Genomic DNA, 72,089 nt, shown 5'->3' with positions numbered 1-72,089 from the left:
TGTGTTCATATGCTTTGACCATTTATCAATTGGAGAATGGCTGGATTTCTTATAAATTTGAGTCAATTCTGTATATATTTTGGAAATTAGGCCTTTATTAGAACCTTTAACTGTAAAAACGTTTCCCCAGTCTATTGTTTTACTTCTAACCTTGACTGCATTAGTCTTGTTTGTACAAAAGCTTTTTAACTTGATAATAACACAATTTTCCATTTTGTGATCAGCTCTAGTTCTTCTTTGGTCACAAATCTCTTCCTCCCTCACAAGTCTGAGAGGTAAACTATCCTATGTTCTTCTAATTTGTTTATAAATATCATTCTTTATGTCTAGATCATAAACCCCTTTTGACCTTATCTTGGTGAATGGTGCTAAGTGTGGGTCAATGCCTAATTTCTGCCATACTAATTTCCAATTTTTTTTCAGCAGTTTTTGTCAAATAGTGTATTCTTATCTCAAAAGTTGGGATCTTTGGGTTTGTTCAACACTAGATTGCTATAGTTATTGAGTATTTTGTCCTGTGACCCTAAAATATACCACTGATCACGTAGTCTATTTCTTAGTCAATACCAAATGGTTTTGGCAACTGCTGCTTTATAATATAGTTTTTGTAAAGGCGTCTTGTTTCGGTTTTCTTGGGGTCTCTGGGAATAACCTTCATTTCAGTTCAATAATCACCACACGAGTAGCCAGGAATCAAAGACCAAAGTTCAGATTCTTTATTGTCTCCTTGCCTGATGATGGGAAGCTTTCTGGAGGACCTTTCAGTCTCAGTGGGGAAAGTGCAGAAGACCAGGCCAGCCACCAGGAAGATCAAAGATCAAATTGAATTTCTCCCCTTTGTTCAGAGAACTTAAGCTTTCACCTGTCTTCTCTGCCTTCTGAAAGCTTCTCTTCTATGGCTCAGTCCCTGCTTATATGCTCCACACTGAGTATACAGCAATCATTATATCACTAAGAAACCATTATTTGTTGTAAGATTAAATCAATCATACTGAACTTAGAGTTCTTATTAATTACCACCATGCTAAACTAGATAACCATTGTTTTTATCAGTTCCACTAACTTAGCTCCTTGTTTCAAGTTCAGAGTTCTGGCTCATCACAGTTTTAGATCAGGTACAGCTAATCCATCTTCATTTGATTTTTTTTTTTTGTAATAAGTTCCCTTGAAATTCTTAAATTTTGTTCTCCCATATGAATTTTCTTGTAATGTTTTCTAGTTCATTAAAATAGTTTCTTGGGAGTCTGATTGGTATAGTACTAAATACATAGATTAGTTTAGGTAGTATGGTCATCTTTATTATATTCCCTTGGCCTATCTAAGAGCACTTAATATTTTTCCAATTGTTTAGATCTCACTTTATTTGTGTGGAAAGTGTTTGGTATTTTTGCTTATATAGTTCCTGACTTTCCTTTGGCAGATAGATTCTCAAAAAATTTATACTATAGCCTCTTGCTGTTTGGTTTTGTTAGTGATATATAAAAATGCTGAAGATTTATGTTGATTTATTCTGTATCCTGCAACTTTGCTAAATTTGTGAATTATTTCTAATAGGTTTTTAGTAGAATCTTTGGGGTTCTATAAGTGTACCATCAAATCATCTGCAAAGAGTGATGATTTGGTTTTCTCATTACCTACTCTAATTCCTTTAATCTGTTTTTTATGTCTTATTGCTGAAGCTAGCATTTCTAATACAATATTGAATAGTAATGCTGATACTAGGTAACCTTGTTTTACCCCTGATTTTATTGGGAATAGTTCCAGTTTATCGCTATTACATATGATGCTTACTGATGGTTTTAAATAGATGCCACTATTTTAAGAAAAACTCCATTTATTCCTTATTCTCTAGTATTTTTAATACAAATGGATGTTGGATTTTATCAAATCCTTTTTCTGCATTTATAGAGATGATCATATGATTTTTGTTAATTTGGTTATTCATATAGTCAATTATGTCAATAATTTTCCTAATATTGAACTAGCCCTGCACTCCTGGTATAAATCTTACCTCATCATGTTGTATCATTCTGGAAATGATTTTCTGTTATCTTTTTGCTAGTATTTTATTTAAAAATTTTGGATCAATGGTCATTAGGGAGACTGGTCTGCAATTTTCTTTCTCTGTTTTTGTCCTACTGGTTTAGGTATCAGTACCATATCTGTGTCATAAAAGGAATTTCATAGGACTCCTTCAATCCCTATTTTTTCAAGTAATTTATGTAGCATTGAAGTTAATTGTTCTTTAAATATTTGGTAGAATTCACATGTAAATCCATCTGATGCTGGTGTTTTTTCTTAGGAGTTGGTTAATAGCTTGTTCTGTTTCTTTTTCTAAAATGGTACTGTTTAACCAATTTGTTTTTTCTTCTGTTAATCTGGGCAAGCTATATTTTTGAAATATTCATTCATTTAATTTGTTATCTAGTTTATTGGCATAAAATTGGGCAATGTAACTCCTAATTATTGCTCTAATTTCCTCTTCATTAGTGTCAAGTTGTTCGTTTTCATTTGTGAGACTAACAATTTGATTTTCCTCTTTCCTTTTTCTAATCAAATTTACCAAGGGTTTATCTATTTTGTTGGTTCTTTCATAGAACCAACTCTTAATTTTATTTATTAATTCAATATTTTTTTTACTTTCAATTTTACTTCTCTCTCCTTTTATTTTTAGAATTTCAAGTTTACTGTTTGACTTGGGGTTATTAATTTGGTTTTTTTCCATCTTTTTTAGTTATAAGCCTAATTCATTGATTTTTTCTTTCTCAATTTTATATAAGTAGGCCTCTAGAAATATATGTTCATACCCCTCCCTTGTTTCCCTCAGATATAATAGAGTTCCTTTGCTTCTTCGTGAGATGTAGTGTCTCCACTTTTCCCTTTTTCTGGTACAATTTCCTATCTCTAGTTTCTTTTTTATATTATAATAGTAAAACCAAATTATATATGTATTCTTCATGTATCCTCATAACAGAAATATAGTTTCCAAGATTTCCTTTTACTTTTTTATGTTTCTATTGAGCCTATATTTGGACATCAAACTTTTTGTTTAGTTCTATTGTTTTTTTTTTTTTTTTTTTTTTTTTTTAACAGAAATAGATAGAATTCACCTGTTTCATTGAATTTCCATATTCTTACCTGGAAGAAAATGTTCATTTTGGCTGGGTAAGTTATTCTTGGCTGCATGCTAAGTTCCTTAGCCTTTTGGAATATTAGATTCCAGGCCCTTCAATCCTTTAATGTGGATGTTGCTAGATCCTGAATAATACTTTTTGTGACTCCTCTGTATTTGATTTTTTTTATTTTTATTTTTTTTATTTTTTATTTATTTTATTTATTTATTTATTTATTTTTTTGCTGCTTATAATATTTTTTTTTTTCCCCTTGGTCTGATAGGAGAGTTATGGAATTGGCGCAATATTTCTTGGAGTTTTGATTTTGGGATTTCTTTCAGTTAAGTGATTGATGAATTCTTTCAATATTTATTTTACTTCTGTTTCTATAACATCTGGGCAGTTTTCTTTGATGATTTCTTGAAAAATAGTGTCTATGTTTTTTTTTTTTTTTTTTTTTTTTTATCATGATTTTCAGGAAGTCCAATAATCCTTGGATTATCTCTTCTAGACCTATTTCTCAGGTCTATTGTTTTTCCAAATAGGCATTTAATATTTTTCTATTTTTTTCATGTTTTTTGTTTTCCTTATTGATTGATTTTTGGTATCTCCTAACGTCATTCATTTCCATTTGTTCAATTCTGATTTTTAATGAATTATTTTCTTCATTTAATTTTTTTCATTTCTTTTTGTAATTGTCCAATTGAGTTTTTAAATGAGCTGTTCTATGGAGTTTTTTTTCCCATTTCACCAATTTTATTTTTTAGAGAACTATTTTCTTTTTCCAATTCATTAATTCTGTTTTTCAGAGAATGATTTCTTTATCAACTCTATCTTTTAATGAGAAACATGATTTTTCCATACCCTCTTGCAAAGCTTCCCTTTCCTTTCCCTATTTTTCTTCTAGCTCTTTTTAAAAAACCTTTTTTAATTTTTTCTATGAGAACCTTATGTAATGGGGACCAGGTTATGTCACTATTTGGGGCTTTATCTGGAGACAATCTGCTTTTAGACTCCTCAGGGTTTGAAGTCTGCTCTTTTTCAATATAGAAGCTATGTATAGTTAGTGCCCACTATGACTTTTTACTCATTATGACAAAGCAAAAACAAACAAACAAATAAACAAACAACAAAATCTTCTTTTGGGGCAGTGTGGTGTTATCAAGCTTCCTCAACCAACAACAGGAAGTAGCAGTGAAGCAGCAGTGGGACAGTAATGGTTGTGCTGGGATCAGTGTCTGCACTACTATTAGCATCTACAATGTAGTCAGCATCTCCACTGTGCTCAGTGGTTTCATGCTGAGATCCCCCCCAATGCTGGGGTGGGTGGGGCCAGGTCCAGAGAGACTCTAGCATTTTGCTGTTATAGTCTTTATCCCCTGTGTTTATAGCTTCTCTGCTGATCTACTGGCTTGATCCCTGTGCAGAGTAGCTGAGAATGTGGTAAAGTTCTTTCCTCAAATTTTCTGCTGGTGAAGACCACAACCCATCCCCCTCTAGTCTGCTCAGCGTGAGCTGCCTTCCGTGCTTTAGCTATCCCTGCTTGCAAGGAAAAACAGACCTTTTTTTGCCAAATTTCAAAATTATCTTCTGTTGGTAATGTGTTGTACTCCCAATATTCATGGATTTTGACAGTCAAGCACTAATTCTACCTCTGAAACATAGATGTGATGCTGCTGTGTAAAAATCACTCAAGCTTTTCATGTCTCTTGAAGCTCTATAAGTCCAAAGCTTCAGAATAATATTTAGATGAGCTTTCAAAAGGAAACTTTGTTTATCTAGAATCTCCTTATGAAATTCGAGTTGGGAAATACACACACACACACACACACACACACACACACACTTCAAAACAAAGCAAAATAAAACAAAAATTTAAATTCAGAAATGATGAGGATTTCTTCTACAGATAATATTAATGGACACAAGCTTGACATCAGGTCTTCTGACTTCAAATCCATTACCCTAATGACTATACAATTGCCAAGAAGCAGCTTGGTAGTAATGTGTTAGGTTCTTACTAAGTGCTAATGAGATAATGAGATATTAAGTTCTTGCTAAGTGCTAAGTCGGTACTTGACAATTCTCTACTTCCTGCTTTGCTCCCATTGCCAGCAACCACTGGGTATGGGCCCGACACTCCAACGCCATCCATTTATAGGGCTAGTTGATTCGCCAGCTTCCAAAAGAAGCACAAAAGGCTTTGAGAGAAGTTGAACTGGCTTTATCAATTGTGGTTGAAAGAGTCACTCAAAAACCCTTGGAAATATCAGTTTTTGCTTCAAAAGAGGCACCCACAGCAGTCCTTCATCAATGAGACAGTGTGATTGACTGGGTGAACCTCCCAGCACAACCAGAACAAAGCCTTTTTCCTTACCCAGTGTGTCTAGGATTTTATTAAAGGCTATTAAGAGAGTAATACAATTATCTGGAATAAGTCCTGAAAAAATATACACATTCTATACTAATGCACAAATTAATGTATACTGTGAGACCATCCCAGAATGGCAAATTTTATTGGTCACAGCTCCAAATTTTGCACATGGATCTCCATTAAAGATAACCCAGCTACTACATAATTGGCAATGGATTTTTGAAGAAAAGGTTTCTAAAATTCCTCTTAAAGGACCAACAATCTTTACAGACGCCTCCAAAGAAAATATTTGTGCTGTATACTCTCATGATCTAACCATAAAGAGAGTAGTCAGGACTCCTTTTCAGTCCACTCAACAAAATGAATTATTTGCTATCATGCTAGCTCTTACTTATTACCTAGGAGACGTAAATATAATTACTGATTCAGCCTATTCAATAGGTGTAGTACAAAGAATTGCCACAGCCCAAATAAAATTTGCAGCCTCTAATATTTATCAGCTCTTTAAGGAACTTCTAGAGCAAGTGAGAAAACATCCAGGCAAGATTTATATCTTGCATGTCCACTCACATAGTGGACTTCTAGGTCCCATTTTTGATGGAAATTCAAAGGCAGATAGCCTTCTAACCATGTTAGCCAGTAGTCCTTTATTTTAGGAAGCACAAGAATCTCATTCTAAATATCATCAGGCTGCTCGAGCTTTACGTTTACAATTTAGAATCACAAGAGAGGAAGCTAGGAGCATAGTAAAAAGCTGTACAGCTTGTCTTCCTTTCCACGCTCCTACACTCCCTCCAGGGAAGAATCCTCGTGGTTTGAGACCCAATGAAATCTGGCAAATGGATGTGACCCACTATAAATCTTTTGGTCATCTGCCTTTCATCCACGTGGTAGTAGATACCTTTTCAGGATTCACTTTTGCAGTGCCAACAGCAAAAGAGACAGCCCAAGTGGTCACTGAATTCCTTATCCAAGCATTTGCAATTATGGGTGTGCCACAAGAAATAAAAACAGATAATGGACCTGCATATAGTTCTAAACATTTTGCACTCTTTTGTGTGCGGTATAAGATTTCATACACTACTGGAATACCTTTTAATCCACAAGGTCAGGCAATAGTAGAGAGAAGAAAGAGACATTAAGACACTCCTCCAAAAACAAAAGAAAGGGGGAGCCAGAGGTAACCCTAGAGAACTTCTAAATTTAGTTCTCTATACCATTAATTTTCTAATTTTTGACAAAGGTGCACTGGCTCCAGCAGACAGGTTTTATAACCCACCAGAAGGGCAGTGTCCATTGCAAGCAGCTCCACTGTCCTTAGATAATCGCCAGGTGATGTGGAGAGACCCAGAAAGTGGTGAATGGAAGGGACCAGATAGGTTAACTGCTTGGGGGAGAGGGTTTGCTTGTATTTCTTCAGCAGGAGAAGGAATCAGATGAGTGCCAATGAATCATATTCGCCTTGTCCATCAGAGAGAGACAAAAAAAGAGAAAGACCTCAAAAGAAAGGATAAAATCTAAGAAACATCTGACACTGAAAGAGCATGGCTAATAAGAAGACTGTTAAAGAACTTTAAACCAGCAGGAATCATTGGACTTCCTAACACAAGATGACACTAATGGACAATGGACTTATGGACATTTATAAATTTTCAATTTATGATTATTTGATCATGTAATTTGTTACATATTTCTAGCATGTATTATGTTACTATGTTACTATGTGTTTATGTAATCTATGTAATTATGTGTAATGCCTCCCATACTGATGGATTTATGTTTCAAGGTCATGACCACCTTATGTTCTAAATCAAAAGAAAGGGGGAGATGTTAGGTTCTTACTAAGTGCTAACGAGATAATGAGATATTAGGTTCTTACTAAGTGCTAAGTCGGTACTTGACAATTCTCTAGTTCCGGCCTTTACTGGGAGATTTACTTGTGAATTCCTGGGGAGGAGCTTGCATGCTAAGGAGGAGCAAGTTCATTGGTTGAAGTAATTTTCCCCAAAAGCCCTTGCATTATCCCATGCCCATTCTCTGGGAAGATAAAAGAGGGCAGCTCTGGAGGAAAGAGAGAGTTTTGTCTGGATGAGACTTGAGGTTGCTCTCTGCAGGAAGGGAAGTTGGCTCTCTTCAGGAAGAAGAATCTTTCTGAGAGATTTGAGTTGACACAGCAGATATCCTGCCAGAGAGCGATTGGCAGCTTCTGGAGACAACAGCACGTTACAGTAATGAGTAAGAGAAATCATATAGCTGCTCATCTTAGGTTATGGATGTTAGCAGGTGTGAATTAGAATACCTCTGAATGACCTCTTCAAGCCCAGACACATTGCAATGTGAGATATTTATTTCTCCTTTCCCAAGGATAAAAATATGGAAGAAAGAAGTTGTGTTTGCCAAAAAAAATTACATTTAATGCATTTTTCCTAATAAAACAAAAAGTGAAACTAGGTTAGATTTTTTTCATCCTTATTTAAATATAGTGGGCAATGAGGTTGCTAGCATAGGTGATAGTTTTCTCATCTTTTTAAGTTTAAATTCGGCCTCAGATATCTACTAGCTCTGTGACCCTGTTTCCTCCTCTGTAGAATGATCTGGAGAAAAAAAATGGAAAGCCACTCCAGTATCTTTGCCAAGATAATGCCAAAATGAGATCACAAAGATTGAAAGTATTTAAAAAAAATAACAAAACAAATATAGTATTTGAGGTAGTCAATTATCTATTTCTGGTTTGACTATTATGAGTAGTTCATTATATTGTACATATGAAATATCTAAAATTTTAGTTTGACATGCATAAATATCTCATCAATTTATTAATAAGCACCACATATTGAATATTACAGCCAAAGTAGACTCTTTCCTTAAAAATATGGTTTGTGTTTTCCCATTTCTCTGTCTTTGCTCATATTATTTTTATGCTGAAATATCTTTTCTCCTTAACTTTGCCTCTTGATTTCTCGACCATCATTCAAAATTTGTCACATGCTACCTCCTTCAAGAAGCATTTTTCACACTCTATCATATAAGAAATGGCCTCTATACTTGTTATATTTTTATTATTATTACATTTGTTTAAATACTTCTCAACTGTGCTTATTGGAAAATATTGTTGTTGACTGTCACTAACCTATATGAACAATTTTGCAGTTTTGAAAAAAAGATATGCCTTGAAAAAGAGATGTTATTTACGTAGTATAAGAGAGAACTGACATTCTTTCTATGGTACTTACAAGAGATGTATAATAATGAATAGGTATCTGGAGAATACTTCCCAAAGAACATGCATAAGAGTTGAAAAGATTGAGAAAACATGGGTGAATTGTGACCTGAACCATACACATTAATATGATCCAAGATTCATTGAAGTCTTATTTCCTAATTATCACTATATTAAGAGTATGTCTCATTCACACATTGTACTTTCCCTGTTCCCCACACCTAACTAAGAGGCGTTTTATAAATGTTTGATAAACTCAGAGGACTTGGTACCTTAATTTTACAGTGAAACATGAAGTGACCTTCTCTTCTCTCCATTTCCTGTTACCCCATCTTCTTTCTCCTACACTCATAGTGGAATCCAAAAATTCTGAGACTAATGAAACTAGATCATTCTGAAAATATTCTTCTTGCTGGGAATTTTTTGTTTTTAAGTTTTGATATGATCAGGCTTTAATCTTATGGGCCTAAATATTTTGTTTTGTGTTAATATCCTATTCAAAGTACTATTATAATTTCTAAAAGGAATGGATGTTGGAAATTTCTACAGATGGATTAAATTGAGAATCATCATTGAATATTTTGCTGAGGAAAATTTGCTTTAATTTCAAATAGAGCCAACTGGGAAACTTCTATATGACAGTGCATCTTCACAAGTAATCTTTTGATTTCCAACAAACTTTGAGTTAAGAAAGGGCAAAGATGTTCACATTAAATACCCCCAAACCATATTGTCCTCTATTGCTTTAGAGTCTTTTAAGTCTAGAAATATAAAATTATCCTAAAGGTGTAGCAAACCTAGCAAGCTAAATACCTATCTTGATCTGGAAGGTCATAGCAGTCTGGAGATTTGTTTGTGGTTTGGTATCCTGAGAGATTATTTCATAGCTGTTAACTTAGTCTGTGCCAATTGTTTGGATACTGGAATTACTGTATCACCATTTGAGAGACATAAGAATGTTCAGACTATATAAACATATTTAAACTTAATTTTCCTTAAATTAAGTCTCTTGTCTCTTGTCTCTTGTCTCACTTTGATCACACACCAGTGTGATCCTTGTGCAGTCTCAAGGGAAAGGGGCAGGGAGAAACCTTACCTATGAATCAGTTTGAAATTTAATTCCCTCCAGGAAGCCTTTCCTGGCTAATCCCACCCAGTTCTAATCACTCCACATTTTCTCAGCAACTAGATATATTTGGAAATGCTTTTAGAGCCCAGAGAACATATTTTTGAAATTCCTGAATGGGGCAAATCTTTGTATTTTAAGGATAGATTTGCTTTTTGGAAACAGTCACAAGTCATCTGAAGCCAAGATTGGTGAATAAAATTGTTGATCAAATTGAGTAATCAAATTTGGGGTCAACAATATGATGTGATTATAAAATAATGAGACTGACTTTCTTGTGTAGATTAACGCATAAGCTCTTTCAAACTGTCTTTGAAGGGAATTCAAAATGAGAAAATTCAAAAATGCTTTGAAATTCATATCTGAAAAAAAATATATCCAGGTTCCCAAGGTGGCTACCACTATGAGGACAAAACTTGGAAGAATAAATTGTAGTGCATTTGATTAAAAGTCAGTCCTATTATTTACTTTTATTCAAGCAAGTACCTAGTAATTATTACATATATACCTTATTACAAGCATCTATTATAAGTACTGGAGATAAAAACAAAAATGATTTTTGACATCAAGGAACTTATATTCTCTTGGGAGTAAGTGGCATGAATAGGTCAAATTAAATAAATTAATTTTATGGTTATGGGATACATAACCATATTTTTTCTAATTTTAAAGAAAAAGAAAAAAACATAGGAAAGAGTAGAATAAAGAATAAGAGTGGAAAAAGCCATTAAAGTAAGAGTGCTAACATGAGAGCAAAAAGTAATTGTTGTGAAGGAAAGATTCAACTGAGTCATAGATTGACTCAGAACTGAAGACATATAAAATAAAATGTAATTCTGACTTAATTATCAGAAAGAAGTGGAATTGAGGGTAAAAGTTCAATGGAGGGACACTATCTAGATGGCCAGTCCTGCATGCTGGTCAAAACAGAGTTTAGTGGACTCCTGGATCATAAGAATCCAGTGGTTGAAGATCAAAAAGATGGAATTTCTCTTTATGAAATAAAACCTATGAAATGTGACCTATTATATTTTATAGCTAAAACTGAAAACACAATCAGCAGTGTAGACTCTCCCCCTCCCTTTTGGTAAAATTTTAACATAGTGAGTAGAGAATCAGGGAACTGCTTGCTTTAGTCTCTAAACACCAAGCAAAAAATTTACCCTTAGGTTTATAATGCTAATTTTCATATGCAATAATGAGTTGCATTTGGGGGATGGATATTTTTCTGCAGTCTCCATTAGCAACTTTGTCTTTGAAATGTAAGAGTCAGTGAAGATATTCTGATTTAATTGCTTTCTTTTAAAAAATTAAAATAAGAAAGCTAAGGTTTGCTTATATTTACTTTCTAAATATTTCAAGTGCACTATTTTTATTCAGAAATGTTTTAGATTTCCATACAATATCTGTATCATATAATAATAAACATCATCATCTCTATTAATTAGTTCACTCTTCATCATTTTGATTTTTATGTAAGATTTCATCCAGTAAAGGATGAATTGTACTTTCAGAGGAACTTTGGTAAACTGGAGTATATTTGTAGTGAAAAGTGACTAGACCAATGTAGGGTTACAAGATTCTGCCATAGGAGTCAATGAAAGGGATTGGGAATGTTTAATTGAAAAAGAGAAATTCAAGCAGAGAGTGGAAAGATGTGATAGCTTTCTGTGTGTTTCAAAAAGTCTATTGAATGGAAGAGGAATTGTCCCCAAAGGAGAGAACTAAGAAAAAGAAGTTACAAGAGGAAAAATTAGGCTGCCTTTAGAGAAAATAAAATAAACCTCTTGGAGAGTAGAACTATCCAAAAGCTGTGTGAACAATCTTGAAAGGTAATGTATTGTCACATCTTCAAATAAAAGATCACTGTCAGGAACATTTTGGAAGGAATAGACCAGGTAAGAGGAATCTTTCTTTGGAAGTATTGCTTAAGTTATGACACATCCCAAGTATTGACAAGGTTTAGGTTTGTAAATATCAGAATCTGACTCCATATTGTATTTTTACCTCATTCTAGGACTTCACAAGCATTCAAACAATTTCAATTCACTAATAGAAGATATCTGGGAGATATTTAAAGATTGTTCTGGTCTTTCAAAGATGAGTTAATTAAAGCAAAGAGATGTTGTTCCCCATTCATCTGCTTTCCTTCCCCTGAATATTTCTTTCATGTTCAATGATCTCTTTAAAGCCAAAATTAAATCAATAAGCTTACTGCTAATAGGAGTCAGAAACAGGAAGGGGTAATTTAGTGTTAAGGATTAAATCAGACAAATCTCAGATCTATTACCTCAGGGGGGAAAAATTCAACTCAAGTGCCATTTCTATTGAGTAAAGGGGAAAAGATGCAAAAAAGGATTCTGGATAGATAATCAGGGAAAGAGAAATTCAATGGCAATATCTACATATACAAATCTACCCAACTGTTTTAATTGACTATACTGACTAAATGAGACAAAAAAAATAGCAAAATCACTCAAATAAAAACAAAAGTCAAAGTAGCAGTTTGATTTGATGATTTTGTTATTGACTTGGCCCAGTCAGTCATGTGAGTTACTCAAACTTAGTCAATACAATAGTTTGTTTGGCTCAGTTTAGGCTATATGATAAGCACTGGAATTCTACAAATGAAAGAGATAGAGTATTGAATTTTCGATGAGTCAGCATAGCATAACATTAGGGATTCTTGGATTTAGTTCCAACTCTATAATTAACTAGCTCTATGATCTTGAAGAAGTCATTGAATCTCTCTGGACCTCACTTTTCAAATGGAAATATAACCCCTCTCTTTTGTCAGCTTCACAGTGGAACATAATGGGTGAAAAAGCTCTTTCAAAACTATGAATTATTGAATACATATTAAGAGTTATTGTATTTGTTGAAAAGTCAGTGATAGCTTTAGGTATTGAACTCAGTCTTTTGGATTGTAAGCTGCTTGAGAGTGAGGATCATGTCTTTTCTCAACTTTATATCTCTACTAGTATGTAGCACAGCATTCTCCAGAAGGTAAGGCTTTACTACTTATTTGTTGAAGTGAAATTTGATATTTATGTCAAATTCTTATTTTAGCCTCTTAAAATCAGAGGGAAATTTGGCAGCCATCTGGTCATCCAAGCATGAAGAACCTCATGAAGATTTAGATCTGGAAGGAAACTTAAAAGTCATTTAATCCAAATACATCATTGTATCAGTGAGGAAACTAAAGCCAGAAGTTCAGTGCCATGCTTAATCTCATACAGATAATGGACATTAGAGATGAATCTCTAATCTAACTATGGCTGAGAACAGTACCCATACTATTATATCATTGTCTTCATCTGTCTGTCTTGTCTGTCCCTGTTTCTGTCTTTCACTGTGTCTCTCATAGTTAGACAGAATAGGAATATTATCTCAGGGAAAAGAAAAATAAATGTTACAGCTGGGTTGCTAACTAATAAATTTACTCATATGGATAATGAGAGGAACTAAGGTTTCACAACTAAAAAGACTGAACAATGCCATTCAAAATATAGTTTATGTAACTCAAGGTTTGAACTCCATACTCTTTTTTATATACTGTCCCAAAAATTGTAGTGCTTTAGAAAAAAATATTAAAGGTCAAAATCGTTAAATTTTGAGACATCTTGTATATCCAAGACAGACTAGAATTATAGTATCAAAGAAGGAAATTTTACATAACTTTAAAAAAAAACAAAATTTATTCTGAATACCTGATGATGCTGGCTTATATATCATTTTATTTTATTTTTCCTAAACAAGAAATGTGATAAGCTTATCAATGCTCCTCTGATCTGTTGTCCTGGATGGCCTTGGACCACCTACTTTACTTTAAGAGGACACTCAATATTATAAGAGGAAGAAATGTTAATCAACACAGTTATAAAAGAGAGAGAATCACATTTCACCTCAGCAATGTTGGCACTAATTAGCTACTTTAAGTGCTTCATAAACTGTGGACACTAAGTGTCATTAATGAATCATAAAGATTATACAGGTTGAACTCTTGGAAAAAGGTAATGGACTGGGTTTGGTTGCTGACAGGGAAAAAGCTAAGGACTTCCAATACTAGAGTGAGGCCTACAAAAAGAACTTTTAAAATAATATTTTCATGAATATCTCAGAAAGACAATTGGTGAATGTTCAGTAAGCATTTATCTCAATAAGAACTACAAATTAAGGATTTATTTGTTGTTTTGTTGATTGTCTAGACTTAAGAAAATGTTGATAATGCAGCTTAAATTCATAAATGTATTCTATAGCATTTTATTTGCTTCTTCTGGATATCCAGTTGTAAAACATTTACCTAGAATACTTCTGTTTTAGACCAATTTTTCTCAAGGTTTTGATCTCTGCACTGTATTACTGTCCTTTCTGTGAAGAGCAGGTTAGCACCCTGCATGCCTTAGAATCAGCTGGAGTCAGGATAAACAAGAATCCTTGATCTTTATTCTTGGTCATTAGGGGTAGATGTGAAGGAAATGGACACAAGCTCTCCACAATCTCCCTTCTCCTTATCTACTATGAAAGTGACCCTGGCTTGTCTTACTCCACCCCCTAATCCCTCCTACAATTATCTGTATACACCAAAAGATCTAGCTAGCACAGAATAATGTAAGGACCATTTTCTAAGCATATGCTAATAGAGTGTTGTTCAATCTTTTATTAGCATTAAGTGCTTGGTTGTCCGACCCCAATATACCTACTCAGAGTTTCAGCCCTTTACATCTCCCTGTTTCTTTTATTTTAGAACAGAGGTGGTCACGCCATCCTGACTTCTCAGGGAGGTGAGAACCACAAAAGGGAGGTAATCATGCCCTCCCTGACTTCTCAGAAAAGGAGATGAATGCACTAAAATGAAGATGATTACTTTCTCCCTGACTTCTCAGGAAGGGATATGAAAAACACCAAAGGGATGTGGAAAGTCAAGCCAGATATTGTTAGCTCGTTTTTGTGCTGAAGGGTCTTACTAGAAACAGGCATGCATAAACCCATCATGCTCCCATACACAAGCACATAGCAATAATGCATAGGCTATTAGTGATGACTCTCCCCACAGCCAGTGCAGGCTCAATGTGGTGTAACAAACATGAATTGTACATGCAAGTAGTGATATAACAAACAATATGAATCAACATGGTGTTCTAAAAGATTTCCAGAAGTCCTAGAAGGAGGGTATGCAAATGTCACATATACACTTCCTTCAGCAGCCAAGAGATAGTCCCCAAATCAATCTATTGTCTATTACTTCACATGTCAGGGAATCCAATGATACCTGCAAGTTTTTGAAGTTCTGCAACAGTCTTATCATGTCTCAGGGAATCCAATGATTCCTGAGGGTTTTGAAATCCTGCATCAGTCTCATTAACAATTTTTGATATCTATGAGTCAATTGCCATAACTGCCATGATCTTTCATTAGTGGGCACAATCAGCAATGAAAACACCTGATGTTTCTTGGGTTTTCTCCTTTGTTTCAAGTGTCTTCTCCATCTCTCTCTGATGGATAAGGTGAATACTGCTTGTTGGCACCCATTTGAATCTTTCTCCATCTGTAGAGATACAAGCAAACCCTCTCCTCCAAGCAGTTAACCTATCTGGTCCCTTCCATTCACCACTTTCTGGATCTCTCCATCACCTGGAGATTCTCTAAAGATATTGGAGCTGCTTGCACTGGACTGGACACTGCCCTGCCAGTGGGTTATAAAACTGTCTGCCAGAGCCAGTGCATCTTTACAAAAAATCAGAAATTAATTGTAGAAAGAGCTAAATTTAAAAATTCTCTAGGCTTACTGTGGCTCCCCCTTTCTTTTGTTTTTGGAGGAATGTCTTGATGTCTTTGTTTCTCCTCTCTACTATTGCCTGTACTTGAGGATTGAGAGGTATGCCAGTGGTGTGTAAAATCTGATACTGTGCACAAAAGTGTGGAAAATGTTTAGTAGTATATGCAGGTCCATTATCTGTTTTTATTGCTTGTGGCACACCTATAATTGCAAATGTTTGTATAAGGAACTCGGTGACCACTCAAGCTGTCTCTTTTGCTGCTGATATTGCAAAAAAATCCTGAAAAGATGTCTACTACAACATGGATAAAAGACAGATGGCCAAAAGATTTATAATGGGTCACATCCATTTGCTAAATTTCATTAGGTCTCAAACCATGAGGGTTCTTCCCTGGAGACAGCATAGGAGCATGGAAAGGAAGGCTTTTACTATGCTCCTAACTTCCTCTTTTGTTATCCCAAATTGCAAACATAAAGCTTGAGCAGCCTGAGGATATTTAGAATGAGATTATTGGACAGTCTGAAAGAAAGGAGTATTAGCTAACAGAGTTAGAAACCAATCTGCCTTTGAATTTCCATCAAAAATAGGTCTTGGAAGTCCACTTTGTGAGTGGACATGCAAGGTATAAATCTTACCTGGATGCGCTCTCACTTGCTCTTGAAGTTCTTTGAAGAGCTGATATATATTAGAAGCTACAAATTTTATTTAGCATGTGCCAATTCTTTGTACCACACCCAGTGAATAGGCTGAATCAGATATTATATTTATATCTCCTGGACAATAAGTAAGAGCTAGAATGATTGTATTCAATTCATTCTGCTGAATGGACTGAAATGGAGTTCTGACTACTTTCTTTATAGTTAAGTCACGAGAGTATACAGCACAAATGTTATGTTTAGATGCATCTGTAAAGATAGTTGGTCCTTTAAGGAATTTTAGAAACCTTTTCTTCAAAAATCCATTGCCAATTATGTAACAGTCGGGTTATCTTTAATGGAGACCCATATATAAAATTTGGAGCCATGGCTAATAACATTTGCCACTCTTGGATGGTTTCAAAGCATACATTAATTTGTGCATTGGTATAAAAGTATATAACTTGTTAAATCTTATCTCAGATATTTGTATTGTTTGCTTAAAGGCCTTTAATAAAATTCTAGCCACAAGCACTGGGTAAGGAGTAAGGCTTTGTTCTGGTTGTGCTGGGAGGTTCACCCACTCTATCACACTGTCCTTGATGAAGGACTGCTGTGGGTGCCTCTTTCATAGAAAAAACTGATATTTCCAAGGGTTTTTGAGTGACTCTTTCAACCACGTTGGGTAAAGCCAGTTCATCTTCTCTCAAAGCTTCTTGAGCTTCTTTTGTAAGCTGGCGTGGTGAGTTAAGAACTGTCTACTTTTAAAATGTCATATAATGGTTGCAATTGATAGGTAGTCAAGCCTAACACTGGATGCATCCATTGGATATCTCCTTTCAATTTCTGAAAGTCATCTAAGGTGTTTAGCTTCTCTGTTCTTAAGGAAAGTTTTTGTACTGTAAGCACCTTAGGGTATACTTCATATCTTAAATATTGAAAAGGAGCATGTCTTTGAATTTTTTTTTTCTGGAGCTATGTGCAATTTTTGTTCCTTAGTGGTCTCTTGTAGACATGCTTCTAACATTTGTTCCTCAGGTGCACATCTCAATATATGATCCATGTAATGTAATAACATTACTTTTGGAAATGCTTTTCTTACTGGAGTAAGAGCAGCAGCAACACACATTTGGCACATAGTAGGGCTATTGTTCATCCCCTGTGGCAAAACTGTCCATTCATATTTTTTATAAGGCTCAGGTAAGTTAATGCTGGGCACTAAAAAAGGCAAATATTTTCATATCCTCCTTATTTAGAGCGATAGAATAGAAACAATCCTTAATATCTATAACCCAAAGAGGCCATTCTCTAGGCAACTGAGTAGGAGATGGAAGTCCAAGCTGAAGAGTTTCCCATAGTTTTCATCTGTTCATTTACTTTTCTCAAATCAATTAACATCCTCCATTTTCCAGATTTCTTACAACAAATACAGGGGAATTCCAAGAACTTAGAGAAGGTTGTAAGTGTCCTTGGTCAAGTTGCTCCTAATAAGACCTGGATTTTATCACTAGTTAAGGGCTACTGTTCTATCCACACTGGTGTGGCAGTTTTCCATTGAAGAGGAACAGATGAGAGTTCTGGCAGACCTTCAATAGCAACCCTGCCTAAAAAACCAAAGTACTCATTTGTAATCATAATTGTTGTAAAATGTCTCTTCCCTACAGATTGATGGGGATATTTTCAACTACAAAAGGACTAAAAACTCCTGTTTCACCTTTAAATGTCCATCTCAAAGGGGTGGCACTAACTTCAGTTGCTATTGATCTTCCTATGCCAGACATATAGGAGTCTGCCTTAATCTTTGGCCAGCGACTGGGCCAGGTGGCACCTCTAATGACTCTATGATCTGCACCTATGTCTACCAATCCTTCTAATGGTATGCCATTTATATAGATAGTGAGCATAGGTTGGTCAGCTGCAGTCCAGAATATTCATGGATTCTGTTGCTTGGAGTCAGAATCTGGATAACTATCACCAGATTGCCTAGTAGGAATCTGAATCAGTAAACCTGATGCTACTACTTCTCCTGGTTGATAAGTAGCACATTATCTACCTGTATTAGTGAATGGGACATTATCTACACATTTCTCACTTTCCCACACCAGTGTGTAGATGAACACTGATTTGTAAGTACTTTCAGGAGGTGAAATGATCAAACCTACTGTGCCTGTAGGCAAGGCATTCATAAGTTGGAGAAGAACAGCTTTCATCTCTCTAGGGGGTATCTCATTTGTCCCAGCTGCATACAACTGTATTTTCCCCAATTGTAATCCCTTTCTCCCATCAGGTTTTTTCCTACCTGATTGATTGTGTAATCCCTTTCTCTCATCAGATTCTTGGCTGTTTGATCATGTCTGGGTACTGAATTTCTAGGTACTCTCTGGATACAGCATCGGTTGCCATTATGCTCCAAGTATTTTTTGCCTTGGGCACCTCCTTCCATTTCCCTGAATCAGTCTACATCCTGATGGCCGATGGAAGGCTCTGTTGCATATTGGACATGGGGTATTGGGTGTTGTTCTCCCACCCTGCTTTCTCACTCTGTCTCTATGCCAAGATTGAGCTTTCAGATGCCCTACTTTACCACATTGTCTTCCCATTTTTGGAACTTGGGAATTCTGTATCATATCCTGGCTATAAAAGGTATTTGTGCCCACTCTGGAACAGTGTCTTATGATCTCCTCTAAAAGATCATCCTTGTGTAGTCCTAGTATAATTTTTCTACAAATCTCATTAGCATTTTCTATAGCAAGTTGCCTTATCAAAATGTTTGTTACTGGATTTTCACTGTAGTTCATCTGATAGCTGTCTGCAAATGTCCCACAAAATCAGCAAAGGGTTCATTTGATCCTTGTACAATTTTTGTGAAGGTCTCATCCTTGTCATGTTTACTGAGGAGAATACCCCATGCTTTGATAGCAGCAGCAATTTGCTCATATGCTACTAAGAAGTAATTAATCTTTACTGAAAATCTGCATAAGAACCTACACTTGTTATTTGGTCATAGGTGATTGGAGGATTAACTCCACTTTGACTATTTTGTTGGGCTTGTATCCTTCAGAGCTCATTATATTCAGAAAGCCACAACAAGTTTTGTCTAGGTTCTAAACATGTCCTTACTAATAGGTTTCCTATACCTAGGGGTTAAGACTTCATAAGCCAAATTCTGTAATAACATCTTAACATAAGCTGATGTAGCCCCATAAAGAGAGCAAGCCCTTTTCAGGTCTTTGAGGATTTCTTCATCAAAAGGAGTGTATCTTCTACTTTTTTGACCTGAAGAGTTAAACTGTTGAATCACAAGATACATTTCCATTCTCAAATCAGCTATATCCTGCTCTTTTCCTGTGGCTTTAAGTAATGCCTTTTGCAATCTAGTCATAGGAGGGTGTGATTGCTGGGGGGGAGGTACTGGTGATATCATTGCCTCTTCCACTACTCCTCCTCCCTCCATCCTGAAAAGTGAAGTTGATGGGAGTGTATCAATGACCTGCTCTGTAGACAGAGTTGAAGCTGCCTTGTGAGGTAAAGAATCACAATGCCCTTCAACTTCACTTAAGTTCTCATGCCCTCTGGTGATATTGTCATTAATATGTACTTTGTCTTCCTCTTTTTCCTCACACTTTCTTCATCTGGCTGTTCTTAAAAACTTTTTTTTTTTTTTTTTTTTTTTCCCTAAACTTGCAGGATTCTTTAAGGTCAATTGTATTATATTGTATATATAGAATGGTTCCTTGGAAATTGAATAAGGACCTTTTTCATTGCAGTATTCACATACTTGATCTCCTACTAGTTTCCATTATCTGCTCCTATATCTTCTTCCTTTAAGAACCAAGCAGACATGCATTCTAATGTACCCAAGAGTACAGCTATCTGCTCCCAAGTTACAAGTAAGCCTTGTCCCTTGATCAACTTAAGTATGCCTTCTGTAGCACCTCCTCAGGGCAGGGGTGGGGGTGGGGCTGGGATTGGGGGAGAATCTTTTCCTAATATCTGCCCCATTTCAGCTAGAAAAGGTTACTAGTTTAGCCCTTAACAAAGTAAGTTCCCTGTTTATCTATCAAAATACTCACCCTATTTCCTGTCACGGGGGACTTCTTCAGTGAAATTAGAGTCCTTGGTCCTCTTGTTGGGCACCAAATGTGAAGACTGAATTAGCACCCTGGATATCTTAGAATCAGCTGGAGTTAGGATAAGCAAAAGTCCTTGGTCTTTATTTTTAAGGGGTGGAAGTAAAGGGGATGGATGCAAGCTCTCCACAAACTCCCTTTTCCTCATCTTTCACCCTCCAAAGTGACCCTGGCTTGTCTTACTCCACCTCCTAGTCCCTCCTACAATTATCTGTATACAGATGGAGCCAGCCCAGATGGAGCCAGCCCAGAATAGTGGGAAGGGCCATTTTCCATGCATATGCTGATACAGTATTGTTCAATCTTTTATTAGCTTTAAGTGCTTGGTTGTCTGACCCCAATACACTTACTCAGACCCCAATACACTCACTTTCAGCTCTTTACACTTTTCTGTTTGTGTTGTTATAGTCACTGTGTACATAGTTTTCCTGATTCTTCTTTCTACAATTTGCATTAATTAATTTCTCAGTTGTTTGGCTCTTCATGATCTCATTTGTTTTTTTGTTTGTTGATTTTTTTTTTTTTTTTTTGGCACAGATACTGGAATGATTTGCCACTTCCTTTTCCAGATCATTTAATAGATGAGGAGCTGAGATGAACAGAGTTAAGGGACTTGCCTAAAGGCATATAACTAGTAAGGCTAAGACTAAATGTGAATTCACAAAAAGGACTTTTTCTGACTTCAGAACTGACATTGTTTCTATTGGGTCACCTAGATGCCTGCTTCCTGTATGATAGTAATATTCTATTGCAATCATGTACCAAATTTTTTATCCAGTTATTAATTCAAAAGAAAATTAATTTTTTTGTTTAAATCTTTACTACAACCAGAATAATTTAAAGATTCTGCAACTATTTATTTTAGTATAAAAGAAACTTTCTGCCATTGATTGCCTTCAAGTATGTTGGAAGCAGAGCAATAACTTTGTCAAAGGTTATGAACATTTTAGATATTTTCAAGTATAATAACATTGCTTTCCAAAATGATTGAACCTGTTCATGTCTCAATGGCTGTGTTAATAAACATATGCTTTTAAATTTCTCTAATATTGACTAATTCTACCTTTTGAAATCTTTGTCATTTTACTGAGTGGAAGGTGGAACTTCAGATTTATTTTGATTTACATTTCTCTTTTAGTTAGGGATTTTGCACTATATTTCATTTGGTGAATTATATGTTGCAAGTTTTCTTTTGAGAACTATTTCTGAGTTCATATTTCATGGTCACATCCATTGAGGGAATGTTATTATTTCTTTTTAAACCAATGGAATTTGTCATATTTGGAAGATGGATGAGACAATATAATAATATCTGCAACCTATATTACAACCCATCCATGCTTGCTTATTCTGTGTGAATGAGTTTATTCCACTAATTAATGTGACCCACTGAAGGGCACCTGTCATACTACAAGGTGATCTGGGGAGTGAAAAAACAAAAGAGGGATTTTCTTAATAGCAATTGCATAGCTGCTAGTATTTGTCCTCACCTGAAAGATCAGCATTAGTTCTACAAAGGAGGAGCTTTGATGCCTGCATAGCATGGGGAAGAATCAAAGTAGTGGAGTTAAGTGCAATAAGAGTTCATATGGTCATAGTGGAGGCAAGTTCCACGGGTGAAATGAGATTTAACTTTCCATCTTACAACTGGGTTCATTATCTTTTTGTAGGGATGATATAATAGCTCCCCCTTACTTTGGAGACTACTAATACAGAGTTTATTCAAAATGAGGGAGAGCTTATTTAAATCATTTCGATATTCTCCAGAATCAAGTCAAAATTCTGCAAGAATATATTATGTATCTAAAATTTTCAAATCCTTGAGGGGATAACAAAGATATATAAAGCACATTCCCTCACTTCACAGACTTAGTGGTTTACAATCAAATGGTATATCAGTTGGAAACATCTATAACAATTTACAACTTCAGGAATAAAGATATATTCTAAGAAATAATTATGTGATACAAGACATTTTAGATTCTTTTAATCTATTATTATTCAATTTAGACTTCTTGCATACTTTTATATTTATTCAGAATGCAGGTTGATTTCTCAAGTAGAAGAAAAGGTAAAATGACCGAAGGAATATCTCTTACAGGAAGAAATTTGTACTTATTGGAAAATTTCCTTATCTGATTGACATAAACAAGATGCTCAATCAAGAGGAAAAAGAATCTGAAATTTTATCCAAAACTGGGTCAGGAAAATAGAGAAGTCAAGAGAAAGAAAAAAAAAAAGAAAAGAAAGAAGCAGCATTTAAATTTAAGAGATTTCTGATAGGTTCATGGCAGAACTATTACATGATGCCAAAGAATTTCTCTATTTCTAGGCTCTGTCATCTCCCATTCATCCTTCACTCAGATTTCAAAATAATCTTTTAAGGCATTAGTCTAATCATGTTACTAGCCTGCTCAAAAATCTTCAATAGCTTCACAACAAACACTTGGATAAAGTACAAACCCTTAAATTTTATCTGACCCCAATCTGAACCCAGACTAGTTTTTTTTTTTCTTTTTGATCTTACTTTATGTGACTTCTCTCCATTCACTTTGTGTTCTACTAAAACTGAACTACCAGCATTTCCTAAAATCAGCACTTCATCTACTTCTATGTAAAACAACACTATATTTAAAATCATAGAACCCTAATTCTGCTACTTGCTACTTGTGTGCCTGTGGGATAATAACTTTCTCTTCCTTAAAAAAAGGAATTTTTTTAGCTTGTTTCTAAGTTCTCACTAAATTCTAGATCTACTATCCTTTTATTCTTTTGGACAGGCCTTCTCCCATCCTGAAATGTACTCCTACTACAAATCTTCTATTCCTTCAATACTCTGCTCAATGTGTCAAACCTGTCATATGACACCTGCTTCATTAGGACATTCTGAGTTAATGTTATGATCCTCTTTAAATTACCTTGCATTCATTTATTAATGTATTTATTGAGTATCTTCAATAAGTAAAATTCTTGGTAAAAGAGTTGGAAAAGACATTTGAGCATCTTGTCTATGTCCATCAGATAAGGAAATTATTGTGAAGAGAAATCAAGGTTACATAGTGAGTTATAGAGTCAGAATTTGGTAGAGTCACAGTCTTCTGACTTTAAATGTTGTGCTCCTTTTACTGACTCATGCTGCTCTCTTTAAAGTCAAGGTCTACTTCAATTTTTGCCTTTTAAACTCTAACTTTTAACAATATAGATTCTACATAGTAGATGCTTAATAATATTTGTTGAATTTAACAAGAATTGACAGATACATTCAGGAAGAAGGTCACTCAGTACTTTGATTAGAGAAAGAAGACATGACTCCTCATTGGCTAGATACTCCCAGCTGAGGGATACCAAGGTCATCATGTATCATTTTTATATTTCAAAAAGGAAGGTATCTTCTCACAATACATATCTAGTATATGTCAGATATCCTTTGTAGATCTGTCAAAACTGACAACCAATATTCTCCATTGTGGTGTACAATGTAGTACAAATTTTACTAACTAAAAATATTGCAATGTATAATGAACCTTGGTAAGAAACTAAGGGGCATAGGGATAGAGGAAATACTACTGCTTAATGATGATAGAGACTTAAGGGGGTGGGGAAAGCAGAAATTGAAAATGATCAGGTAAATAAGAAGGTAATAATAAGAAGAAAATGATATTTGTAGGTCTGAACTAGTCTTAAAATTATATGGTGTTTTATGGTTTGTTTAAAATTTTACATATGTTATCTTATTGATATTCACAACAAACCTTGAAGTAGATGTTATTATTACTCCCTTTTTATACATAAGAAAACTGAATCTAAGAGAGCTTGACTGACTTGTTAAAGGTCATTTATTTAGCTAGTAAATGCTCTTGACTCCAAATCTATTGCTCTTGCACACTGTGCCACCTAGCTGTTTCTACCAAAATAAAGGTCTCTTAGACCCATGATTAATAAGAGGAAATAAGAAATGGAAAGGGGAAAAATACATTTTTCCTGGAGATTTAATAGATCTGATGAAGTTAACTTTAAACTGAAATTGGAGAGGGAGAAAACAATACAAAACAATACACATACATTCATTAAGCTAGGTGTTTCAGGAAAGTACAGTGCAGGTGCAAGATAGAGAAAAGAACAATGGAGAGCTCTAATAAGTCACAAAAAGAAATATCCAGGAAGTCGGGTAGTAATGATTTCAAGTGTTTATTCAGAAGTTTCTATTAAAAAAGGAAATTAGAAAATTGGATGAAAATAGGCAAATTACAATTCTTGGATTTTAGTGAGGGCAGGATGTGACATATGACAAAAATATTGGTATGCTTTGTTCAAAAGGGATATATCATATTCAAAAAGATAGTAGATTAAGATTTTATAGGATAATAGAATAAGAAGATCTATTCCAGTGAGGAAATTCATGACCAGAGAGGAAAAATTATGGAAAGCACTTGAATGAAAATCAGTAGGAAGAGAAAGATTTGTTTGACCATTCCTTCTTAGCCTCCTTTACTGCATCTTCATCCACGTTATGTCCATTAACATAGTGAACTTGAAAGTTCTGTCATGGCATTTCTCTTCTATTTCACTTGGTCATTTCATCAGATCCCATGTATTCAATAATCTGCAGGCTTTTGATTCTAAAATCTATTTATCCACTTTAAAACTCTTAGATGATCTCCATTTTTACATTTTCAAGTGCCATTTAAACAATTCAAACTGGATATTCTGTAGACATCTTAAATTTAGGATATACCAAATCAAACTTTTTATTTTGCTCCTCTATGGCCTCTTAGGATTTCCTCTCTTCTTAAGTTTCTTTTTACTGTTGAGAATATTATTAACATCCTAGATACCCAGGCTCAAAATTGAACTAATTCAATTAGTTGTAAAATTCTTTCAGTTCAATCTTTTTAATATTTCTTATATATGGTCAGTCTCTTTTAATATTGCTGTCACATTGGTTCAGGCCTTTTTCTATTTGCAACTCTACTACTGTAATGGTATTCTGGTTTGTCCTCACACTTCAAGTGTCTCTCATCTCCAGTGATTCTCAAATTAATTTTCCTAGAGTTCTTTCCCTTTCAATAAACTTTAGTAGTTTCCTATATATTGTCTTTAGGATCAAATATTAAATTCTATTTGACATTTAAAGACTTTTGTGACCTAGATCATTTCCAGTTCTCTTATACCTTACTCCCTTGAGAATACTCAGCAATCTAATGATAATGCCTTCCTGGTTGGCTCATTGCATTTCTATTGGTAATCGCCCATGTCTGAAATTCTCTCTCCTCATCTCCAGCTCTTGTCTTCCTTTAAATCCAAGCTAAAATCCCACCTTCTATATTTCCTGTTCCCCTTTAGTGCTAATTATTTTTCTCTGTATCTTTGATATATCCTGTTTGTATTCTGTATGTAAATAATGGCTTACGTATTGTCTTCTCTATTAGGCCTTGAAATCCTTGAGAATAAGAATTGTTTTGACCTTTCTTTGTATTTCACTTCAATTCAGAGCAGAGAAAGGGACATATTTAATGGATGTTGCATAGGTAGAATGGGCATTTTACTATGTACACAGTGCCTGATGCACTGGTTACCTACTGGCAGTAGGTTCTTAACAAGTTCTTGATGACTTGACTTAATATTGATACAGGACCATACAGGACCAAGTTATCAAAGGTAACTTGGATGGAAAAAAAATAAATTACAGTAAGTTAATCATATACTAGGCTCAAAGACAGAATATGTTTTCAATGATTGACTTAAGTTTCTGAATACTTGTTATGGTCAGTTTTTTTTTAATTTTTTTTGCCAAAATAGGAATAATTAAAATTTTGTTGCTGCTAATTTCTTTCTTTAGTAATTGTAATAAGCGAAAAGGTAAATTTCTATTATGGTATTGATTTTGACTAATAAGGAGAGACTTGTTGCTGAAATAGAAATGATAGAAACTTGAGGAATAGTAGATAATACAGAACCTTTGTATACAATCTAAACCATACCCTAAGTTTTAAAGAGCCAGATTTCAAACAGGCAAGAGAAAAGAGAGGTAGATTCTTGGGGCCTAAGATTTCATAAGGGATATCTCTGGAAAAAAAAATTGGATTCTTCTATTATTGAAATCATGATGACACAAAGCAAAAGTAATTATAATGAAAAAGAAAAGGAGGAGCTATTCAAAGAAACTGATATTTCTACAGGGAAATCTAAAAAAAACTTTTAAAAGAACTTAGAAAAGTCACATAGAAAAGATTAATGGGAGGGCAAGTCACTGAGGATGTGAACAAAAGATGGACATGGCCCTGCAAGAATGATGGCAGGGACATTAAAACTCAGACTGAACTGAGACTTGATATGAATGCTAAAAATAGCAGAAACTTTTTTTTGGCTCTATTGAGAATAAGAGGAAGATTAAAGAAGGGACAAGACTTCTGCTTAGGATAAAGAGTTCTGATTAAAACTGATGGAGAGAAGGCATGACTACTCAACTCGTACTTAGCTTTTCTTATCTTTGCTAAGCAGAACAGAATCAGTAATAGAACAAAAATTATTAATGGAGAATTAAAAGCAAAGAAAAGTATATGATAATAAAGGACTACTTCCTCTTTTATGAGTTTAAGTGATTATGCCCCAATTTTACATATCCCAGTATAATAAAATAACATTTTTAAACCTTTCTGTCTCAGTGTCTGGATGAGTCATTTCAATTTAGTTCAATGAAATAAATATTTGTTTAGCAACTTCTATGTATAAGTTACCATGTTTTGCACTGATTATACAAAGGTTCCAAAGAAACATGATGTCCTTGTTCTTCAGGGGCATAAATTCTACTGAATATTCTTACAATATATGAACACTTAGGGGAAAAATATAATTTAAGCAGAATGAGACCATTAAAAAGTATTGATAAATGAAGGTGGCTTAGCTGTACCTAATTAAAACTATAGTATAAAACAGTGTTCACCAAGACCATTTGATATTGGCTAAGAAATAGACTAGTTGATCAGTGGAATAGATTAGATTCACAGGACAAAATGGTCAGTAACTACAGCAATCTTAATGTTTGGCAAACCCAAAGACCCCAGCTTTTGGGATAAGACTTTAGTATTTGACAAAAACTGCTGGGAAAATTGGAAATTAGTATGACAGAAACTAGGAATGGACCCAACTTAACACTGTACACCAAGATAAAATCAAAATGTGTTCATGAGTTAGGCAAAAAGAATGAGATTATTAATAAATTAGAAGAACATAGGAAAGTTTACCCCTCAGACTTGCAGAGGAGCAAGGAATTTGTGACCAAAGAAGAACTAGAGATTATTACTGATTACAGAATAGAAAATTTTGATTATTATCAAATTAAAAAGCTTTTGTACAAACAAAACTAATGCAGATAAGATTAGAAGGGAAGCAATAAATTGGGAAAACATTTTTACAGTCAAAGGTTCTGATAAAGGCCTCATTTCAAAAATATATAGACAAATGACTCAAATTTATAAGAAATCAAGCCATTTTCCAATTGCTAATTGGTCAAAGGATATGAACAGACAATTTTCAGATGATTAAATTAAAACTATTTCTACTCATATGAAAAAGTGTTTCAAATCATTATTGATCAAGGAAATGCAAATTAAGACAACTCTGAGATAATTGACTAATATGACAGGAAAAGATAATGACAGATGTTCAAGGGGATATGGGAAAACTTGGACTCTGATGCATTGTTGATGGAGTTGTGAAAAGATCCAATCATTGGAGAGCAATTTGGAACTATGCTCAAAAAGTTATCAAACTGTGTATACCCTTTGATCCATCAGTATTACTACTGGGCTTATATCCCAAAGGGATATTAAATCAGGTAAAGGGACCTGTATATCCAAAAATGTTTGTGGCAACCCTTTTTGTAGTGGCTAGAAACTGGAAAATGAATGGATACCCTTCAATTGGATTATGGCTGGGTAAATTGTAGCATATGAATGTTATGGAATATTACTGTTCTGTAAGAAATGACCAGCAGGATGAATACAGAGAGGCTTGGAGAAACTTACATGAACTGATGCTGAGTGAAATGAGCAGAACCAGGAGATCATTATACACTTCAACAACAATACTATTTAAGGATAAATTCTGATGCAAGTGGCTCTCTTCAGCAATGAAAGGATCTAATTCAGTTCCAATTCATTGTGATGAACAGACACAGCTACACCCAGCAAAAGAACACTGGGAAATGAGTGTGGATCACAACATAGCTTTTACATACTTTCTGTTGTTGATTGCCTGCATTTTTGTTTTTCTTTCCAGGTTATTTTTACCTTTCTAAATCTGATTTTTCTTTTGTAACAAGAGAACTACACATATATTGTATTTAAGATATTTTAACTTACTTTAACATATTTAACATGTATGAGACTGCCTGTCGACTAGGAGAGGGGATGAAGGGAAGGAAGGGAAAAGTTGGATCAGAAGTGTTTGCAAGGGTCAATGTTGAAAAATTACCCATCCATATGTTCTGTCAATAAAAAGCTATAATAAAAAAGTACTGATAGCAAGAAAAGTTTCCTAAGAAGGCAGCATCTAAACTGTTTTGAAGGATACTAAAGCTTGTAATAAGTGGAAATATTGCATTCCATAAATGAGGAACAATTAGAAAAAAAGAAAAAATAAGCAAAAAGGAGACATTCATTTAGTACCTACTATGTGCCAGACACTGTATTAAATACTTTCTAATATTAAGTTATGATAATAAGTTAATATAGTATAATATTTATAATATTACATTATATATTATAATATTAAGTTAATGATAACATTATGATAATCTTACAAGATGAGTGATTATATTATTCCAATTTTATAGTTTGGAGAAATTGAGGCAAACAAAAGTTGTGTCTTGTTCAAGGTGGCACATCTAGTAAATAGCTGAGGTTGGACTGAAACTCAGTGCTTCCCCATTTGGAGTTTTCTTGGAAAGGTATTGGAATGGTTTGCCATTTCCTTTTCCATCTCATTTTACTGATGAGGAAATGAAGGCAAAGAAGGTTAAATGATTTACCCACTGTCACACAGCCAGTGTCTAAGACCAGATTTGAACTCAGTTCTTTCTGACTCTAGGCCTGTCATCCTATCCACATTGCAACCTAGCTACCCCCAACAATAATTTTTTGAACTTCTTGAATCTAGGAACAGCACTCTACTCATTCTGCTATCCACTGTCTCTAAGATAGATTGTTAACTTGAAGAAACAGCATCTAACTTTACAGTTCTCATTCCCTCCTATAAGTTTCCAGGTGCTTGGGTCCTACATATTTCTATCAAAATATTTGGGTCAGATCACAAATCTGACTTCCAAGAGTCATATGCATTGGGAGACTTTATTTAGATCACTAGTGATACCTCTCAAAGCTTACCTTTGATGCTTCTAATAATGAAGCTTATCTTCATTTTCATTTGTTAAATTCTCTCATCAAAGCCTGCCTCAAATACTCACCCCTTCCATATTGCCTTTTTCAGTTAAGGTAGATAATTCTCATCTTCAAAATAAGTTTTTGTTACTGCTTTAAATGATCACTACCAGAGGCAAGGTATCATAGTGAAAAGAATAGTAAAAAATAAATTTGGAGTTATAGGACTTGGACTTTGCTCACACTTAATAGCTATGTGACTTTGACCAAGCTACACCTTTTTGACCTTCAGTTTTCTCATATCTAAAATGTGAATAATTGTTCTTATACTACATATTATAGACCTTGTTCTCCAATTTTACCGCCTTTGTGACAGTTTTATGTCAAAAAACTTGACAAAATCCTTTTAGCAAATATGTCAGAAAAGAAATTAACATAATTAATATTCAGGTGATCACATCAAATGTTGGTAATATATTATCAGTAAATGAGTGATAGCATATAACACAGGTTATAGTTGATCTTTAGGCAAGTAAACTATTCATGAAATCTGAAAATAAGGTTCTGAAAGATACTTCTTTGTTCTTTTCTCTGTAGTTCTGTTCAGGATTCATAGATCACAGCACCTCATCTTGCTGGAGTCCTAAGATATTAAAGTGCTGACATGAACCTGCAAATCAATGTAGGTTATAAGTGCATGGAATAAATTCTTGAAAGCCATGCTCTAAAAATAAATGGAATGGAAACTCATGTTTTAAACATTGATTACTGCCTCAACCACCACATTTCTTTGATATAGATGTTTTGCTGTAGGCTGAATTAATTAATTAATTTGCATCAGACCTCAGAACTCAAAATGCTTTCTTTCTAAACTAATATGCATTTTAAAGTATACAATTTTAAAATCAGGTCTATAAAATAAAAGTCAAAGCAGGACACGTTCTGCCACTTATTGTCTGTGTGACTATGAGCGAATCACATACCCTCCTTGATCCTCAAGTCCAAGCCTCAACTTCTCTGCTCAGTTTTCATTAAAAAAAGATGTTAACTATTCAGTATTGAACATCTGTTTACATCTCTATAACTATGATCTTATGTTTGAGAACTTATTTAAGTTTTGGTAATCCATAAATATTTTGATTATCATATAATTTAATCATAAATTTTCAATCTACTTGGAGATTTATTTATCCATGAGAAATTCTCAGAGACATCTCAAACTCAATATGCCTAGATTCCCCTACAAAAACACCCTTTTCCAAAATTTCTTATTTCTGCCAAGGATGCTATTATATTTCTAAGTCTTCCAGGTTCATAACTGCAGTGTCATCTATAACTTCTTTTTGACCTCTCACATCCAATTATTTGCCAAATCTTTGCTGTTTCTACCTCCACAGCATCTCTTGTGTTTAACCTTTTCCCTCTATGCTCAACTATCTTTGTTAAAGCCCACATCATTTCTCACTTAGACTTGGTCCTAATGTCCCTCTTGCCCCAGTGCTTATTTCACACAGCCAACAAAGTTTTCTTTAAGCATAAATCTAGCTAGGTTTGTATCCTACTCAATAAACTCTAAAAATTTCCTGTTGCTTGTAGGACAAATGTAAATGTATCAGTTTGATTTTAAAAGACTTTCACAATCTAACTCTAATCTCTCTTTCTGGTCCCATTATACATTAGTCTCTTTTTTCCACTATATGAATCTGACTAATTGACCTCTCAGTAACTCATTTCTGATATTTCTCTTATTTCTATGCCTTATTTCTATGACCATTCTCAGTGCTTAAAATGTAATTCTTGATTACCCCTTTTTGATAGAATCTCACTCTTTCTTCAAACTTCAAATTTATATCAGCATCGACAAGGATAGACAAAAAACTTAACCTGTCCAAGAACTGATCTAGCTTGTTTGGGGATGCTTATTCCTAACAGAGTGTGATAATTGTTTTCCAACTTTATAAAGACTTCCATTAATTTAAATAAATAATTGGTAGACAATCACAGAAATGAAACTATACTTTGATGTTACTAGGATTCAAAGTTATCATCTCAAAAAAATAGGATATCTTCTTTAAAGAATACTATTGACAGCTCAGAGCAAGTCAAAATTAGAAGAAACAGGATGGCAAAAGTTCTTGAATCAAGTTCTAATAAGTGAACAATTATTGTTTTTACTTCATTATGTTATTATATAGAAGGATATATGAAGAAATGAAGGGATGTTGGTATGGGGATGTAAAGATTTCATGGGACAGGTAGACTGGGGAAGCAGATTTCAAAGAGTTAAAGGGCTGCTATTTGTAAAAAAATGATTAAATTTGTTTTGTGTAGTGCTAGTAAGAAGGACTAGGACCTACTTGGTAAAGCTATAAAGATATAAATATTACTTTGATATAATCATAAGCATCATAACAATGAGAGTGATCAAAATATCAAATGGAAAGTTCCATGTCATAGAAAGGATTCATGTAACAGGAAGAAGGGTTAGTCTAGATGGGCTCAGTTGTCCTTTCCAAATCTAAGATAATATGTAACATCTAATCCAAATACACAGTAGTATAGGAATTACTTTTATATGGTAAACCTTCTAAGAACTTTCATATGATAAACTTTTCTTCAGATGGCACAGTTTTGAGTCTCTTCATTTTCTTCAGATGCTCTTTAATTCAACAATTTCTTACATAAAATGTGACACTGAAAACTGAAAGAAATATTACACAAAAGGTCTGATCCAGCTTAAATACAGTAGAACTATTATCTCCCTTTATCTGGAGGCAATATTCTATTATGCAACCCATGATTATATTAGTGTTTTTGGCAACCACATGGCATTGTTGATGCATATTGAGCTTGAATTCAACTACAAGCCTGTCTTTGTAAGCCTTGTTTCCCCCAACTAGTAAATGTACAATTGATTTTTTTTTAACCTAAGTGTGAGACTGGCTCCATTTTTAACTGTTGTGTAAGATCTTATTTATCTCTATTTGAAATTCATCTTATTAGATTTGGCCTATCATTCCAATATGTCAAAATCTTTAAAAATCTTGATTCTTTTATGCATTGAATTAGATAGACTTACCAATTTTGCTGTATCCACAGATTTGGAAAGCATTAGAGGACAGTAAAAAAGCCCATATTTTAAAAAATCTACTAAAGGTGATAATATGGAGGATAACAACAAGACAAAGAAAGAAAAATAACACTAGAAAAGACATAAGTTTAAAGAAAAGATAACTTGAAAGATGATCTGAAAAAATACTTATGACTTCTGATATCTATATACCAATAAATAGAGTATGGATAATAAAGAAAAGGAATGCAAAATTTTAACAGATGGCATTTGAGGGTATGAAATGGATGGAATTTGAGGGTATGAAATTCATGACAGTAACACAACGGATTGGCATATATTCTTCAAAAGAAACAAATCTAATAAATGGGGATACTGAATAGCATTATATATCAAGAATACCATAAAGGCATTTGTCAAAGTCTTTTTTGAAATCCTTATCAATAAGATGCATAAAGGCAGGCTACATAATAGAAACCTTAGCTAAAATCATGAAGGAATGAATGGAAGGAATGAAAGACGCAACTCCCTGTCCTCAAGGAAGTTATGCTCTATTGATGGAAGGTAGATTAATAAATGAACAAATAAGCTTATACAACATAATTTGAGGAGTAGGAAAGGAGAATTAATGGCTGAGGATCAAGGTACATGATATTGATGATGGTACATGAGCTGAGCCTTAAGGAATGTTAAAGAATCCAAAAGATGGAAGTGAAGACAGAGTATATTCCAAAGGCGGGAGCAAATCTGGACAATGACATGGGCTTTAGAAATAGAATGGTGAGTTTGGGTAAATGCAAGTAGAACAATTTGGCTATAATGTAAAGATTGTGAAGGGAAATATTGTCCAATAAAAAGGAGGGCAGAAATACATTGTGAGGACTTTTAAATGACAAACTAAAGGAGTTTTTGTTTTTTAAACTTAATTCTAGATGCAATATATAATTAGTAAATAATCTTATCTACAAAGTAAACTGGTAATCAGCTAACTACTAAACATACAATATATATATATATATATATATATATATATATATATATATATATATATATATATATATATATATATATACACAAATACGCACATTATAATAAAAGAAGTAATCGGGGCAAAAGGGTCATCAGATATGAATATTAAAGGTAGGTAATACTAACAACTAGGAGAGTACAGGGAAGGCTATATAACAGAAGTTGGCACTGAGTCTTGAAAGAGGATAAGGAATTTAAAAGAAAATGGAATGAATTGCACTTCTTAAATGTGAGATGCTTAATATGAATTATTTAAAGGCATGTTTAGTTCTGGGAACAGCACATTCTCTACTTAGTAGGCTTCCTCCAGAAGGAAAGACAAACACTACACAACCTTGGGATAAATGGAATAATTCCATAACTTACACATATTTCATATCTTTTGGGCATCAAATGGAATTATAATTTATTATGGTTTCTCCTTAAAGATTTCTCTTGTAGGGTAACTATGTGTAACATTCTTGAATTAGATTATCCTTCTTCTTCTCATTCACATAGACCCTACTAATTTTTTTCAGATACTTGCATTTAACTGTCCTTTGTTTAGTTGAGCATTTGCTAAACATGTTAAGTAGGAAAACCTAATACATGAGCAGAGAACAGTGCACACAGAAAAAAAAATAAAAATTAATGAAACATCTTTTGGGGAAGAAAAACTAACAAGAGTTATATGATTATAATCATATAATTATAATATAATTATTTTCCTTTCAAAGAATTAGGATTTAGTTTTTTCTTTAAATAGAGCAGAAGGAACAAGAAACATAGGTACATGGATATATCTAATCTGAGGAATCACAATAAAAGGAAATGAAATAATAAAACAAAGACAAGCTAGGAAAAAGCAGATGACTACAATGATATAGTTTCCAGTACTGCCAATATCTCCAATATTTTTTGAGTAGTGTATACCCATATGTATATGTCACAGTCATTCTTGTCAGAATTATGAGAATAAAGAAAGTAATTTGATAAAGGATATTGCCAAAGGCAAGGCTGATTGTAATAAATTGCAGGTCAGACAATACAACCTATTATGGAAAGAACATTTGGAAGTAAAAAATAAAAATAAAAATCATGTCTGCATGCCAATTATCAATGAAAGCTTAAAGAAAACTTGTAGGTTCCTTTCCTCTACTTTTGTTTCATTTTCCCATCCTACCCCTAACACATATACACAGAGAGACAGATAATTTTATACTTTTTTGGGGGGGAAAATCTTTCTCTCTCTCTTTCTTTTCCTCCTTCTCTCTCCTTTCCTGTTTCTCCCTCCTTCTTTATTCCCTCTCTCCCCCCTCTCTTTTTCTCTCTCTCTTTCTTCTATCTTTCTCTTTCCCTTCCCTTCTCCTTCTCCATCTCTTTCTCTTTTTCCCTCTGTCTGTTCTTCTTCCTTTTTTTCTTTCTCTTCCTCCTTCTTCCTTAAAATATATTTTACTGAAATGTCAAGTGCCCTGCAGAAGCTACTTAGCTATATAATGTGACCACGACTTACATTCAAATTTCAAGGAATTCTATTGGTCTTTGAGGTAGCTTGATTTAGAAAGAGTATATTGGACCACAAATAATATATTAATGGATTCTGCACAGTTTTCTACATGAATAACAAATGATGGCTTGATTTTGCAATGTGGATTACTTATGAGTGCCAGCTAATCAGGGCTAGAGGTTCAGGCTCTTATTGCCTTTTCCTCTGGAGTTCCTGGAGATAGCCAAATTCCTTTCTAGATGACAAATAGTTAGTGCCAAGGAACATAAAGCACACAGGTTTGAAAAACTCATGCTGTGCTGGCTCTTTTCAATAAAAGCTGTATAAAGGAATAGTGAGCATGACATGTCCTCTTGTCCTTATGTACGTGATATTTTTTTCTGTCCATGCAATGGGTGGGCAGGTGCCACCAGATTAGTAAAGAAAAAAGGGTATCTTCTTCAGGCCTTTCAGGAAATGATTTTAAACTGAACAGAACTTAGTTATTAATAATAATAATAATAGATGCTAGATAATAATTATCATTCCCTAATCTAGCCTAGTAACAAACTATCAAGTGGTTGTTGGGGGAAAAGGGTTGCACAGTGTAACAGAAAGAGTGATAGATATGGAATCAAAATACCTGATTGACTCTAAGCACTGTAACTCCCTATTCATATGCCTTTGAATAAGTCGCCTAATTTTTTAGGACTTATGTTTCTTTTAGAGTTGTACTAGATGAGCTCCTAAAACTCTTAGAATCAAGATAATCAAGTAAGAGAATGCCACATGAAATTACAATTAATCTCAGGATAAGAATCTAAGCTTGTAAGAAAATATGAGAATGTGTTAGTACAATTGTAATCTGGGGCACGCAGGTTTAGAGATTCTGTTTACACTTGGGAGGCACCTTAGAGATCGTTGAGTTTAAATCTCATTTTATAGATGAGGAAACTGTGCCCCTGAGTGTCTAGCCCAAAGTCATACAAGTTTAGGAAGTGGTAGAAGTGGGATTCAACTTCAGGTGCATTAATGCCACATTCATCACTCTTTCCTTTGTACCACAATGCACCATAAGGCACCAGACTGGACTTACCAGAAATCAGAATATTATCAGGTATACTTGATATGAAGGCAAAGTTCATCCAGGAGTTTCTTATATTACTTATAGTTGGGACAGACTGTCTTACTTTGTTGATCACTGGTAGCTCTAAAGACACAAATATAGTGACAAATTAATATTTCTGGATGGGTAAATCCTAAAAGTATCAAAAACTTTTCATTTGTTGGGGGAAATTTATTTTGTAAAATACAACTATATTTTTCATAGTGAATACCTCAATATTATTATCCCACCGTCTTTTCTGTATCTTTTCTTTGTGTCTCTTCCATTGTATTCAGAATACATGAATAATTGAATGAATTATAAGTATTAAATGACAATTCTCTTTCGTTTATACAGATATTCTTAAATATTTTCAAGATTTTATAACAAGATTACAATAATTTTAACTTTTATGTTCTCTTTATATCTCAAGAGGCAGTGTTGTGATTGATACTACATTTTCTCTAATAATTTTCAATGACAAAAAATATAGGGGAAATGAAAACATTTCTTCTGATGAATTAGATAAATAGATATGTAAACATACATGTGTATACACATATGTATTTGTGGACCATAGATCTTTCTATTTCTGCCTACCTGATCTATTTTCCTTGCCATTCATTAATTTCTTCATCATTTCTCTTCTTTTGATCTTACTTTTGATTTCACCCAACTACTGTGGTAGAGAGAAGGAACACTGAACTCTGAGAAAGAAGAAATTAGATTTCAAACTGAAACAATCATTTTCTATTTTTGTGACCTCACATTCTCTTGAAGACCCCAATGTCCATTCACCAAGATGATTAATTGGTTTTCCTGGAATTGGAGATAATTAACAATTACTTAAGGACACAAAACTTCAAATATTATCCCTGCATCTTCACCACACTTGAAAATAGCACTACTCTGGGAAGGAAACATAGATAAGTATTAACTCCTCTCCCCAAGACAGAACAACAACTAAGACACACAAAAAAGACACATACGACATTCTGGCCATCATCAGGAATAAGACAAGCTTCTGCCTGCCTCTATTCATCAGCAAGAAGTTGAAGAACATGAAAGCATATAACATGTTTTGAAGAATGTCCTTTCCCATTTTGGAGCTTAGGGATCTCTACATAATTTATGTAAAAATCTACCAAGCTTCAGTTTCAGCACCCTTAAAAGGTAAGAATCAACAACTCTTCTGTGTTTCAGGCACTGTATGAAATTGTAAACTGGATACAGTTGTATCCATTTTAAGGGGAAAATCACTTTTGAATAGAGTGATGGGTCATAGAGTATGACCCTGTTAAGAAGCTGCTACCTAAGTTTTGTCACAAGAACCTCATTTTTCTATATACATCTGAGCAGGATCACAGGAAATATTTTACACATTCTGCACTTTCCTCCCCCCAAGTAATTAAAAAGTCATGTGAATAACAATTGATGTTTCTATCTTTACCAAGGAAAGTTACTAATGAACTGCTAAAATATTATTTATAGTTATATAGAGATGAATATGCCTAGAAAATAAAAATTAGATGATTTCATCTGGAAGAATGCTTCTTTCTCTGAAAAAGACCATGATGGTTTTTCTTTAATTTTCTAGGTAGGTTTCAAACATTAGACATTTTAAATATTATCTGAAATTAATAGACAATACTTTTAAAGTTATTCTACTTTATTGAGACATAGTCATTCATTTTATTTAGAGTGTATAATGAAAGCCCACATTGAGGATATACCTTAAGATTTATTAAGAAAGTTATGTTTTAAATGCATAGTCACATTTTCTTAAGAGATTTAAGTTAATCATTAATTCAATATCAACATTGCTCATTTTCAATGTTAAAATCAATTTTTCATCATTTGGATAATCAAAAAAATTCACATCTTTTTTTTTCTCCTAATGAGAACATTAATAATAAAGCATTTGAAGTTTGTCCTCAAAATGAATTGGGACTTAACTAGTCTTTAGTTTAGTTTAGGGATATATATAAAAGAAATATATATATATATATATATATATATATATATATATATATATATATATGAGTTGAGGAATTAAAAGTTTATTTCAGGTAGTATAGTAAAGCAGTTGCCATTATACATCAGTGGATTGTAATGTGCTATGCTGTAATAACCAGTTTGGATACTGAAAAATAAATCCAGCTAAACCTACTTTGTAGATTGTTGATGCATTGTGTTAAACAGTGTATCCAGTCACTTTCAATATAGTACTGGAAAGTAAATGGTTTTCATTAATAGCATCTTAAGATATTTGTGTCTGAATGCACACAGAGAGGGAATTAGAAGACTGTGAAAGGATTTGCTTTTGAATTTACTCACTTGGAAAGTGGTAATGCTTTATCTGAACAAATAACATTTATATTGCTTTCTTTAGAATTTATTTATTTACTATTGAGGCAGTGCTTCTTTAACTATTTTTAAACCAAAGATGCACAAAAGTCTAAGATCATACTTCCTAATCCAAGCTACATTTTCATTATAGGATGAACAACAGGGGAATATTCTACATGACTTGCTTCATAGGACTGAAAAGTGATGGCTATAAAATGGTTCCCTTGGAAATAACATTGGTATTCACTCCATTAGTCACTAACATAAAATGATTAAAGGGCATAGTGAGGGGCAGGATATGAAAGGTCCTTATATATTGTACTTTCATAGAGAATATAAGAAGTAACCCTAGAGTTTGTATAAATCTGTCTTGTTAAGGTGAAACTACATCTTATTACAAAATCTAGAACCAAACTAACCACAACTTTTTTAACCAGGATTACTTTCCCTTAAGTCTATTTTTTGTAGAGGTGTATGGGATATTTTGGGAAGATTAGCAATTCTAATGAAAGTGTTTGCTGAATGTCGAATGCTTTTCAGAACTTCTCAGGTATCTTTGGCATCCTCTTATCACTCAGCTCTTACCTCTGACTTTAAGAAGCTATAATGTGCAGTGCCCACATCTTGTTGAAGAGAGATGCCAAGCTTTAAACCTATTGATAGTTTAGAAAGACACTTACCTCAAGCATGTGAAGGCTTCTCCAGTGCTTCCAGTGGAATGGGAGGACCAGAACAATTTGTTCTAAAGGCCATGATAACAAATGAAACAAGTCCTATGGAATGAGCAAAATTTGGTAAGACATTGATGCTGACAAGGGCATCCACTGCATTCCAGTCACCACCAGTCATTTTGAGTTTTGTTTTGCCACTGGACTTAAATAAATCTGGGAAAGAGAGAGAGGTGGATGATTTGCATAACACCACCTCATTTAAATCCAATTCAGGGGAAAGTCAAGACATCACTCATTTGTGAAGTCATTAGTCTATTTTGAAGACAAAGGGCAAACAACATCTTTTTTAGAAAAAAAGTACATCATAAAGCAATAAGTTTATATAGTAGGACATTGAGAAAGGGTGAAAGAAAACAAAAATTGTATAGAGTATACCTGAGTACACAATTCAACCTAATTATATCTATATATATTGATGAGGTCTTCAGTGTAAGATGTGATCCCTGAAGCAAGCAGGGAGAAGGTTCTGATAGAGATAGAGATCCATGGTCCCATCTTCTGGGGGAAGTCCTTTAATCTGAAATCCAACTTATTTCAAACTTCTGAGACTCATCCTCTATAGAGGAATCCAGCAGTTTCACCTTGCTATAACCTGTCAGAAATCACAGTTATGTCCCTGAGGTTAAATTTTCCCTATAAAATCTACTTATGGGGCATCCCATAGCTGCTGCTTTCCTTTGGGTCAGTCCAGCATAGCACTCTGCTTCATAGTGTCTTTCCCATTCCTTTGCTCCCTAACTCCATTATGATTCCCAACACCACTTGTCCTTCATATCTTTTGATGTGTTATTAAAACTCCTTTCTATGTTCTCCCAACTCTATTTCATATTTACCATTTCTGGTGTCTATTATATCCCTTCATTTTGTCTGTAATCTCTTCCCTAAATAAATCTATTTTTTTTTGCCAAAGAGAATGGGTATTGGGAATTCTACACATGACCAAACCCCAACTTTTGGAAGAATCACATCACTTTGGTTCTTCCAACCACATCATCGGTGCTGAACCCCACATCATATATGCGTGTGTGTCTGTGTAGGTGTGTGTGTGTGTGTGTGTACACATGTGTATACACACACATAAATATATTTAAAATATTTCTTCCTGTGACCTCCTTTCTAGACAGAATCCACCAGGTTACCTTGGTAACTAGATTATTAGCCATGATGTTTGTGATGTGACAATACACAGTCAAATTGATTAAGCAAATCCTCTTGAAAAGAATTATTTGTTCCCTTGAGACTATACCTACAACTGGGGGCAGTTGCCATGAAATAATAATGGTATTATGGCAAATTATAGGACCAAGGTAAAGGTTAAGAGGTCAGAAAGCAGAGTGGAAAGTACACTGGAGAGTCCAAAGTGCTGCCATATTTTGAGATCTACCATAAAATGAGTGCTTTAGAAAAATCCCTTAGCCTCTCTGACGCTCCTTTTCTTTATTTACAAGATGGAGATAGTGTCTAACCTTCCTATCTCTTCACGTTTATCACATAAAAATCAATATTCTAAGAATCTATAACAGTTTGAAGAAAATTACTATTTTTGTTGCATCAAATGATACTAATAGTTTTATAGCCCTCTGAACATAATTCTAAATTGTTCTCCACAATGATTGGATCAGTTCACCATTCCATACATAATACATCAGTGACCCACATTTCTTCCAAAATTATGTCCAACCTATATCATTGATATCACCACAGACACTGTAGATGAAGAATGGAAAATTAGTTACTGCATATTATAGGTGGGTCATAATTTATCTTGAGGATTGTCTAATGCATAGGACAAGTAAGAACTATTTCTAAAAGATAGATTCTGTAACCACTGATCTGGCTCCATCACTTTAGAAAATGAAAATATTTGTATTTCCATATCATATATATTTGCATTCCATCCTTTAATTGGTGATATCAAAGACCTAAACACAACCATGTTTTCATACGCTGAGATGAAAAAAAAATATCCGTCAAAGTATAAACTTTCATACTTTGATGAATTCATGATATAATTTCCATGGCCACTACCTCTAGAAGTATAGATAATAACTTTTCCATGATTTCTCATCTGATATTATCTTCTGTATACTCCCTATATCCTCCATAGAGTAAATCTTTCAAATAACAAGATATTCTTCTAGATTTAAATAGAAAATTACTATTTTATAAAAGATAATTTAAATAAAACTAAGTTGTACCAAAACATAAAGAAATAGAAACTTATTAGCTTTAGGTTGCTCTAGAAATTAACTAAAATTATTGTTCCATTACTAATTAAGCAATCTCAAGTTGAAATGTATTTGCTAATTTTCAAGTCTATTCACTTTTGCTGTCTAAGACTGTTTATCTAGTTACCTATAGAACTTTCTAGGGTATGTAGATTCAGGTTGTGCTTTAAGGCTTTTATTACTACTCAACTCAAATTTAAATTAGTTTTTTCAATAGAAGAAAAGCTGTTTCCAACATTAACAAAAATATATTTTTAAAACACAGCCTTTGTTCCAAGCCATCCGTATGACCTTCATCAACTAGTCATCTATAGATAATAGTAATCAGCCAATAAACACAAATTGAGTACTTGCTATATGCATAGTGTTTTGATTTGTACTATGAAGAAAACAGAAAAATAGATCATGACCTAGTTAAGAAGTCAAAATAAAAGTATTATGAACTATCTTTGAAAATATGTATATGAAATTAGTATATGAAAATACTAAGAGTTGTAAAAGGTAGAATATGATAAAGTGATAATTTTTTTTATTTTTTAAAAAATATTTAAAAGTTTTTATTTACCAGATATATGCATGGGTAATTTTACAACATTGACAATTGCCAAATCTTATGTTCTAATTTTTCCCCTCCTCCCCCCGCCCAGATGGCAGGTTGACCAATATATGTTGAATATGTTAGAGTATAAATTAAATACAATATGTTTACATGTCCAAAAAGTTGTTTTGCTGTACAAAAAGAATCGGACTTTCAATTGTGCACAATTAGCCTGTGAATGAAATCTAAAATGCAGGCAGACAAAATTAGAAGAATTGGGAATTCTATGTAGTGGTTCATAATCATCTCCTACAGTTCTTTTGCTGGGTATAGCTGCTTCACTTTATTACTGCTCTATTGGAACTGATTTGGTTCATCTCATTGTTGAAAATGGCCACATCCATCAGAATTGATCAGCATACAGTATTGTTATTGATCTCTTGGTACTGCTCATTTCACTCAGCATCAGTTCATGTAAGTCTCTCCAGGCCTTTCTGAAATAATCCTGTTGGTCATTTCTTACAAAACAATAATATTCCATAATATTCATAAACCACAATTTATTCAGCCAATCTCCAATTGATGGGCTTCCACATAGTTTCCAGGTTCTGGCCACCACAAAAAGGACTGCCACAAACATTTTTGCACATACAGGTCCCTTTCCCTTCTTTAAGATCATTTGGGATACAAGCCCAGTAGCAACACTGCTGGGTCAAAAGGTATGCACAGTTTGATAACTTTTTGAGCATAGTTCCAGAATGGCTGGATGTATTCACAATTCCACCAACAATATATCAGTGTCCCTGTTTTCCCACAACCCCTCCAACATTCTGCATTACCTTTCCCTGTCAGTCTAGCCAATATGACAAGTGTGTAGTGGTATCTCAAGGTTGTCTTATTTTGCATTTCTCCGATTAATAATGATTTGGAGCATCTTTTCATGTGGCTAGAAATAGTTTCAATTTATTCATCTGAGAATTGTCTGTTCATATCCTTTTACCATTTATCAATTGGAGATTAGTTTGATTTCTTATAAATTAGAGTCAATTCTCTATATATTTTGGAAATGAGGCCTTTATCAGAATCTTTGAATGCAAAAATGTTTTCCCAGTTTATTGTTTCCCTTCTAATCTTATCTGCATTAGTTTTGTTTGTACAAAAACTTTTCAATTTGCTGATCAATAATGATCTCTAGTTCTTCTTTGGACATAAATTCATTCCTCTTCCACAGGTCTGAGAGGTAAACTATCCTATCTTCCTCTAATTTATTTATAATTTCATTTTTTATTCCTAGGTCATGAACCCATTTTGACCTGACCTTGGTGTATGGTGTTAAGTGTGGGTCAATGCCTAGCTTTTGCCATATTAATTTCCAATTTTCCGAGCAATTTTTGTCAAACATTGAGTTCTTATCACAAAGGCTGGGGTCCTTGGGTTTGTCAAACACTAGACTATGAGAGTTATTAATTATTTTGTCCTTTGAATCTAACCTATTCCACTAATCAACTAGTCTATTTCTTAGCCAATATCAAATGGTTTTGGTAACTGCAGCTTTATAATATAATTTTAGATCTGGTACAGCTAGGCCACCTTCATTTGATTTTTTTTTCATTAATATCCTTGAAATTCTTGACCTTTTGTATTTCCATATGAATTTTGTTGTTATTTATTCTAGGTCATTAAAATATTTTTTGGGAGTCTGATTGGTATAGCACTAAATAAATAGATTAATTTAGGTAGTATTGCCATCTTCATTATATTTGCTCACCCTATCCAAGAGCATTTAATATTTTTCCAATTGGTTAGATCAGACTTAATTTGTGTGTAAAGTGTTTTGCTCATATAGTTTCTGATTTTCCCTTGGCAGATAGATTCCTAAATATTTTTATACTATATGTAGTTACTTTAAATGGGATTTCTCTTTGTAACTCTGTTGGGTTTTGTTAGTGTTAGTTAGGGAATCACAAAGATTCAACTAAAAAGCTATTAGAAATAATCCACACTTTTAGCAAAGTTGCAGGGTACAAAATTAACCCACATAAATCATTAGCATTCTTATATATCACTAACATATACAATAACTCATTAAAAATCAGAACTGAACAAATACAAATGAATGATTCATTGAGACACCAAGAATCAGTCAAGCAAAACCAAAAAAATGAAAATCTGGAAAAAAATGTCAACTATCTATTTGCCAAAATGACAGACCTGGAAAATAGATGTAGGAGAAACAAACTGAGGACTATTGGACTTCCTGAAAATTATGAGGAAAAAAAGAGCCTACATATTATTTTATAGGAAATCATCAAAGAGAACTGCCCAGAGGTCATAGAACCAGAAGGTAAAATAGGCATTGAAATAATTCATTGAACAACTTCTGAAAAAGACCATTTAAAAAAATCCACAGAACATTGTGACGAAATTTCAGAACTAACAGACTAAGGAAAAAATATTACAAGCAACCAGGAAAAAAATAACTCAAATACCCAGGTGCCACAATAAGGGTCACTTAAGATCTGGCTGCCTCTACATTAAAGGATTGAAGGGCCTGGAATCTGATATTCCAAAAGGCAAAAGAACTTGGAATGCAGCCAAGAATAAACCACCCAGCTAAGTTTAGCATTTTCTTCCATGGAAGAAGATGGACATTTAATGAAACAGATAAATTCCATTCATTTCTAAGGGAAAAACCAGATTAGTTAGTACCTGGGAATAATAAGTCAGGAAATACAGAATTCGTAATTTTAACTATAAATGTGAATGGGATGAACTCTCCCATTAAGCGGAGGCAGATAGCAGACTGGATCAAAAGTCAGAACCCTACAATATGTTGTCTACAGGAAATACATTTAAAGCAGGGAGATACATACAGAGTAAAGGTAAAAGGCTGGAGAGAACCTATTATGCTTTGGGTGAAGTAAAAAAAGCAGGGGTAGCCATCCTTATCTCAGATCAAGCAAAAGCAAAAATTGATCTAATCAAAAGAGATAAGGAAGGAAACTATATCCTGCTAAAGGATAGCATAGACAATGAAGCAATATCAATATTAACATACATGCACCAAGTGGTATAGCATCTCACTTCCTAAAGGAGAAGTTAAGAGAGACACAAGAAGAAATAGACAACAAAACTATAATAAGTGGGAGATCTCCACCTTGTACTCTCAGAATTAGATAAATCAAACCACAAAACAAATATGAAAGAAATTAAAGAGGTAAATATAATATTAGAAAAGTTAGGCATGATAGATCTTTGGAGAAAACTGAATGGTTACAGAAAGGCTTGCACTTTCTTATCAGCAGTTCATGGAACCTATACAAAAATGACTAATATTAGAACATAATTACCTCAAAATTAAATGCAGGAAGGCAAACTTAGTAAATGCTTTCTTTTCAGATCATAATGCAATTAAAAACTACATTCAACAAAAAGTTAGGGGTAAATAGACAAAAAAAGTAATTGGAAACTAAATAATCTCATCTTAAAGAATGATTGGGTGAAACAGCAAATTATAAACACAATTAATAATTTTACTCAAGATAATGAAAACAATGAGCATCATACCAAAATTTGTGGGATGCAGCCAAAGTGTTAATAAGGGGAAATTTTATATCTTTCGTAGCTTACTTGAATAAAATAGAGAAAGAGAAGATCAATGAATTTGGCTTACAACTTAAAAAGTTAGAAAAAGATCAAATTAAGAAACCCCAATCAAATACTAAATTTGAAATTCTAAAATTAAAAAGAGAAATTAATAATATTGAAAGTAAAAAAACTATTGAAATAATAAATAAAACTAAGAGTTGATTTTATGAAAAAACCAATAGATAAACATTTGATAAATCTGATTAGAAAAAGGAGAGAGGAAAATCAAATTATTAGTCTTAAAAATGAAAAGGGAGAACATTCTACCAATCCAGAGAAAATTAGAGCAATAATGAGTTACTTTGCCCAACTTGATGCCAATAAATTTGATAACCTAAGTGAAATAGATGACTATCTCCAAATATATAGGCTTCCCAGATTAACAAAGGAGGGAGGAAATTGCTTAAATAGTCCCATTTCAGAAAAAGAAATAAAACAAGCTATTAATCAACTCCCTAAGAAAAAAATGCCCAGGACTAGATGGATTTATATATGAATTCCACTACAGATTTAAAGAACAATTAGCCCCAATGCTATATAAGCTATGTAAAAAATATGGAATGAAGGAGTCCTATCAAATTCCTTTTATGACACAGGTACTGATACCTATACCAGATAGGTTGAAAATAGAGAAAGAAAATTATAGACCAATCTCGCTAATGAATATTGATGCTAAAATCTGAAATAAAACATTAGCAAAAAGACTACAGAAAATCATTCCCAGGATAATAAACCATGGTCAAGTAGAATTTATGATAGGAATGCAGGGCTGGTTTAATATTAAGAAAACTATCAGTATAATTGGACATATTAATTTTTTTAATTTTATAATTATAAAATTTTGATAGTATATATGCATGAGTAATTTTTTGAATAACATTATCCCTTCTATTCATTTTTTCCAAATTTTCCCCTCCCTCCCTCCATTCCCTCCCCTAGATGACAGGCAATCCCATACATTTTACATGTGTTACAATATAACCTAGATACAATATATGTGTGTAAATATCATTTTCTTGTTGCACATTAATTATTAGCTTCCGAAGGTATAAGTAACCTGGGTAGATAGACAGTAGTGCTAACAATTTACATTCGCTTCCCAGTGTTCCTTCTCTGGGTATAGTTATTTCTGTCCATCATTGATCAACTGGAAGTTAGTTGGATCTTCTTTATGTTGAAGATTTCCACTTCCATCAGAATACATCCTCATACAGTATTGTTGTTGAAGTGTATAGTGATCTTCTGGTTCTGCTCATTTCACTCAGCAACAGTTGATTTAAGTCTCTCCAAGCCTCTCTGTATTCCTCCTGCTGGTCATTTCTTACAGAGCAATAATATTCCATAACCTTCATATACCACAATTTACCCAACCATTCTCCAATTGATGGACATCCATTCAACTTCCAGTTTCTAGCTACAACAAAAAGAGCTGCCACAAACATTTTGGCACATACAGGTCCCTTTCCACTCTTTAGTATTTCTTTGGGATATAATCCCAATAACAGCAATGCTGGGTCAAAGGATATGCACAGTTTGACAACTTTTTGGGCATAGTTCCAAATTGCTCTCCAGAATGGCTGGATTCTTTCACAACTCCACCAACAATGTATAGGTGTCCCAGTTTTCCCACATCCCCTCCAACATTCATCATTATTTGTTCCTGTCATTTTAGCCAATCTGACAGGTGTGTAGTGGTATCTCAGAGTTGTCTTAATTTGCATTTCTCTGATCAGTAGTGATTTGGAACACTCTTTCATATGAGTGGAAATAGTTTCAATTTCATCATCTGAGAATTGTCTGTTCATATCCCTTGACCATTTATCAATTGGAGAATGGTTTGATTTCTTATAAATCAGGGTCAGTTCTCTATATATTTTGGAAATGAGACCTTTGTCAGAACCTTTACTTTTAAAAATATTTTCCCAATTTGTTACTTCCCTTCTAAACTTGTTTGCATTAGTATTGTTTGTACAGAAACTTTTTAGTTTGATGTAATCAAAATCTTCTATTTTGTGATCAATAATAATCTCTAATTCTCCTCTGGTCATAAATTCCTTCCTCCTCCACAGGTCTGATAGGTAGACTCTTCTCTGTTCCTCTAATCTCTTTATGATCTCATTCTTTATGCCTAAATCATGGACCCATTTTGATCTTATCTTGGTATATGGTGTTAAGTGTGGGTCCATATCTAATTTCTGCCATACTAATTTCCAGTTTTCCCAACAGTTTCTTCCGAATAATGAATTTTTGTCCCTAATGTTGGTATCTTTGGGTTTGTCAAAGATTAGATTGCTATAGAGGACATCTAAATTCTTAAAAGAAAACTTAAATTATAGGAGAAAATGGATTGTAAAACTATACTAGTGAGCAACCTCAACTTTCTCTACTTAGAGCTAGATAGATACATATATATAAAATAAATTAGAACAAATGAAAAATCAAAATAGAATGTTAGAATATTTAGCTATGATATATTTCTTTAGAAAACTGCATGAAATAAAAAGGATTATAATTTTTCTCACCTATTTAAAATAACTACACACAGTATAAAACACTTGCCAAAACAAATCCAGGAATCACATGAACACAGTTACAAAACACTTTTTTAACACAAATTAACAAAGAAATATTAATTATTTATGGATATTTCAAACCAATATAATAAAATGATAATTATACCTAAATTAGTTTATTTATTCAGTTCCACATCAACCATACTACTCAAAATTATTTTATAAAACTAGAAAAGTACTAATAAAATTCATTTGGAAGAACAGAAGGTTAAGAATATAAAGGGAATAAATGAAAAAATTGGGAAGGAAGATAGCCTAGCAGTTCCACATTTCAAACTATATTACAAAGTGATAATCATCAAAACAGTCTAGTACTAGCTAAGAAATAGAATGATCATTGGAGTAGATAAGGTACATAATACACAATAATAAAAGACCAAGGCAATGAAAAATGTAAAGATCCATGATTTTGGCATAGGAATGTTTTTTTTTTTTTTTTTTTTTTTTGGTAAATAGTATGTTATTTTTCCAATTACATATAAATATACTCTTTGACATTCATTTTTAGAATATAATTTTAAATTCCAAATATTTCTTCATTCTTCTCTCCCTTCCATCTCCTCTTTCAAGATGGCAAGCAATCTGATAAAGGTTATACATGTGTATTTATGTAATGTATATTTCTACATTAATTATATTGTGAAAGAAGGAACAGAATAAATAGGAAAAATCACCACCAAACCCCACCCTTCAAAGTGAAGGTAACATGCTTTGATCTGCATTCAGACTCCTTAGTTTTTCTCTGAATGTGGATAGTATTTTCCAACTTGAGTCTTTTGGTATTGTCTTAGATCATTGTATTGTTGTGAATAGCTAAATCAATCATAGTTGATTACTGCATAATGCAGCTGTTTTTGTGGGGGAAAAAACAGTCATGTGATTATTCTCACTTTACTCAGCATCAATTCATGTAAGTCTTTCCAGGTTTTTCTGAAATGTGTTTGTACTTCATTTCTTATAGCACAACACTATCCCATTGTGTTTATATACCATAATTTCTCAGTCATTCTCAAATTGATGGGCATTCCCTAAATTTTCAATTCTTTCCTACCTCAAAAAAATAAAAAAGAGAAATTATATTTTGTACATGTAGGTCCTTCTTTTTCTTTTAAAATCATCTTTTTAGGATATAGACTTAGTATATTGTTGCAGGATCAAAGGCTATTCAGTTTGATTGCCCTTTGGCCATAAAATAACTTATACTTGAATACTATTTCTGGGAAAATTAGAAAGAAGTTTGGAAGAAATTAGATATAAACTAATATTTTAGATTGTTTAAGAAGATAAGGTCAAATGATTTAGACATAAATGGCGATTTCATGAACAAATAATAGGAAAATAGAAAGATATTTCCATCAGAACAATGGATAAGGGATACTTATAACTAAAGGATAGAAAAGGGGGATTATGGCAAATAGAGTAGATACATTTGATTACATGAAATTAAAATAATCAAGCCATAAACTTAGGAGAAGACAATAGTAACCAAAATGGCTATATGTGAAGATACAAAGAAAAATGTAAATTGGTTTCAGGCTAGAAAAATAATTCCTATAAGAGCTTAAAAGTGATTTAAAAAGAAAATTAGAGAATTAGAAGGAAAATTGAGAAAAGAAATGGCAATAATTCTAATGTGAAGAAAGATATAATTTGACTAAAAAATAACTTCCTAAAATAGAATTGGCCAAAGGGAAAATGAAGTACAAAAATTCAATTGGGAAAAAATAATTTCTTTAAAATTAAATTGAAGACTTCTGGGAGGTGGAGCCAAGGTGACTGAGTAAAGCCAGGAAGCTTCAAAAAGCTCTCCAAGTTTCATGCCATATTCCTTTCTTTGTTTCTGAATTTTTATTTCTCTCACTTTTTTTTCTTTTTGCTCTGATTTTTTTTCTTCTAACAAAATTCATAAAATAATGTGTATACAAAATAAATAAACTTACTACAATAAAAAAGAGCTCTTCAAGTTTACTTGAAAACCTTCTGAAAAGAGTCTGATAGAATGAAACCACTCTCTATCTCAAGATAGACTGGAAAAAAACGTCAAGAATGGTCATCTCAGTGGGGTGAAAAAGATGTTTATTTCAGCTCAGAGAGAATCTGGAAAAGCTGGTGAAAGGATCATAATCACAGCAAAACAGCAATTAAGATATTCAGGCCTGGCTCAATAGAGGAATAAATCAGTGAAGCAATTTCCAGTACCACCTCAGAAGGCAAACTCTGGGAAACCAGGCTATTTCCTGAAAAAAGTAGTCAAATCTACTCTCTGCAAACATAAGGGGTCCCTGTGCTTAAAACCAAGGCTCAGAGAACAGGAAGCAGGAGGCTTAAGTCAGTGAACCCTTTATTCCAGGAACAGAGCTTGACCACAAAAGTAAAAACAAAAAAAGATGGAATATCAAAAGAAAATGAGCAAAAACCAGATAAGAACCTCGACTACTGAAAGCTACTTTGGTGATATGGAGACCAAAACACAAACTCCAACAAACACAGAATACCCACAGAAGAAATCTCAAAGAATGACATAAATTCATCTCAAGCACAAAGAAACTTCTTGAAAGTGCTCATAAAAGACTTTTAAAGATTAAAAAAAAAGAACAGTAGAAGAAAAATTGAGAAAGGAAATGAGATGTAGGTATGAGAGAGTCAACAGCTTGGCAAAAGAAGGGAAAAAATTACCTGAAAAAAATAACTCCTTAATAATAAAATTAACTTAATGGAAAAAAGATATACAATGACTAAATGAAGAAAATCACACACCAAAAACTAGAACAGGGCAAATGGAAGCTAATGATTTTGTGAGACAGCAAGAATTACTCAAAAAATTAAAAAAGAATGAAAAAATGGAAGAAAAAGTGAAATACTTTTTGGAAAAATACAGCCAACCTGACAAATAGATCCAAAAAAAGACAATTTAAAAAGTATTGGTCTATCTAAAGATCATGATCAGAAAAATAGCCTGGATAGCATTCTATAAGAGATTATTAAGAAAACTGACTCAATATTCTAGAAACAAAGGGAGAAATACTAATTGAAAGAATCTCATCAATCACATTCTTTTTTTTTTTCAAATTTATTTTATTTTATTTTATTTTAATTTTTATTTTATTTTATAATTATAACATTTTTTTTGACAGTACATATCCATGGGTAATTTTTTACAACATTATCCCTTGCACTTACTTCTATTCAGATTTTTTCCCTTCCTCCCCCAACCCCCTCCCCCAGATGGCAAGCAGTCTTATATATGTTAAATATATTACAGTATATTCTAGATACAATATATGTGTGTAGAACCGAATTTTTTGTTGCACAGGAAGAATTGGATTCAGAAGGTAAAAATAACAGTTTACATTCATTTCCCAGTGTTCCTTTTCTGGATGTAGCTGGTTCTGTCCATCATTAATCATTTGGAATTGGATTAGCTCTTCTCTATGTTGAAGAAATCCACTTCCATCAGCATACATCCTCGTACAGTATCATTGTTGAAGTGTATAATGATCTTCTGGTTCTGCTCATTTCACTCAGCATCAGTTGATGTAAGTCTCTCTAAGCCTCTCTGTATTCCTCCTGCTGGTCATTTCTTACACAGCAATAATATTCCATAACATTCATATATCATAGTTTACCTAACCATTCTCCAATTGATGGACATCCATTCATCTTCCAGGTTCTAGCCACTATGAAAAGGGCTGCCACAAACATTTTGGCACATACAGGACCCTTTCCCTTCTCTAGTAGTTCCTTGGGGTATAAGCCCAGTAGTAGTATGGCTGGGTCAAAGGGTATGCACATTTTGATAACTTTTTGGGCATAATTCCAGATTGCTCTCCAAAATGGTTAGATTCTTTCACAACTCCACCAACAATGCATCAGTGTCCCAGTTTTCCCACAGCCCCTCCAACATTCATCATTATTTGTTCCTGTCATCTTAGCCAATCTGACAGGTGGGTAATGATACCTCAGAGTTGTCTTAATTTGCATTTCTCTGATCAATAATGATTTGGAACACTCTTTCATATGAGTGGAAATAGTTTTAATTTCATCATCTGAAAATTGTCTGTTCATATCCTTTGACCATTTATCAATTGGAGAATGGCTTGATTTCTTATAAATTAAAGTCAATTCTCTGTATATTTTGGAGATGAGGCCTTTATCAGAACCTTTAACTGTAAAAATTTTTTCCCAATTTGTTACTTCCCTTCTAATCTTGTTTGCATTAATTTTGTTTGTGCAGAAACTTTTTAATTTGGTGTAATCAAAATGTTCTATTTTGTGATCAATAATGGTCTCTAGTTCTCCCTTGGACACAAACTCCTTCCTCCTCCACAAGTCTGAGAGGTAAACCATCCCATGTTCCTCCAATTTATTTATGATTTCGTTCTTTATGCCTAAATCTTGCACCCATTTTGATCTAATCTTAGTATGTGGTGCTAAATGTGGGTCCATGCCTAGTTTCTGCCATACTAATTTAAAGTTTTCCCAGCAGTTTTTGTCAAATAATGAATTCTTATCCCAAAATTTGGGATCTTTGGGTTTGTCAAAGATTGGATTGCTATTTTTATTCACTATCTTGCCCTGTGAACCTAACCTATGCCACTGATCAACTAGTCTATTTCTTAGCCAATACCAAATGGTTTGGTGACTGTTGCTTTATAATATAGCTTTAAATCAGGTACACTTAGACCACCTTCCTCTGACTTTTTTTTCATTAGTTCCCTTGCAATTCTCGACCTTTTATTCTTCCATATGAATTTTGTTGTTATTTTTTCTAGGTCATTAGTTTCTTGGGAGTCTGATTGGTATAGCACTAAATAAATAGATTAGTTTGGGGAGTATTGTCATCTTTATTATATTCGCTCGGCCTATCCAAGAACACTGAATGTCTTTCCAATTATTTAAATCTGACTTTATTTTTGTGGCAAGTGTTTTGTAATTTTTTTCATATAATTCCTGACTCTCCTTTGGTAGATATATTCCCAAATATTTGATACTATCGACTGTTATTTTGAATGGAATTTCTCTTTGTATCTCTTGCTGTTGGATTGTGTTGGTAATGTATAAAAATCCTGAGGATTTATGTGGATTTATTTTGTATCCTGCGACTTTGCTAAAATTCTGAATTATTTCTAATAGCTTTTTAGCAGAGTCTTTGGGGTTCTCTAAGTATACCAACATGTCATCTGCGAAAAGTGACAATTTGATTTCTTCATTTCCTACTCTAATTCCTTGAATCTCTTTCTCGGCTCTTATTGCCAAGGCTAGAGTTTCTAGTACTATATTGAATAGTAATGGTGATAGTGGGCAACCTTGTTTCACTCCTGATCTTACAGGGAAAGGTTCTAGTTTATCACCATTACATATGATGTTTACTGAAGGTTTTAAATATATGCTCCTTATTATTTTAAGGAATAGTCCATTTATTCCTATACTGTCAAGCGTTTTTAGTAGGAATGGATGTTGGATTTTATGAAATGCCTTTTCTGCATCTATTGAGATGATCATATGTTTTTTATTAATTTGATTATTAATATGGTCAATTATACTAATAGTTTTCCTAATATTAAACCAGCCCTGCATTCCTGGTATAAATCCCACTTGGTCATAGTGTATTATCCTGGGGATGATTTTCTGAAGTTTGCTAATATCTTATTTAAGATTTTAGCATCAATATTCATTAAGGAAATTGGTCTATAGTTTTCTTTCTCAGTTTTCGATCTACCTGGTTTAGGTATCAGTACCATGTCTGTGTCATAGAAGGAATTTGGTAGGACTCCTTCAATACCTATTTTTTCAAATAGTTTACATAGCATTGGAGTTAGTTGTTCTTTAAATGTTTGGTAGAATTCACCTGTAAATCCATCTGGTCCTGGGGACTTTTTCTTAGGAAGTTGGTTAATAGCTTGGTCTATTTCTTTTTCTGAGATGGGACTATTTAGACTACTTAATTCTTCCTCTGTTAATCTGGGCAAGCTATATTTTTGAAGGTATTCTTCCATTTCACTTAAGTTATCGAATTTATCGGCATAAAGTTGAGCAAAGTAGCTCCTAACTATTGTTCTAATTTCCTCTTCATTAGTGGTGAGTTCACCCTTTTCATTTTCAAGACTATCAATTTGCTTTTTCTCTTTCCTTTTTTTAATCAGGTTTACTAAGGGTTTGTCTATTTTTTGGTTTTTTCATAAAACCAACTCTTAGTTTTATTAATTAATTCAATAGTTTTTTTACTTTCAATTTTATTAATCTCACCTTTTATTTTTTGAATTTCAAGTTTTGTGTTTGTCTGGGGGTTTTTAATTTGCTCCTTTTCTAGCAATTTTAGTTGTAAGACCAATTCGTTGGCCCTCTCTTTCTCTATTTTATGCAAGTAGGCCTGTAGAGATATAAAACTTCCCCTTATTACTGCTTTGGCTGTATCCCACACATTTTGGTATGATGTTTCATTATTGTCATTTTCTTGGGTGAAGTTATTAATTATGTCTAAGATTTGCTGTTTTACCCAAACATTCTTTAGTATAAGATTATTTAGTTTCCAATTATTTTTGGTCTATTTTCCCCTGGCTTTTTATTAAATGTAATTTTCCTTGAATTGTGGTCTGAAAAGAATGCATTTACTATTTCTGCCTTACTGCATTTGAGGTTTTTATGCCCTAGTATATGATCAATTTTTGTATAGGTTCCATGAACTGCTGAGAAGAAATTATACTCCTTTCTGTCTCCATTTAGCTTTCGCCAAAGATCTATCATATCAAACTTTTCTAGTATTCTATTTACCTCTTTGACTTCTTTCTTATTTATTTTGTGGTTTGATTTATCTAATTCTGAGAGTGCAAGGTTGAGATTTCCCACTATTATAGTTTTGCTATCTATTTCCTCTTGCAGCTCTCTTAATTTCTCTTTTAAGAATTTAGATGCTGCACCACTTGGTGCATACATGTTTAATATTGATACTGCTTCACTATTGATGCTTCCCTTTAGCAGGATATAATGCCCTTCCTTATCTCTTTTAATTAGATCAATTTTTGTTTTTGCTTGATCTGAGATGAGGATGGCTACTCCTGCTTTTTTGGTTTTGCCTGAAGCATAATAGATTCTGCTCCACACTTTTACTTTTAGTTTGAATGTCTCACCCTGTTTCAGGTGTGTTTCCTGTAAACAACATATAGTAGGATTCTGACTTTTAATCCAGTCTGCTAACTGCTTCCTCTTTATGAGGCAGTTTGCCCCATTCACATTTATGGTTAGAAGGACTAATTCTATATTGCTTGCCATCCTATTAACCCCTCCTTATGCTTTTCCCCTTTCCTTCCCTTTTACCCTCCTATCCAGTATTAAACTGGTGAACACCACTTGCTTTTCACAGCCCTCCCTTTTTAGGATCCCTCCCCCACCTTAAAGATCCTCCCCTTATTTTACCCCTTTTCCTCGAAATTACTGTATTCCCTTCCCCTTAGCTTACTCCTTCCCTTTCACTTTTCAATGAAGTGGAAGAAGTTTCACCATAAATCGAATATGTCTATTGATACACGCTATGTTCATCCCCCTCCTTTATTTCTCTCAGATATAATAGGTTACCTTTGCCTCTTCATGAAATGTAGTACCACCACTTTACACTTTTTTATGATATAATCTCCTTTTCACCTCTAGTTTCTAAGACAAATTGTACATATGTTCTTTACATATTTTTTTGACAGAAGTATAGTTCTCAAGATTTCTTTTTACCTTTTTAGAAATCTCTTGATTTCTGTATTTGAAGATCAAACATTTTATGTAGGTCTGTTTTTTTTCATCAAAAATAGATGGAATTCATTTATTTCGTTAAATGTCCATCTTCTTCCCTGGAAAACGATGCTCATTCTTGCTGGGTAAGTTATTCTTGGCTGCATAACAAGTTCCTTAGCCTTTCGGAATATCATGTTCCAGGCCCTGCGTTCTTTTAATGTGGAAGCTGCTAGATCCTGGGTTATCCTTATTGTGGATCCTCCATATCTGAATTGTTTTTTTCTAGCAGCTTCCAATATCTTTTCCTTTGTCTGATGGTTCTTGAACTTGGCCACTATATTTCTTGGCGTTTTGATTTTAGGGTCCCTTTCAGTAGGTGATCGATTAATTTTTTCAATGTCTATTTTACCCTCTGTTTCCAAAACGTCTGGGCAGTTCTCTTTGATAATTTCCTCGAAAATGGTGTCCAAGCTCTTTTTTTCCTCCCATTTTTCAGGGAGTCCGATTATTCTCAAATTGTCTCTCCTGGATCTGTTTTCCAGGTCTGTTGTCTTTCTGGTAAGGTACTTGACAGTCTTTTCAATTGTTTCATTTCTCTGGTTTTGCTTGACTCCCTCTTCGTTTCTCCTTGAGTCATTCATTTCTACTTGTTCCAGTCTAATTTTCAATGATGTATTTTCTTCACTCACTTTTTTTATATCTCTTTGTAATTGTCCAATTGAGTTTTTATCTTCTATGGAATTTTTTTCCATTTTATCCATTTTATTTTTTAGAGAGCTGATTTCTTTTTCCAGCTCACTAATCCTGTTTTCCTTGGAGTTGTTTACCTTTTCCAGCTCACTAATCCTGTTTTCCTTGGAGTTGTTTACCTTTTCCAGCTCATTAATCTTGTTTCTCAATGATTTGATTTCTTTATCCACTCTGTCTTTGAATGCATGGGATGACTTCTCCAGGCTCTCTTGCCAAGCTTCCCTTTCCTTTTCCCATTTCTCTTCCAGCTCTCTTACGAGAGCCTTTTTGATTTCCTCTATGAGGTTCTTTTGTATTGAGGAGCAGCTTATATCCCTCCCAGTGGATACATCTGGGGACAGTCTGTTCCTAGTCTCCTCAGCATTTGAAGTCTGCTCCCTCTCCACACAGAAGCTGTCAATAGTTAGAGCCCTTTTGCATTTTTTGTTCATTTTGTCAGAGTAGGAATCAAAGAAAACAAACTGACAAGAGAAACAATTGGTCTGTTTTGCGGGGGATGGGGCTGGATGGTATTAATGGGCTTCCTCTACAGACTGGGGGTAGGGCAGCAGAGAGGCACTAACAGAACAGCGATGACTGTACTTAGTCTGCTCTCTGAGGCCCCGAGAACGCACTGAGTCAGTCCAGGTGGGGGTTGGGTGTGGCCGGGCTCTGAGAGATGCTGGCTTTCTGGGGTTTTAATCTTCACCTCTGGTTTTTACACCCTCTCCACCGCTCCTGGCTTGCTGCCAAGACGGAGCATCCACACTGGGGCAAAAGCCCTTTCACAGAAATGGCAGAGATCACACCCCTCCCCCTCAGGTCTGAGCTGTGTGAGCTGCCTGTCTTGCTCTGGCTGTCTGCCCTCAGTCTGCGCCCAGTCTGATTGACCCTCCCCTGAGCAAACACAGACCTTTTCTGGCGACTTTCAAGGATGTCTTCTCTTGGTGATAATTTGTGGATTTCTTTCTGGGTCAAGCATTAAGTCAGAGGCTTGTCATGAAGTAAGTTCTGAGAGAAAACGAGGAGCTCAAGCAGCTGTCTGCCTTCACGCCGCCATCTTGGCCGGAAGTCTCCCATCAATCACATTCTGAAAGAGAACCCACAAGGAAAACTCCAAGAAATATTGTTTTAAAGGGGAATTCCATGCAAGATGATGGAGAAGATACACAAGTCTACTTAATCTCCCTCTTTGCTCTCAGAATTTATTTCATGACAAGGCTTTGGAATTAGTGATTGACTGGGGAAAAACATACAAAAAATCATCAAGAGAAGATATCCTTGAAATTTGCCAGAAAAGGTCTGTTTTTGCTCACATGTGGGGATGGTAAGATTGGGAGCAGACTGAAGGTAGGCAGTGGCAGCAGCAGCACAGAAGACAGTGAGAGTAAGGAGCTGATTGAGGCAGGTGGGGTGTAGTCTTCACCATTTGTGTGGGGAGATCTTTGCCACAGTGTGGAAGCTTTGCCCTGGCCAGTGGATCAGTGGAGGAACTGTGAACCCTAACCCTAACCCACTCAAGAGTGTCTCAGCACAGTCTCAGAGCCTTAGAGAGCACATGCAGCAAAGCCATTGCTGTCCGCTAGAGCCTCACTGCTGCCCCCCAGAGTCTGTAGAGGAAGCTCAGTAATACCAACCACCACCCCACCCTGCCCCTGCCCCCCCCCAAAAAAAAACAGACTGCATTTGTTGTTTTGCTAGTTTGTTTTCTTTGATTCTTCTTTGACAAAATGAGCAAAAAAATTAAAACAGACTCTAAAAATTGATAGTTTCTATATGGATAGAGAGCAAATATTAAGCCCTGAGGAGACTAAAACAGACTGTCTCCAGATGAATCCCCAAAGGGGGATATGATCTGGTCCTAAGCACACAAAACTACTATAGAAGAAATTAAAAAGGCTCTCACTAGAAAGCTAGAAGAAAAATGGGAAAACGGAAAGGGAAGCTTGGCAAGAGAGTCTGGATAAGTCATTCCTCTCACTTAAAGATTGAGTGGATAAAGAAATCAAATCCTTGAAAAACAGAATTAGTGAATTGGAAAAAAGAAAATAGATCTCAAAAAATAAAATTTGCAAAATGGAAACAAAATTCCATAGAACAAAACAACTCACTTTAAAACTCAATTGGACAATTAGAAAAGGATATAAAAAAGTGAGTGAAGAAAATAATTCATTGAAAATCAGAATTGAGCAAATGGAATTGAATGACTTGAGGAGACACCAAGAATCAGTCAAGCAAAAAAAAAAAAAAATGAAACAATGGGAAAAAATATCAGATACCTTCGTGGGAAAACAACAGACCTGAAAAACAGATCTAGGAGAGACAATCTGAGGATAATGGGATTCCCTAAAAAATATGATGAAAAAAAAGAGTATGGACACTATTTTCAGCAAGTTATCAAAGAGAACTACCCAGAAGTTATAGAAACAGAAGGCAAAATAGACATTGAAAGAATTCATTGATCACTTACTTAAAAGGGACCCTAAAAAAGAAATATAGTGTCTAAATTCCAAAACTATCAAACCAAGGAAAAAATATTACAAGCTGCTAGAAAAAATCAATTCAAATATAGAGGAGCCACAATAAGGATTACCCAGGATCTAGCAGAGTCCACATTAAAGTATTGAAGGGCCTAGAATCTAATAATCTGAAAGGATAAGGAACTTGGTATGCAGCCAAAAATAACTTACCCAGACAAAATGAGCATTTTTTTCCAGGGAAGAAGATAGACATTCAACGAAATAAGTGAATGTCATCTATTTCTGATTAAACAACTGGACCTAAATAAAAAAGTTTGATCTCCAAATATAGAACTCAAGACAAACCTAAAAAGGTAAAAAGAAATCTTGGGAACTATATTTCTGCTATAAAGATATAGAAAGAACACATGTATAATTTGTTCTAGAAACTAGAGGTGGAAAGGAAATTGTACCAGAAAAAGAGTAAAATGGGTGTACTACATCTCACAAAAAGGCAAATGAAACCTCTTATAGCTGAGAGAAAGAATGGAGGGAAAAGAACATAGTGTATATCTTACTCTTGTCATAATTGTCTTAAAGAGAAAAAATATTAGATATATTTAGTTTATGGTGAAACTTCTCTTACCTCATTGAAAAGTGGGAGGGGAAAGTGACAGGGGAAGGAGTAAGCTAAGTGGAAGGGAATACAGAAATTGTGAGGAAAAGGAGTAAGACAGGGGGAGAAACTCTAATGTGGGGGGGGCCTAATAAAAAGTGAGGGCTGTGAGGAGCAAGTGGAGCTCACAAGTTTAATACTGGGGAGGGGGGTAAGGGAGAAGGAAAGGAGAAAAGCATAAGCAAAGGTTAACAAACTGACAAGTAATACAGAATTGGTAATTTAAACCATAAATATAAATGGGGTAAACTCCCTCATAAAGAGGAAGCGTTTAGCAGAGTGGATTAAAAGCCATAATCCCACAATATGTTGTTTAAAGGAAATACACCTGAAGCAGGGTGATACATACAGAGTAAAGGGAAAAGGTTGGAGTAGAATTTACTATGCTTCAGATGAAATTAAAAAAAAAAAAAAAGCAGGGTAGCCATCCTGATCTCAGATCAAGCAAAAACAAAAATTGAACAATTAGAACAACTTTGCCCAACTTTAATTTGATACAATAAATTTAATAACCTAAATGAAATGGAAGAATACCTTCAAAAATATAGCTTGCTCAGATTAAAAGAGGAAAAAGTAAATTGGTTAAACAGTCCCATCTTAGAAAAAGAAGTAGAACAAGGTATTAATCAACTCCCTAAGAAAAAATCCCCAGGACCAGATGGATTTACATGTGAATTTTACCAACATTTAAAGGACAATTAACTCCAAAGTTATATAAACTATTTGAAAAAGAAAAGGAATTGAAGGAGTCCTACCAAATTCCTTTTATAAAACAGCCATGGTACTTACCTAAACTAGGTAGGTTGAAAACAGAGAAAGAAAATTATAGAACAATATCCCTAATGAATATTGATGCTAAAATCTTAAATAAAATATTAACAAAAAGATTGCAGAAAATCATTCCCAGGATAATACACTATGGCCAAATAGGATTTATACCAGGAATGCAGGGCTGGTTCAATATTAGAAAAACTATTAGCATAATAGACTATATCAATAACCAAATTAACAAAAACCCTATGATCATCTGAATAGATGCAGAAAAAACATTTGATAAAATCCAACATCCATTCCTATTAAAAACACTTGAGAGTATAGGAATAAGTGGACTTTTTCTTAAAATAGTCAGGAGCATATATGCAATGGGTATAAACTGGAACCTTTTCCAGGAAGATCAAAAGTGAAACAAGGTTGCCCCTATCACCATTATTATTCAATTTTGTTTTAGAAATGCTAGCCTTGGCAATAAGAGTTAAGAAAGAGATTAAAGGAATTAGAGCAGGTTATGAGCAAACCAAATTATCACTCTTTGCAGATGATATGATGGTATACTTAGAGAACCCCAGAGATTCTAATAAAAAGCTATCAGAAATAATTCACAACTTTAGCAAATTGCAGGATATAAAATAAATCCACATAAATCCTCAGCATTTTTATACATCCTCAACAAAATCCAAACACAAGAGATACAATGAGAAATTCCATTCAAAATAGCTGTCATTAGTATAAAATATTTGGGAATCTATCTACCAAAGGGAAGTCAGGAATTATATAAGCAAAATTACAAAACACTTTCCACACAAACAAAGTCAGATGTAAATAATTGGAAAAATATCAAATGCTCTTGGATAGGCTGAGAACATATAATCAAGATGATAACACTCCCTAAACTATTATATTTATTTAGTGTCATGCCAATCAGACTCCAAAGAAACTATTTTTATGACCTAGAAAAAAAAATTCATATGGCAGAACAAAAGGTTGAGAATATCAAGGGAATTAATGAAAAAAAATCAAATGAAGGTGGTCTAGCTGTACCTGATCTAAAACTGTATTATAAAGTAGTAGTCACCAAAACCATTTGGTATTGGATAAGAAATAGATTAGTTGATCAATGGAATCGGTTAGGTTCACAGGACAAAATAGCAATAACTATAGCAATTTGGGTTAACAAACCCAAAGACCTTATGCTTTTGGATATGAATTCATTATTTGACAAAACTGCCTGGAAAAAATGAAAATTAGTATAGCAGAAATTAGGTATGGACCCATACTTAAAACCATATACCAAGATAAGATCAAAATAGGTCCATGATTTAGGCATAAAGAACAAGATCATAAAAAAATCAGAGGAACATAATATACTTTACCTCTCAAACTTGTGGAGGAGGAAGGAATTTGTGACCAAAGACAAACTAGAGATCATTATTGACCACAAAATAGAAAATTTTGATTACATCAAATTTAAAAGCCTTTGTATAAACAAAATTAATGCAAACAAAATTAGAAGGGAAGCAACAAACTGGGAAAACATTTTTACAGTTAAAAGCTCTTACAAAGGCCTCATTTCCAAAATATATAGACAATTAAATCTAATATATAAGAAATCAAGCCAATCTCTAATTGATAAATGGTCAATGGATATATATTTCATAAATATTTCATCATTTTTCAGATGATGAAATTGAAACTATTTCCACTCACATGAAAGTATTTCAAATCTCTATTGATCAGAGAAATACAAATTAAGCCAACTCTGAGATATCACTACACACTTGTCAGATTGGCTAAGATGACAGGAAAAAATAATGATGAATGTTGGAGGAGATGCAGGAAAACTGGGACACTGATGCATTTTTGGTGGAGTAGTGAAAGAATTCAACCATTCTGGAGAGCAATCTGGAATTATGCCCCAAAAGTTATCAAACTATGCATACCCTTTGATCCTGCAATGTTACTACTGGACTTATATCCCAAAGAAATACTAAAGAAGGGAAAATGACCTGCATGTGCCAAAATGTTTGTGGTAGCCCTTTTTGTAGTAGCTAATAACTGGAAAATGAATGGATGCCCACCAATTGGAGAATAGTGGGGTAAATTGTGATATATGAATCTTATGGAATATTATTGTTCTGTAAGAAATGACCAATGGGATGAATACAGAGAGGCTTGGAAAGATTTACATGAACTGATTCTGAGTGAAATGAGCAGAATCAGGAAATCACTATATACTTTAACAATAATACTGTATGAGGATGTATTCTGATGGAAGTGGATATCTTGGACAACAAGAAGATCTAATTCAGTTCTAATTGATCAATGATGGACAGAATCACCTACACCTAGAGAAGGAACTCTGGGAAATGAGTGTAAACTGTTTGCATTTTTGTTTATATTCCCAGGTTATTTTTACTTTCTGAATCCAATTCTTTCTGTAAAACAAGAGAACTGTTCAGTTCTGCACACATATATTGTATAGTATTGTATATACTATAAAATAATTAACATGTATAAGACTGCCTGCCATCTAGGGGAGGGGGTGGAGGGAGGGAAGGCAAAAATCAGAACAGAAGTGGGTACAAGGGATAATGTAAAAATTACCCATGAATATATAATCAATAAAGTTATAATAATAAAAAATGTCCTCTTTGAAGTCTTAGACTCTGAGAGGCTAGGATGACAAAAAAAAAAAAAGAAACATTATTCTAAAATTTCAAAACTGCAATCTCAAGAAAAAAAATACTGTAAGCTGCCAAACAAAAGCTATTGAAATAGCAAACAGCAACAGTCAGGAGTACTAGGATCTTGTTATTCCCACAATAAAGGATAAGAGGTCCTAGAATAGTATATTCTGGAAGGCAAAGGACCTAAGTTTATAACTGAGAATTAACTACCAAGACAGACTCACCATCATCTTTTAGAGGAGGCAATGGAGCTTCAATGAAATAATGGATAAATGATTTTGGCATAAAGGATGATACTATAAGCAAATTAAGAATATAAGGGATTATTTTAAGTATCAGTTATTGTAAAAGGAAGGAATTTATTACCAAAAAATAACTAGAGAACAGTACAAATGGCAAAATGGATAACTTTTATTACATTAAAATAAAGTTTTTTTTTTCATAAAACCCAACAGAAACAAGATTAAAAGGGAAGTGCAACCAATGTTTCTGATAAAGGTCTTACTTCTAAAATATATAAAGAACTGTGTCAAATTTCTATGAATACAAGTCATTTTTCTATTGATAAATGGTCAAAGAGTATGAATAGATCAACTTCAGATGACAAAATTAAAGCCATCTATAGACATATGAAAAAATATTATAAATCACTTTTGATAAACAACTTTGACGTACCACTTCACATCTCTCAGACTAGCTAAGATGACAGGAAAAGATAATGATTAGTGTTTGAGGAAATATAGGAAAACTTCTTGGTGGTGTTGTGAAATGATCCAGGCATTCTGGAGAGTAATCTGGAACTATGGCCAAAGGGCTACAAAACTGTGTATAACCTTAACCCAGCAGTACTATTACTGGATCTATGTCCCAAGGAAATCATATGCAAAAAATATCTGTAGAAGCTCTTTGAGTGGTAGTAAAGAATTGCAAAATAAGTAGATGCCCATCAATCTGGGATGGCTGAACAGGTTGTGGTATATGAAGATAATGGGATATTATCATTTTATAAAAAATGATGAAAAAACTGATTTTTAGAAAAGCCTGAAAATATTTACATGAATTGATGCTGAGTGAAACAAGCAGAACCAGGAATACATTGTCCACAATAACAGCAAGAATGTGAGATAATCAAGTATAAAAGGCTTGGTCCTTCTCAGTCATTTAGTGATCCAAAGCAATCCTTATAGATTTTGGACAGGAACTGACATCTGCTACCAAAAAAAGAACAAAGGATACTGAATCAACTAAATCAACACATGCTATGTTCATTTATTTTTTTCTATGTTTTAATCTCTCCCATAGTTTTTCCCTTTTGCTCTGCTTTTTCTCTTCCAGCATGATTCATAAAGTAATGTATATGAAAAACATATACATTTACTAGAAAAAAGTAAATGAAATAAAATTAGTAATGACTCCATGAGAAATCAAGATATGGTGAAAACAAATAAAACATTAAAACAAAATAGAAGATAATGTAAAAAATAATCTGTGGAAAAATAATTCATCTAGAAAATAGATCCAGAAAAGGTAATATAAAATTGAGTACTTGAAAGCTATGAGGGAAAAAAAAAGAAGACAAAAGTCTGGATAACATTTTTCAACAGATTACAAAAGAAAATTGCCCTCCTATATTAGAACTAAAGGGGAAAATAGATATTGAAAATAAATTCACCAACCACCACCTTAAAGAGATCTTCAAATGAAAACCCTCAGGAATATCACAGCCAAATTCCAGCTCTCACAGACAAAAAAAAAAGTATTTTAAGTACCCAAAAAGAAAACAATCCAAATAATGTGGAGCTATAATCAAGATTACACTGGATTTGACAGCTTTCACATTAAAAAAGTGAAATACTTGGAATATAATATACTGGAAGGCAAAGAAGTCAGGAGTTAGGATGACAGCCAAAAATCACCTACCCAACAAAACTGAATATACTATTTCAGGGAAAGGTGGGAATGGATATTTAATGAAATGGAACTTTCAAGCATTTCCAATTAAAACACCATAGCTGAACTCCAAATGCAAGATTTAAGAGAAACATAAAAAGGTTTTAAAAAAAGAGAAATCCCAAAAACATCAAAAAAAAAGAGATAGAAAAGAAAAAAAACACAAGAAATTTAGTAAGGTTAAACTTATTTTTTGTTTCTATATGTAAAAATAATCTTTGTAAATCTTATATTTTAACAGCAATAAGCAGTAAACAGAAGATGTGTGTGTAAAATAACAGATAGAATGATAAATCCCCCAAAAACTAATGAAAGTGTGAGAAACAAAATTACACTTGAAGAAGACAAGGGGGATTGAATGGGAATAAATTATTTCACATAAAAGAGGCATGATAGAGCTATAATAATGGAGGGCAAGATCAGGGACAGAGGATGCAGGTGAGAGAGTGTTGGGAGAACAAAGCTTAAACCTTAAACCTCATCAAAATTGGCTCAAAAAGAAATATACATACTCAATTGTATATAAACATCTATCTTATCTTATAAGGTTGGGGATTTTGAAAGGCAATGATCAGAAAAAAAAAAAAAACTTGTAAAGTGGGAAAAAGTGTGGGGTCAGAACTGGGAGGGAGTTAAGTGGAAAATAGCATGGAGGGAAATACACACTTATCATAATTATTAATATGAGTGGGATGAACTCACCAATAAAATGGAAGGAGATAGCAACAAGAATCCTACACTATGTTGTTTACAAGAAGCACATTTGAAGTTGTAGTATACACAGGGTAAAAGTAAGTGGCTAGAGCAGAATCTCATATGTTTCAGCTGAAACAAAGAAAGCAGGAGAAACAGTCCTGATCTCAGACAAAGCAAAAGCAAAAAATAGTTTTAATAAAATAAATAAAGAAGGAAATTAAATCTTGCTGAAAAATATCCTAGACAGTGAAATCATATCAATACTATTATATATGTATATGTACATATATACGTATGCATACATACACCAAATGGTACATAACATCTGAATTTTTGAAGATGAATGAATTACAGTTGGAAACAGATAACAGACATGTACTAGTGGGGGAATCTCAACTTGATCCTTCATAATGAAATCCTTTTAGCTAAAAAAAATGCAAGAAAAAAAAAAGTGGTAAATAAAATTCTGGGGAAAATATAATTAGCTCTCTGGAAAAAGTGAATGAGAATAGAAAGGCATAGATCTTTTTCTCAGCAGTACATAACAACTGCATGAAATGACCATGTATTAGGATACAAAAACCTTACAATCAAATGCAGAAAAGCAGGAATGGTAAAGATATATTTTTCAAATAATAATGCAATAAAAATTGCATTTGATAATGCAGAATGAAAAGAGATTAAAAATTAATTGGGAATTAAATAATCTATTCCTTTAAAAAAAGAAGAAGGGGCTACATAACAAATCATAGAAATAGTTGATAATTTCATTAAATAAAATGACAAGCAGGCAATATGCCAAAATTAATGGAATACCACTAAAGTGGCATTGAGGGGAATGTTTAGATGCCTAATTGCTTACATAGATAAAATGGAGAAAAAATACATCAATGAATTGGGCATGCAATTAAGAAAGAACCTAGAAAAAGAACAAATTTTAAATCCCCAAGTAACTTGAAATTGCAAAAAACAAACAAACAAACAAATAAAAAACAAAACAAACAAACAAACAAACAAACAAAAACAACTCATTCCTTTGACAAAATGTGGAAAAGCTAGAAAAGAGTATGGCCAAATGGCTAAAATTAGGTATAGAGCAACATTTCACACAATAACCAAAATAAGGTCAAAATGAGTACAAGATCTACACATCATATCATAAATCAATTAAGCTAATGTCACAAGATGACAATCATAAGCAAGAGAGCAAAAGATAGTTTATTTGTCTTATTTATAGATAAGGGAAGAATTTATGACCCAAGAAAATATAGAGAGCAATATAAAATATAAAATTGATCTTTTTGTTATTATAAAATTAAGAAAAACCTGAAATGACACCGAAATTATAAAGAAAGCAGAAAACTGGAGAGAATGTGTACACTAAGCATCTCTGATAAAAGCCACATTTCTCAAATACATAGAGAACTGAGTTAAATTTGTAAAAAATGCAAGTCATTTCCATTTGATAAGTCAAAGATTTGAACATATAGTTTTCAAACAAAGAAATAAAAGTTATAATCACATAAAAGTGCTCAAAAGCACTATTGAGCAGGGAAATGCAAATTAAAACAATTCTGAGGCATACTTGTCAGAGTGGATAATATGACAAAAAAGGAAATGTTACATGTTGGAGAGGATGCAGGAAACACAGGGATATTAACGCCCTGTTGTTGGAATTGTGAACTGATACAACCATTCTAGACTGCAATTCGGAATTATGTCCAAATTGCTATAAAATATTGTATAGATTTTGATCCAACAATACCACTACTAGGTCTATAACCCAAAGACATCCAAAAAAGGGGGAAAATATGTATTTAAACAAAAATATTCATACCAGCTCCTTTTGTGGTGGCTAAGAATTATGACATATGATTGTAATGGAATGTTATTATGCTTACAAAATGACATGCAGGCTGATTTCAGAAAAATCTGGAAAAAGATACATGAACTGATACATAGTGAACAGAACCAGGATAATCTTGTACATAGTAATGACAATATTGTTTGCTGAAGAATTGTAAATGCTTTAGACAGCTAATTCTCAATAATATATGACCCAAGGCTATCTAAATGACTAATGATGAAGTGTACTATCCATTTGCAGAGAAAGAACTGATGGTGATTGACTACAGACTGAAGCATACTATTTTTAACTTTCTTTCATTTTTTTCTTTCAAATTGCCTTCTACAAAATTACTAATATAGAAAAGTTTACATAATTCCACATATATAACCTTACCATGTCAAGGTGGGGGGCAGGGGGGAAAGGAAGATAAAAGATGAAAATGAGTATTACAATTTGAAACTCAAAACTTTAAATAAAATGCTTAAAAATGGAAAGAAAATAATTGTACTAGTTCTTTGCTTTCCTCATCAAAATGAATGCCAAGTCAGAGATGTTTAGTGAATGGTTTATTTCAAAGTATCATTACTATCATTACTAAGTATATGGATACTTTTGTAAAATAAGTGTAACATAGTTAATAATGGTATAAATTAAAATAAGGCAACCTGAAATTTCTAAGGAACAAATTCAGCTAGTTCCAATTTATTAACCTGTGGTAACTATGTAACTATATTAACAACAACGAAAAGTATATCAATCATTTCACTGAAAGGTTCGACCAATATGAGTTTCATATCTGCACTAGTAGCTTCATATTTTTAATTTATTAACTATTATTCACTAAACAAACCTTTTTGAATAATCTATTTTGTATTACATACTGAAAAGGAATAAATACAACATAGTCAATTGACATTGTTTCTTTCTCCTCCATTGCAAGAATATTTTTAAAATAAGTTCTTTATAACCTATGTTTTCTATCGTGTTTCTTTTTTTATTGCTAACATGAAACTTCCTTTTTTTGTGAAATCAGTTTTATGTAGAACTCTGCATGTCTTAATTGATTAATTATTCACTAGAAAAATATTGCAATGCCCTAGTTTGTACATAGCTGGAGATTAGGAAGAGAGAAAAAATTTTGCTTAGACTAAATATCAGCTTTCATGAAGCGTATACTCAGAAAATACATGGGTTGCAATCACATTTTCACTATTTACTATTTATGTGACAATAGGCAAATCACTTAATAGCTCTGAGCCTTACTTCTTTTATCCAAAAATCATGGATCAGACTACTTACAAGAGATCCTTGAAAGGAACATTCTAAGACTTAAATAAGATATTGCACTCTGAAAACTTAGAACCTTATATAAACATATTATTCAGTAATAGAGAATTACCCTCCACAAGTATATTTAGAATTCAAGCTTCCCAAAAGAGAAGTTAACATGCATACATGATATGTTTCTGTAGAAGTCACTTTGGAAGGAGCAGTAGTAGATTTTCTCAGATGAAAATTTTCAATAGGTATTTTCAGAATCCAGCTAGAACCATAAGTTATAGTTCAGTATGAAATTTCTCTAATATATGCATATTACTCTTAATTTTTTCCAAATAGCTTAGGGAAATAACCCCACATTTTAAAGTTATAAAAAAAGAGACTATTTACAAGATATTTTTGGCTTCAAAAGGTGACCAATTATATTGTCCAAAGAAACATGCAATTTCATTTTGCAGCTTGGATGCTCTTTGATACATGAGAGATTTGACCATTTAACATATTGTGAAAATGTGATGTGGGATAGAATACTAAATGTTCTGGTATTATGGACAGCAAGCCTCATAAAGTATTGATTTTAATGAGATCTAGAAAGGTTTGACCTTTATTAAGGAAAAAACCCATAAAAACAAAAACAAAACAAACCTGGATTGATATTATGGACAGATGGATTTTTGCTGAGAAAAAACAGTATGTTGCCAAGGAGAGTTGGTCTGATACCACAGACACAGGTGGATAGATGCTAATGTTTCTTTAGTTCGTGAAGGAAAAACCTTGGCAGATGGATTATCATTTTGATTAGATTATCCAAAAGAGTCAGTTTCATTTACAAAGTTCTGTGCACATGAATTTGTGATTTTGTATGGAAAAGCCACCATATTCATTATCAAATTAATTCACAATTTTTCAATTTATTACTATTGCAAAGTCAAAGATGCTATTACCTAAAATGAGGGAGAGAGATGGCTTATTTTCAACATCTTTATCCAATGAGTATGAGTAACTGAATTTAGTTGTTTTTCAAAATAAGGTATATTGTATTGTTGCAAAGAACTGTGAAATACTATATTACAACCATGGACTTTATATAAAAATATAAAATAAATAATTTTGAATATTTTCAATAAAAAGAACTAATGTTTATATAACACTTTAAGGTTTGCAAAGTGCTTTACTGATATCTCATTTGATCCCCACAACAACCTTGTTAGTTAAGTGTTATTTTTATTATTATTCTCATTTAACAGATAAGGAAAGTAAGACTGTGAGAGAGGTTTGCCCAATATCATACATCTAATGAGTGCCTAAGACATGAGTTGAATGTACTTTTTCCTAATTTCAGTTTCAACATTATATCCACTATAACATGCTGCCTTTAATGTAGCTTTGCCATCTGAACTCTAGTAGATAAATCAAATACTTTCCTTACAAAGTCCTACATTAAGACATTTCATAAGAAAAGTAGTATCATTGGGTATATGTAACCTATAGAAAGTCAGCTTCTTGAGTGTTTGGATTATTTTTCATTTATAAAATGCTTTGAATAATTAGCATTTAATATAACCTATGATACATGAGAGATGCTTTAGAGATAACTTGTTGAATTAAATTTAATTGAAGTAAACTGAATTGAATAAAATTCCATCATCTGGTAACCAATCACCATACTTTTTAGTCTTTCCAACAGATTTATAATGAGTCTCAAATTAACATACCCAAGGTTTAATTTGAGACTGTGCTAAGGTATGAAATTAATAGCAATTCATTGGCAATTTAAGACCAAGTTCTTTTTAAACAAAGCAGTCAACAAAGTAAGAAAATTAGTTAAAGTATTTTGCCAGGAACCATTCTTTTCAAAATTCACTTCTAAGCTACTTATCCTGATGGAATTAATTTATTTATTTGTATTTTTGTTTTCCCCAGTTACATGTAAAACAGCATCTTTTTGTTTATACATTTACATTCATTTTTTAAAAGACATACTTCAATATGAATCATGTTGGGGGAGAGAAATCAGAATAAAAGGGAAGAAGTATGAGGAAAAAGAAACAGAACAACAAAGAAAGTGAACATAGCATGTGTTGATTTACATTCTGTCTACATAGTTCTCTTTCTGGATGCAGATGGTGTTTTCTGATAGAATAAATTTATATTAATTCTGTTAAAATTAAATATGACTTACTGAATATTTAAAATATGTATCTTCTGTATTTTATATTATGGTACAAGCCATGTTTAGATAATTGGTGACTCACCATTTCTGCACAGATAATGGGTTCAGACTTTACAAAATCTATAATAATAATATTAACACCTTACATTTTGTATAGGAAGTTAGCATTTACAAAATTCTTTCTCTATTACCTGATTTTATCTTTATTACAACCATTTGATATTGGGGAGAACAGATATTGCCATCATTTTTCAGACAAGTAAACAAGCTCAGGTTTGCTAAGCTTGATGAACATGGTGGCTTTTCCATACAAAACCACAAATTCAGATGCACAGAACTTTAAATGAAACTGAGTCTTTTGGATAATCTAATCATCATGATAATCCATCTGCCAAGGTTTTTCCTTCATAAAGTAGCTTTCCTAGCAAGTTGCAGAGGCAGAATTTAAACCCAGGAAATCTGGTCACAAGTCTTGTTCATTACATTAGTCTTCATTGGGCTCCTATGGTATGAATGTATACTAGTACTTTCCTTTAACTGGCTTATATGACTTATATGATTAAATACTGGTGAACAATGCAAGAATGTATTTATTGATAATA

Source organism: Sminthopsis crassicaudata, chromosome 3 (genome assembly GCF_048593235.1).
Source record: "Sminthopsis crassicaudata isolate SCR6 chromosome 3, ASM4859323v1, whole genome shotgun sequence".
NCBI classification, from domain to species: Eukaryota; Metazoa; Chordata; class Mammalia; order Dasyuromorphia; family Dasyuridae; genus Sminthopsis; species Sminthopsis crassicaudata.
The sequence above is the reverse complement of the archived record's forward strand: the minus strand, read 5'-3'. Positions refer to the sequence as shown.